At 42.0% G+C, this 72,089-nt stretch overlaps 1 protein-coding gene across 1 annotated transcript; it reads left to right on the top strand.

Moving 5' to 3' along the window:
* Positions 1–14,392: 14,392 nt before the first annotated feature.
* Positions 14,393–59,226, top strand: SLC6A1 (solute carrier family 6 member 1). The gene is made up of 14 exons (XM_060239878.1): positions 14,393–14,840; positions 19,693–19,824; positions 23,291–23,391; positions 32,177–32,286; positions 32,392–32,524; positions 33,621–33,755; positions 33,886–33,989; positions 34,889–35,013; positions 40,125–40,237; positions 45,030–45,161; positions 46,291–46,393; positions 50,606–50,706; positions 55,115–55,282; positions 56,813–59,226. The coding sequence occupies exons 1-14, from the start codon at positions 14,603–14,605 to the stop codon at positions 56,915–56,917; spliced, it is 1,800 nt and encodes a 599-aa protein (XP_060095861.1). The 5' UTR covers positions 14,393–14,602; the 3' UTR covers positions 56,918–59,226.
* The last annotated feature ends 12,863 nt before the right edge of the window (positions 59,227–72,089 follow it).

Raw genomic sequence — 72,089 nt, 5'->3', positions numbered from 1 at the left:
GCCCGGGTTGCCAGGGTGTTGGGATCGGTCATGTACGAGATCACCACTGAAGGCAGATCCACGATAAGATGCCACATAGACCAGCTACAGTCACAGGAGGCCCCGGGGGTCAAGGACGAGGAGGAGGACTACAATGCAATGTTGGCCACTTTGACCCCCTCAAGCCCTGAACCAGCAGCAGCGCCTGCCTATCCAACCCCCTTGGTCACTGAATCAACCGGACCAGAGGCCTCTGTCCCCGTGCTTCCCTCCGAGCCAGAGGCCTATGGGAACCTTGATCCACTGGCCAAAAGCCAAGCATTGGCCGCCCCTCCACTCGCCACTCTGGAGCCAACGTCCGCTCCATCGCCCACTCCTGCACTCAGGCAGTCGACGTGGGAGCACTACAAGCCTGCCTATTTACAGGACTATTTCTGTCGACTTGCAAACTAGGGGGAGGAGGGATGTTGTTTACTGGACTCAAGTGAAAACTGTTCCTGCCTGGCTCATTGGAGCCATACGAATGGAGCTTGGGAGACTCAGGAACAATGGGCAGCAGGATCCATATCCCTTCTGCCCTGCACCAATCAGAGACCCCTGACTGGTTTGAATGGCCCAATAACGTGCTTGCGTGGGAACCCAGTGATGTATATAGTTGGCATGGTTGACCCAGTTCTCCAGTCTTTGTAGTGCAGCCACCTACCATGCTGTATCCAATAAAGACCTTGTTTTCACTACCACCTTGCCTCATCCATGCATAGAACCCTCTATATTATAAGATTCATTATTAATTAACATTGTTTGTAATGTAAAACACATTTCAAGCTGTGTTCTACCTAAGTACAATGAAATACATAGTATTTTTAACCCTATACTGAAGAGATTTCCCCACAGAATTGAAGCAAATAGGGAAAAGAACAGTGCATTTTGTAAGGAAATTTTATGCTTGTAGATGGGGCAAAGGTGGCTGAACCTTGTCTTGGGAGCAATACAAGGTTCTTTTGTAGGTAAAGTGAAGCTTATGACCCAATGCACTTTCATTATTGCCTGATATTGTTATCCAAAGAGGTGGTCTTAGTTGAGGGAATTAGCTTAAAGGAGACAGAGCAAGAGGGCATAACTGAGATTATCCACCTATATTTACAGAGATTTTTCCCTTAAGAGAACTCTGAAAATAAACCAGGCAGATGTTAAACCCGAAAGGTTTTTATTAAAAAGAGAAAGGATAAAAATCAAACTACATACACACTAAACTCACACGAAGACGAAGAAGAAGATGATGATGACAATGGTGATGATATTGGATTTATATCCTGCCCTTTACTCTGAATCTCAGAGTCTCAGAGTGGTCACAATCTCCTTTACCTCCCCCTTCCGCCCAACACACACAATAGACACTCTGTGATGTAGATGGGAATGAGAGAGCTCCTATAGCAACTGCCCTTTCAAGGACAACTCCTGTGAGAGCTATGGCTGACCCAAGGCCATTGCAGCAGCTGCAAGTGGAGGAGTGGGGAATCAAACCTAGTTCTCCCAGATAAGAGTCCATGCACTTAACCACTACACCAAACTAGCTCTAGCTAAGGAAAGACAGTGTGAAAAGAGGGGAGCAGCAACCAGTGTTTTGTTGAAAATAGGGAGAGAAGACCCAATGGATTGGGGGGGGGGTATGGATCCAAGAACACACACACTGCACTGGTGGCTAGGACAAAACAGGCCCTCAGGGGCAAGCTGACATGATCCCAAAACAATAATTTGATGGATTTTCCTGTTATACAAAAGGTGTGAAAGAAACTTGATGACCCTGCAAATACTGGATGGGGAGCTAATGGTTTGGGTGAATAGAAACAAGAGTTGATTAAGTGTTATTTAATTAGGGGTGTGTGTGTGCAGAGGAAGCAAGATTGGACTTCATGAGATTCATCTTCGGGTGATTCAATAGGTTTCGGGAGGCCCATTTTCAGTCAGCTGCTCTTATTCACCTTTCAGAAATACTTGCCCAGGCTTTTTTCTGACCAGCACCTTTTTTTTTTTTTTAGTAAAACAATTTTTATTGGTAACATATGGTAATAAATCTATATCTATATCTTACAACTTAAAAAAAATTATCTACCCCATATATTACTTTCCACCCACTCCTCACCCCGTTACTTGGCCCCCGCCAGTGTTATTTACTTAAAAAAACAAATATTAAAGGTACCCTTAACTATTAAAACAAAAATTTATATTCTTTTTAAAACTTAATCATTATCAAAAATTGTCCAGTGTCCTTTTATTTTCCACTCTTTTTCTACATATCTTCTAAACTTTTTCCACTCCATCTTAAAAACTTCTAAATCATAGTCTCTTAATATTTTTGTTAATTTGTCCATTTCACTCCATGTCATAACCTTTATAATCCAATCCCATTTCTCTGGTATTTTTTCTTGCTTTCACAACTGCGCATACAATGTCCTAGCAGCTAAAAGCAAGTGCCAGATTAAAGTTCTATCTTCTTTTGGAAATTTTTCCATTTGTAATCCCAATAAGAAAGTCTCTACAACTTTCATTACTTCATATCCCAATATCTTAGAAATGTCTTGTTGAATCATTTGCCAATAGTGTTTTGCTCTTACATCAGTCCACCACATATGGTAGAAAGAACCTTCATGCTTTTTACATTTCCAACATCTGTCTGGCATCTTGTTATTCATCTTTGCTAATTTTTTAGGAGTCATATACCATCTATACATCATCTTAAAACGGTTTTCTTTAATACTTTGACATGTTGAGAGTTTCATAGAGTTCTTCCACAGATATTCCCAAGCTCCCATCTTTATTTACATTAATTGCCCATTTGATCATTTGAGATTTCACTACTTCATCTTCTGTAGACCATTGTAGAAGTAATTTATATACTTTTGAAATTAATTTATCATTGTCTCCAAGCAGAACTTTTTCCATTTCTGTTTGCTCTTTCCTTATTCCTTCAGTTTTAATATCATTCTTCACCAAGCTCTTTATTTGTTGCGTTTAAAACCAATCATATTTATGATTCAACTCTTCAGCAGTTTTCAGTTCTATTTTTCCACTTTGTATTTTTAATAATTGATTATATGGCAGCCACTTTTCTTCACCTATCTCAGCCATTATTTTTATTACTTCAGCTGGCACTATCCATAACGGTCTTCTTTCATCTCCATATTTCTTGTATTTCATCCACGTATTTAATAAATTACTTCTTATATAATGGTGAGAGAAAAAACTATCCATCTTCTTTTTTCCCATAATATAAATATACGTGCCAGCCAAATTTAGTGACCTTCCAGCACTAATTTTTTTTTGTTTAACAGCGTTATCCATTCTTTCATCCACACTAAACAAATTGCTTCATGATATAATTTTAAATCTGGTAGTTGAAATCCGCCTCTCTCTTTTGCATCTGTCAAAATTTTCATTTTAATCCTTGGTTTCTTCCCAGCCCACACATCTTCTGAAATTTTCCTTCGCCATTTATCAAATTGTTTGCCATTCTTCACAATAGGAATAGTTTGAAACAAATACATTATTCTTGGTAAGATATTCATTTTAATTGCAGCTATTCTACCCAGCAATGACAAATTAAGCTTGTTCCATTTTAGCATATCTTCATCCATTTTACGCCATAACTTCTCATAATTATTTTTAAACAGATCAATATTTTTCATTGTTATCTCCACCCCTAAGTACTTTACCTTAGAACTGACTTCCCAGCCCGTTAGTCTCTGTAATTCTTCTGGCTTGTTCATCTGCATATTTTTACACAGAATTTTTGATTTTTCTCTGTTTATACAAAGTCCCGCCAACTTCCCATATTCTTGTATTTTAGCTAACAGCAAAGGTGTAACTTGTATGGGGTTTTCATTTATAAACATTATATCATCAGCAAAAGCTCTGTATTTGTAAGTAAATCCTTTTATTCTTAAACCTTCTATATCTTTTTCTTCTTGGATCTGCATCAGTAATATTTCAAGAGTCATTATAAACAACAGTGGTGAAAGCGGACAGCCTTGTCTAGTACCTTTGCTAATTTTCATATCTTCTGTAAGATCTGCATTTATACACAACCTTGCACTTTGTTCAGAATATATATATCATTCTTATAAAACTTTCTCCCAGCTCCATTTTTCCATTACTGCAAACATAAAGTCCCAACTTAAATTGTCATAAATTGTTATTTGGGCCAGGGAGTGTCCTGTACTTATGATTTTTTGAGATGAAATGTTGCAAAGTGTGTTTCTGCCTCTCTAAGCTATAAACTGCCCTTTGTTAGAGGAGGGGTCTGACTGCTAACAATATATTCTCACAGCCTGATCCTATGCTAGTCCTACCCACCTCACAGGGTGTCTGTTGTGGGGGGAGAAGATATGGGAGATTGTAAGCTTAGGGAGTGGGTATCAAGGAAAAGGGAGCCCCATGGCTCAGAGTGGTAAAGCTGCAGTACTGCAGTCGGAGCCCTCTGCTCATGACCTGAGTTCGATTCCAGCGGAAGCTTGTTCAGGTAGCCGGCTCCAGGTTGACTCAGCCTTCCATCCTTCCAAGGTTGGTAAAATGAGTACCCAGCTTGCTTGGGGGGGGGGGAGTGTAGATGACTGGGGAAGGCAATGGCAAACCACCCCGTAAAAAGTCTGCCGTGAAACGTTGTGAAAGCAACATCACCCCAGAGTCGGAAATGACTGGTGCCTTTTTAAGGAAAATTAAAGATGTTAACAGATAGCAGATTTCTTTACTTCAGAGGTCTTTTTCAGACTTGTAGTTTGGCCCTGGTCTGGTTTTCTCAGTGTTACTGATTGCATGTCATGTGCATTAATATGGCAAGCATTTGCTTTTGACTATCCATTCTGTAGTCATTCCTGAATATATTTGGCACATTTGTTAAATAAAATACAATTAAAAAGAGCAGTTCCTTGAGGAAACCTGAATAACAAGAGCAACAACAAAAGGACCTTAAGTTAGTAATAAAAGATAAACATTATAATATGTGTAATGGCAAATATAGCATTATACAAAGGTTTTTTTGTTGATGGTTTTGTTACATAAATATTTGCACATCAGCCCAAGAAATAACAGGGTAGTAAACAAATAGGGCTTCCAAGCCCATGGATGGGGACAGGGGAGGCTCCATCCCCAGTTCCCATTGCCCTCAGCTGTTCTGAGCAGAGATTTTTTTTTTTTTAAAGACACAACTTCATTTTCCTACCTGAAGTTCTTACTGGAAGTGACACAGGATAGTTCTCGGAATCACAAGAAACTCTATAATCTTACCATAGAGTTTCTAGCAATTCCTGGAGCTACCAGTAGCCAGCCAACTGCCTCTTAACTTAAGGAACAAGATAAAAGATGGTCATCTACGTAAGCAGAGAGACTTTCCTCAAAAGTTTTTCAGTGTTACTGACTGCACAGCATGTGCATTAAATGGAAGAGAGAAGCATATAAAACAATTGAATACAGTACATTTTTAACAGTGCATGACACCTGCAAAACTTTGGGAAGCACAGTAATTTTGTAAGATGCTGCCAGATCATAGAGCCCTGAAAATCAACTGCACACAGTTGGAAATACTCTGGATCAGGATGTTATGTTGATGTGACAGAAGACAGAAAAACTGGTGACAGAAAGGATTCTGTCCACTGCAAGTTATCCCATTTAAACTGTACAATGAAGAGCTAGATTTGAGTCCAGTGGCACCATAGAGACAAACCCTTGAAAGCTCATGCCCCAAAAATCTTGTTGGTCTCTGGGGTGTTAATAGACTTTGTAATATACTGAGTTGCGAGACGGATTGAAGGCAACATGCTTTATTTGGTGGTACATTACAAGAGAGGGAACACGCGGGCCGGGTCCCACTTATATACATTCTCCGGAACTGCCCCCCAGTCTGACCAGTCCAATCCTGGTCAGTCAAACTTCCCGCCACAGATCTTGATGGGCGGGGCGTCTAGCGAGCTACATCCGGGGACCCGTGGGGTCGCCTCTGTAGCGGTCGCCATGCAGTACATCAGCTTATGTTTCAAGACATAACAGACTTGAATCTAGCTCTTCCACTGGAGACCAGCATGGCTACCCTCTGAAACAAACTGGACAATGTTAAGACTCTTATTTGATGTTCTCTCAGTGATCCCTCCTTCCTACCAGATGTTTTAACTGTTTTTTTAAAATGTCTGTATATGTATTCTGGCATTGGTTGTTGTTGTTTAACTGATCTTTTAAAGTTTTTAAAGTTTTTAAAATATGTTTTCATTTGCTAGCCCCACTGGTAACACTTGTGAGGACAGAAAGGTGGGATATAAATTTTGTGGAATAAATAAAGAAAATATACATTATGTGGACAGGATTGTAAAAGTTTGTCAATCAACAAAAATCAAACTTGCTGGTTACTCTGGAACAAATATTGCAGTGCAGGGAACCTTCTGTGCTAGTGTCAAGTTAAAAAATAGCTGTTGATCATTATATTCAAGAATGTGACACCTACACTGTCCCTAGTGCTTGTGAAAAACTAAATCTGGTTAAATGTGCATTTGTATTACAGGAGCATGTAAATCAAGGATATAAGCACTCATACAAGAATACCTGGATTTATTGCCAGGAAAGTGCAGAAAAAGTGCAATTTGATTTTTCAGATAAACTGAAATCTGTGTTTAAAAAGAACAGAAGACTTTCACGTAGTTAAACTGGAGAATCAACTTACTGGGGAAGCTCTCAGTACTTATAGAGAAGCGTAATGTCCAGTTATGCACATGATTGAATCCAAGACACCTGAATAAGGTGATCATAAGAGAGTCCAACAAATTGCCAACAAGAGAGGAGGTAATGGCTCAGTTTGCAAGTGCCCAGTTTTTTAGCAAATGAGATCCTTCTTCAGAATGTTAACAGCTGAAGTTAGCAGAAGAGAACTCAAAACAGCATGTGTTTTATACTGCATTCGAATGGTATAGACTACTGCACTTGCCATTTGGTATCATATCTAGGGTTGCCAAGTCCAATTCAAGAAATATCTGGGGACTTTGGGGGTGGAGCCAGGAGACTTTGGGGGTTGAGCCAGGAGACATTGGGGCGGAGCCAGGAACAAGAGTATGACAAGCATAATTGAACTCCAAGATGGACAATTATGCCACTGATGGACCTCTGCTCCATATTTTTATCCAATCCCCCCTTAAAGCTGGTGACAAGTCCTCAAGTGACATGTGGATCTTGGCAGATCTCAGAAGCTAAGCAGGGTCAGCCCTGGTTAGTACTTGGATGGGAGATCACCAAGGAAGTCCAGGGTCACTTCAGGCAATCACAAACTACCTCTGATCATTTGTTAACATTTAACCCCGCCAGAATGCCCTCAGCCTTTTAGCCCCAGAGAGGGAAAGGATGGGGGAGGCGGGGGCCTGGCGTGTCATCATCACAGGCATCAAACGACATCATAAACACCATCGGCATCACCTCACCCTATGCGGATTTAAAATCACACACATACATACACAGAGCCACAACGACAACACCACAACACGCTCACGCGTGAAAGTTCGGGAATTCCCAAGGATTAGTTTTGCAACTGGGCATTCATGCTCTTTGGAAACGATGCATGAAGTCGGCATCTCGGTGGAAGAGGGGAAATCACACAAACTTCAAAAAAGGGAAACGAAGCTTTAAGGGGTTGAAGAGGAAGCAAGCAAGAAAAAGCAGGTAGGCAGGCAGGCGCATCCAGAAACGAAAGTTGCTCAGTGGCGGTTTCCCAATTTCTCCTCCTAATCCACCTTGATCCCACTTGCAATGGACCGAGCTCAAGGAGTCGGAAAGCGATAAAAAGGCAGCAAGGTCATGTCGTTAACAGCGATCTTCTGTCCCAAGCGGCCGGCCAATGGGAACCCGGCATCCAGGCAAACTAATATTAAAGCCCAGCTCTGAACAAGGGAGCCAAGGAGGTCTGGGGGTCGTGTCCCCCCCCTCCCCCGGGGTGGGAGGCTCCTCCCTTACCTGAAGGGGAGCTGAAGCTCCAAAAGCGCCTGCTCTGCCGGGGGTTTCCCGAAGTGGCTCTGCTGCGGCCCCTGGTAGGAAGCGAGGGCGCGGGGTGGTGGTGATGTGGCTGGAGCCGTCGTCGCCTGCGGAGTGGCTGCAGGCGCCAAGACAGCAAGCGCGACCAGCAGCAACGGAGCAGAGGACCAGCTGCCCATCGTGCCTTCCTCAGCTGCCCATGATCCTCTGGGGGCTGCCCATGATTCTCTTCCCCCTCTGGTCAGCTGACTCAGTGGCGGCTCGGGAAGCACTTCCGTATTTTTGGAGAGCGGGGGAGGAGGCTGCAAATTCGGGGGTCCCCCGCCAGGGCGGGGGGGTTGGGAAGCCTAATCATATCTGACCCAGAAATCTATCAAAACACCATGTGATTGTTGTATGACAGAATCAGTGATGGAACCACTCATAGATGAAATTATAATTTGTCATGTAATCAAAGAAGAGCTTGATCTTAACCAAAGGTGCTGGGAAGTTCTGAATGCTACAGGAGTTGAAAACTTTAAAACAGAACAGGATAAAATGTTTGTTTGGTGTTTCAGAACTAACATTTGTAGAAGGCATCATTTTGCTGAAAAAAGGAAGAATAGACTATGAACTTGATGTCACAGTCATATTCAAAAAAAGATGTTCAGTGGTTTTAAAGAATGGTGAATTTGCACATAATTTGCAGCATCTCTGTAGAGATTATGCTGGGAACAGGAGGAATCCTTGGAAGTGTTAAAACAACAGCTGATAGAACAGTTGATATTAAAGTTCTCCCTGAACTGACCCATCAACATTTCAGCAGATGTTTTACAAATAGGATTGTGTACAGTGCAACCAGTTGGCTATTCAGTATCTGATTTGTTTTTTATCAGCTGTGGAAACAGATCATAGCCCTTTATATCTTTATTTAGCAAATCACTGAATGACTGTACATTGCAGATCCATCGATAGACAAACTCCACAAATATGGTTTAACTGTTATCTATACCAGGGGTGACCAACGGTAGCTCTCCAGATGTTTTTACCTACAACTCCCATCAGCCCCAGCCATTGGCCATGCTGGCTGGGGCTGATGGGAGTTCTAGGCAAAAACATCTGGAGAGCTACCATTGGCCACCCCTGAATACAGTCTAGAATAACCTCTGTTCAATGCTAATGCACTTTCCAGGGAAGTTCTCCCCACTTTGGTAATGGAACAGACATTACAGAAATTAAACGAAAGATTACATGGATAAATTTATTACTTCACTAGCAGTGGTAAATAAATTGCAATATATTAAAAAAGAAACTGATACAATTTAACAATTGCAGACTCCGACCCAAGTTATAATTTATCAATGGTTAGAGAGTAAAGATACCTGTGAATAGAAAATCAGAAATTATTGGAATATATAAACTTAATGTGATCAATGGAATGATCTGTAAGGGGAGCAGAAGCAGAGATACCTGAAAAACTTCATAGAGAAACATTGAAGAAAATCCATTAGGGTCTTCGGAAGAACTTGAGAAGTGATATATTGACCAAGGATTCAAAAGGACATGGCAAATATGGTTTGTTTCACTTGACTAAAATATAGAAAGGAGGAGTTTAAACCTCTTATCTGGAGTCACGCTACAGCCATGGCACAATCTCTCCATTGGACCCATCTCTCCCCTCCTCTTTTCCCTTCTCCAGCCAGCCAGCCCTGGCAGGCTGGCTGGGGAAGCAAAGAAAGATCAGGAAATGGTCTTCCCATGGGCTCAGCTGGGGTTTTGCTGGGCTGCCCCGGTTGAAGCTGGACTGCCCAGCAGAGCTTGCAAAACAGCCAATCCTATGAGGAGACGTCTCTCCACTGGCTCAGCTTCAACTGCCTTCCCTCCTGAGATCAACTTCCCCAGGAGCCCCACATCCATAGGTCACCTGGGGAAGCCAAGGCTTAAGGGGGGGGGGCGTTAATTTAAACTACCTCCCCTTAACTTCTCTAGATGCCCTGTGGCCATAGGACACCTAGGGAAGCTGAGGCTTGGAGGGAAAGAACAAACACACCCTGAACCTCCATGGGCGGTTCAGGAGGTTCAGGGAAGTTTTATGGGAGGCACTTTCTCCCAAACTGGTTCAAAATAAACCATGAACCAGCCTGCTTCATGCTCAAACCACAGTTCATTTTTTGGTTCATGCCCATCCCTAGTAGTCACTGATTTATTTGCATGGAATTCCATAAATTATTTAATAGACTATTTAGTCTTTATAGCCACAAATATGCACACTGGCAGTATCACCAGAAACTGATAATTGCCAGCCTGAAAATGATATTTGCAAGGCATGGTATTCCAAAGGAAGATTTTAATGACATGTACTTATATTTTCCCTGCATGGAATTAAGACAGTATGTCAAAGATTGGGATTTTCAGAGCAGCTAGCCCAAGCTTTTCACTTAGATCTGTCTAAACCATCCAAAATCTAATTGAGAAAGATTGTGGGGGTGGGCATGATTTATATACATCACTACTGGTATACAGAATTTTTACTTAACAAATGGCTACTCCCTAGATCACCATTTAAGAGAAGGCATAGTAGAGGCCACTGTGGTGTGGGGGGAGGAGGGGCTCCTGCCTCCCCCATCCCATTTTTCTGAACAAAACCAGCATCACATAGAAGAACAGTTACAGCTTGAAATGTGTTTCTCAGTGGAATCTGTTGATACTCATAATGAATCTAATAAAGAAAATCAACAGGTATAGCAACAACAATAATAAATAATTACAAAGGCCAAAATGAATTGAGACATCCCCTAGGATGCCTATCTCATCTTGTTTGGCCTCAGTTCTAAGAAGACGGTTCATAAACCATTGCACAAGATGTTTTAGTGGCTCTTCATATTAAAGTTCTTTTAATCAGCCTTCATTCTGGCAGTCTTAATCTGTGAACCCTGAAATATTACATTAAATTTTCAATTTGGATAACAACAAGATATATTCAGTCTTGATTAGTTTATCCAGCCTTGTTGTTGGGAAAAATTCTTATGCTTATTGTTTTAGCAGCTCTCATAATTTTCATCTTAACTCTGGACACAGAGTCCTGCTGAAAAGGAGCCATACAAGAAGATGCAAAAGACAGTTTTTATAAAGCATTTAGGAAACCATGCAATCCTTTAGCTATCCCACCACTGCCAAGCTTAATGAAGCTCTTGTTAACAAGGAGCTGGGCCTGCCATCCCTAAGTTAATGCTTCATTTCAAGGAATTGTACAAAAGCTATTGGATTTTCACATTATTAGTAAAAAACAAAACAAAAACACAAAACCTTCCCCTAGCAATAAATGGGTATTTTCAACACAAAAAAAGCTTGCCCTAACTGTGTAGGTTAACACCCGAGATTCCTAAAAGAAAGCTTCGCAATTCTGTATACTGCCTTTTTGGGATGTTGCTCCTGCTTCTTCAGACATCAAACAGTACATGACATGTGAACATGCAGGTCTATGTTTGACTCACTTTGGGTTGGGATCAACTTGGGGGAATGCACCCCAATGCACACACTTCTTATTGATCTATCTGGGAGTTACATGTCTCGTAACATGGCTTGTTCCATATGAGAGTGGAATTTTTTTTTCAGGAGATTATTTCACTATGGAAGATCTGGGTCAATAAATTATACTTTAAACTTAAAAATAAAGGTATTTGAACAAAAGAACACTGGGTAATTCTTGGGTCCTCTGTGAAGTAACACAGCATGTCATATTTGCAGTTTTGTGTTTTCTTCAGTAGGTGGTGCTAGAGAATTGTGCTTTGCCTGATCTCTATAGATTTGGTTCCAGGGCTGGTTGATGATATGAATTTTTCTCCCCAACAAGGAAACCATGTTCATTTTCTGTCTAACAGTCTGTGAAGCAAAGTTTAAATTTGTGAGTCCAAACTACTGAGCTAAAGTAAACCTAGGCCCCAAAAAAATTGTTACAGAGGGCTATTAGGAAAAAAAGACCAGCCAGGGAAATAAAAAACCTGCCCAACACACTGCAGGTGCAACTTTTGGAACAGCAAGGAACAACTTGGAAGAATTATCCTTGATGTGACTTTGAAGAAATAATGCTCCATTGTTCCTGACAATAGGACAAAACAGTGAATTAAATACATATTCTTCTGATGTGAAGGTTGTATGTTATTAATCCTGTCCCATAATGCGACTTGCACTCTTCACGTTTACAGTGAGCTGAGATTACTCCATAATTACCAGCAAGAAGTCCAGTCTTGGGAGCTACATTTGATTTTTTAAAAACCTCTGGCAAATGTATCTTTTTAAAAAGAAAAAAAGGAACTGAAACGGAATTTTTTTTGTCGGTTTTGCACTTACAAACATAGTTGGCATTAAGAAAAGGCTGAAGAGAGTGATTTTCCTGTGACTTACTTCATCATTGAGTAGAACCTCCAGACCCTGGAAGAACTGGATCCTACTTGGACTCCTGGATCAACCATGGGTACAATGGGTACAAATGGATACAATGCAAAACAACATCATCAACGACAAAACCTCTTCACATTTTATCTTCTTATCTTTCATTGTCTCATCCTTCCGCCTATTCATTTTTTCCACTGGAACAATGGAATTAATAAATAAAATACACATTCTTCTGATGTTAAGACAGAGGGGAGTTCACTGAGTACTGTGTGCAATTCTGGTCACTGCACCTCAAAAAGGATATTCTAGCATTGGAAAAAAGTGCAGAAAAGGGTAACTAGAATGATTAAATGTTTGGAACACTTTTCCTATGAAGAAAGGTTAAAACGCTTGGGGCTCTTTAGTTTGGAGAAACGTGGACTGCGGGGTGACATGATAGAGGTGTACAAGATTGTGCATGGGATGGAGAAAGTAGAGAAAGAAGTATTTTTCTCCCTTTCTCACAATACAAGAACTTGTGGGCATTCAATGAAATTGCTGAGCAGTCAGGTTAAAACGGATAAAAGGAAGTAGTTCTTCACCCAAAGGGTGATTAACATGTGGAATTCACTGCCACAGGAGGTAGTGGCGGCTACAAGCATAGCCAGCTTCAAGAGGGGATTAAAATAAAAAAAAAATAAAATAAATAAAAAAATAAAAAAATAAAAATAAAGTTATTATTATTAATAAAAATATTGAACAGAGCTCCATCAGTGGCTATTAACCACAGTGTGTGTGTGTGTATTGGCCACTGTGTGATACAGAGTGTTGGACTGGATGGGCCATTGGCCTGTTCCAACATGGCTTCTCTTATGTTCACCACCACAAAAAAAAAATAGAAGTTCATCATGGGGAAAAAAATGAAAACTAGTCAAGTGTGGATTTTGAGGGACGAAAGAAGCCATCATGCTGAAAATTATATAGGACCCTTTGAAACAAATAAAGATTTGAGCTGCTTGCAATATAATGGATGACTTGTCTACACAAAAGTTTGCTCCATTAGCTCTATTAGCATATGAAATCAAATATATTTGGTTGTGTAATATAATATTAACAGTAACCAAAGAGGGATTCATTAAACAGGAAATGTGTGAATTTCTCAAAATGCTGAATGTCAGCAGCTGAAGGCAGCTGTGGACAAAATACAGGTTTGCTAAAGTATTTTGCTACGCTCTCTTTAGCCAGAAAATTCAAAGTGATTTATCCAAGTACTACATTTATGCTGTGAGATATAATCCAAGACGAAAGGATAAACAATTTAGGTCTTGGACATAAAATTGATTACTGAATTTTGGGTTGAAAATGACTCATTATATATGTCTAAAAACAATACTGTAATGTGAAACTATCACATTAGGACTGTAATTTCTCATTGCTGCATTCCTTATACATATTTTCTGCCAGGAAAACTACTATTGCTTAACATCTTGTACTAGCTATATTTCTGGTAATTTTCAGTTGGATCACCAAAGAGCCACAGGTAAAACTGTAACAAAAGCCCAATAATAATAATAATAAGACATTGGATTTATATCCCACCCTCCACTCAAGAGTCTCAGAGCAGCTCACAATCTCCTTTGCCTTCCTCCCCAACAACAGACACCCTGTGAGGTGGGTGGGGCTGAGAGAGCTCTCTCAAACCTGGTTCTCCCAGAAAAGAGTCCGCGCGCTTAACTACTACACCAAACTGGAGATATAAGATACATGACAAAGAGTTTACAATCATGATGGTGTGGTTATTATAAATTAATACCTGACATTACAACCACTGATATAGGCAATCATCTAAACCAGAATATTAGTAAATTCATGTAAATACTTAAGGCATGAAGGTAATATTCTATGTGGCTGCTTTGTTTTGGTTCTATTAGATGAAATGTGTATATACATACAGTTGGCAATATTGTTATGCCCATATCCTATCCAGTCCTTTAATCTCCATTATATAATTGTTGTCTCCTGACCTTTCTTCCTGGTAATAAACGCAGTGTAACTCTTTCTTCCAGTCTTGTTTTCCAGGTTAATACAGACAGCTATGACAAGATATCTGTTTGCATTTTAATGCATTCAAGCTTCATTTCCGTTATTACTTTGACAACCCCGTAAACCCTAAATTGGGCAGTCAAGAGCCGCAAAGCTGCTGTCCACGTGGACTGGTGCTGACATTTCTCACCTGGCTACCAAAGCCTCTCCATCTAAACTTAGAGAAATGGCAACAAATGGAACAAAAGTTGTTGATGGGCAAATCTCCACAGAACTCAGTGATGCCTCAATCACCAATGACAAACCTAAAACTCTGGTAGTGAAGGTGCAGAAGAAGAAAGGAGACATTCCAGAGAGAGACACTTGGAAGGGAAGATTTGACTTTCTTATGTCCTGTGTGGGTTATGCAATTGGCTTAGGGAACGTGTGGCGGTTTCCATACCTTTGTGGAAAAAATGGAGGAGGTACATGGTTCAATTTGTATTTAAGTATTTTCAATTTTGTACATTAAAATGCAGGAATGGAATTTCTGTTGTAATGCAGGCATATGTTAAGTATCAGCTACTGATGCAATGCAAAGAGAAACTTATGATAACAATTTATAGCTTCTAGCATAGGTCTACAAAAATACATGGGGTTGACATATGACAAGTTGTTTCTGTTGCATTACTTTGTCTTGATCCTAATGGGAGGTCAGAAAAGGCTGACAATCCACGTCTGATTTTTTGGGGCAAGCTCTGCCATTTTTGAAAATGCTATCACAATATAGAGTTACAAGATCTGGAGAAGTTCATATGGGCTGCTCTTTTTACCACCTGGTTTGTCCTGTTCTGAGGAAGATAACCAGCTATGACCACCATACTCTGGGAGGCATGTGTTTTTGATGGTTAGAGATATGCATCCACTTTCAGTATAAACAAGGCTTAGCTGATTTTAAAAAACTAGGATATAAGGAATAAGTTGTTGTTCGGTCGCACAGTCGAGTCCGACTCTTTGCGACCCATGGACAAAGTTACTCCAGACCCTTCTGTCTTCCACCATCCTCCGAAGTCTGCTCAGATTTGTGTTTGTTGCATCAGTAACACTGTCCAGCCATCTCATCTTTTGCTGTCCCCTTCTTCTTTTGCCTTCTGTCTTTCCTAGCATCAGGGTCTTCTTCAGGGAGTGCTCCCTTCTCATTTGGTGGCCAAAGTATTTGAGCTTCAGCATCTGACCTTCCAGGGAATAGTCTGGGTTAATTTCCCTTAGGACTGACTGATTTGATCTTCTTGCAATCCAAGGGACTCTCGAGAGTCTTCTCCAGAACCACATCTCAAAAGCATCTATTCTTCTGTGCTCTGCCTTCCTTATGGTCCAGCTCTCACAGCCATATATTACTACTGGGAATACCATCGCTTTGACTATACAGACTTTTGTTGGCAGAGTGATGTCTCTACTTTTTATTATACTGCCCAGGTTCGCCATAGCTGTCCTCCCAAGGAGCAAACGTCTTTTAATTTCATGGCTACAGTCACCATTTGCAGTGATCTTGGATCCCAGAAATGTGAAGTCTGTCACTGCTTCCATGTCTTCCCCTTCTATTTGCCAAGGTGTGATGAGGCCAGATGCCATGACCTTAGTTTTTTTGATGTTGAGTTTCAAGCCTACTTTTGTGTTCTCCTCTTTCACCCTCAACAAGAGGTTCTTTAGGTCCTCCTCACTTTCTGCCATTAGAGTAGTGTCATCTGCATATCTGAGGTTGTTTTTCCCGGCAATCTTAATTCCGGCTTGTGCTTCATCCAGGCCAGCATTCCGCATTATGTACTCTGCATATAAATTAAATAATCAGGGTGAGAATATACATCCTTGTCGAATTCCTTTTCCTATTCTAAACCAATCAGTTGTTCCATATCCCATTCTGACAGTTGCTTCTTGACCCTTATACAGGTTTCTCACGAGACATGTGAGCTGGTCTGGTAATCCCATCTCTTTAAGAACTTGCCACAGTTTGTTGTGATCCACACAGGCCTGGCCCTGCCTCTAGGCAAACTAGGTGGTTGCCTAGGGCACCGGGAGGCAGGGGATGGCAAATTGGGCACCCCCGGCGCCCCAGGCAAGCACTTAGTTTGCCTTCCTTTCCCCCCCCCCACTGCCGCGGCCGCAGCCACTATCCCCCTCCAGCCTGCTGCCACCCCACACACCCTCCAGCCAGTTGCCAAGCTCTACTCGCTCTCCCTCCCTCCCTTGCCACTTGCTGCTCACCAAACTAAGGCCTGTAGGCTACTCACAGCCCGCGCCTGCACATTTTGTTGAGTCAAAACGCGCAGGCGCGGGCTGTGAGTAGTCAACAGGCCTTAATTTGGCAAGCGGCGCAGGAGGGAAGTAGAGCGAATAGAGCTTGGCGACAGGCCAGAAGGCATGGGGGGTGGCGGCAGCGGGCCAGAGTGCGGCCACGACAGCAGCGGCAGCGTGGGGGAAAGGAAGGCAAACTAAATGCTTGCCTGGGGCGCCGGGGGGCAAATGAGAAAGGAAGGGGGGAGGAAGGAGGCGGGGGTGCTGCACCACAGGGGGGTGGCAGGGGGGCACCTGCCTAGGGCGCCAGGGACCCACAGGCTGGCCCTGGATCCACACAATCAAAGGCTTTAGCATAGTCAATGAAGCAGAAATTGACATTTTTCTGATACTCCCATGCTTTCTCCATAATCCATCTAATGTTGGCAATTTGATCTCTAGTTCCTCTACCTCACCGAAACTCAGCTTGAACTTCTGGTAGTTCCTGATCGACATACTGCTGAAGCCTAACTTGTAGGATCTTTAACATGACCTTGCTAGCATTTGAAATGATTGCAATGGTGCGATAGTTTGAACGTTCCTTGGCAATCCCCTTCTTTGGGATTGAAATATAAACTGATATTTTCCAATCCTGTGGCCACTGTTGTGTTTTCCAAATTTGTTGACATGATGTGTGCATCACTTTAACAGCATCATCTTTTAGGACTTTGAATAGCTCAACTGGGATACTATCATCTCCGCTCACTTTGTTGTTAGTAATGCTTTCTAAAGCCCATTTGATTTCACACTCCAGGATGTCTGGCTCACGGTCATCGAGTTCACTGTCATGATTGTCCGGGACATTGAGATCCTTCTTGTATAATTATTCTGTGTATTCTTGCCACCTCTTCCTGATCTCTCCTGCTTCTGTTAGGTCCCTACCATTTTTGACCTTTATCATGGCCATCTTTGCACGAAACATTCCCTTGATTTCTCCAATTTTCTTGAATAGATCTCTTGTCCTTCCCATTCTATTATTATCTATGAATACACACATTATGTCAACAAATTTGGAAAACACAACGGTGGCCACAGGATTGGAAAAGATCAGTTTATATTCCAACCCCAAAGAAGGGTAATGCCAAGGAACGTTCCAACTATCACACCATTGCACTCATTGCATTGTTCCTTCAGGAAGGCCTCCTTATCTCTCCTTGCTGTTCTCTGGAAATCTGCATTCAGTTGGGTAAATTTTTTCTTTTCACCTTTTGCCTTTCGCTTTCCTTCTTTCCTCAGCTATTTGTAAAGCCTTATCAGGCAGCCACTTTGCTTTCTTGCATTTCTTTTTCTTTGGGATCGTGCTGATTGCTGCCTTCTGTACAATGTCACGAACCTCAGTCCATAGTTCTTCAGGCACTCTATCAACTCTAGTTCCTTAAACCTATTCTTCACCCCCACTGTATATTCATAAGGGATATGATCAAGGTCAAACCTGAATGGCCTAATGGCTTCCCCAGTTTTCTTCAGTTTAAGCCTGAATTTTGCGATAAGTAGCTCATGATCTGAGCCGCAGTCAGCTCCAAGTCTTGTTTTTGCTGACTGTAAGGAGCATCTCCATTTTTGACTGCAGAGTATATAACCAATCTGATTTCTGTGTTGCCCATCAGGTGATGTCCACATGTAGAGTCACCTTTTAGGTTGTTGGAAGAGGGTGTTCACTATGACCAGCTTGTTCTCTTGACAAAACTCTATTAGCCTTTGCCCGGCTTCATTTTGTTCTCCAAGGCCAAACTTGTCAGTTGTTTCGGTCACCTTTTGACTTCCTACTTTGGCATTCCAGTCCCCTATGATGAGGAGGACATCTTTTTTTGTTGTTAATTCTAGGTGTTGTAGATCTTCATAGAACTGGTCCACTTCATCCTCTTCTGCATCAGTGGTTGGGGCATAGACTTGGATTACTGTGATATTGAATGGTTTGCCTTGGATACAGACCGAGATCATTCTGTCATTTTTGAGATTGTATCCCATTACTGCCTTTCTCACTCTCTTGTTAAGTATAAAGGCCACACCATTTCTTCTACGGGACTCTTGACCGCAATAACAGATGTAGTGATCCTCTGAGTTAAATTCAGCCATTCCCGTCCATTTTAGTTCACTGATTCCCAAGATGTCGATGTTCATTCTTGCCATATCTTGTTTGACCACATCTAGCTTACCTTGATTCATAGATCTTATATTTCACATTCCGATGCAGTATTGTTCTTTGCAGCATCGGACTGTTCTTTCACCATCAGACACATCTACAGCTGAGCATCCTTTCGGCTTTGGCCCAGTCGCTTCACTCTTTCTGTGGTTACTTGAATGCTCTTCTCCAGTAGCATATTGGGCACCTTCTGACCTGAGGGGCTCATCTTTCAGCACCATATCTTTTAGCCTTTTGTTTCTGTTCATGGGGTTTTCTTGGCAAGGATACTGAAGTGGTTTGCCATTTCCTTCTCCAGTGGATCATATTTGGTCTGGGTGAGCTGTGGCCTGTCCCTCTTGGGTGGCCCTGCATGGCATAGCCCACTGCCTCATTGAACCGCACAAGCTTTTTGTGTTAAAAAGGATTTATTTGTGTGGTGAAACAGACATATGAGTCTCTATGTGAACCAGTACAGTTGACAAACAAGTCTCCTCAGCTCTAGTTTATTAGAAGTATGAAAAATATTAACTGTCAGCACAAAGTACAAAAAATTAAGTCAATGGCTCCGTGATGCTCAGATGCTATGCAGAAGGAATGTGCTTTGAGGGAGGATGTGAAGAAAAAAATGGATGATAAGAAGAAAAGAGGAAAGAGTCATAAATCAAATAGTAGAGGCCACAAAGACTGTGACAGAAGAATAGAACAAAGATTTATATTTAAATATTGCAGCATTTTTTGAAGTTTTATTCTAAGAGAGAGCTGCTCAAAATGATTTGTTAATTTCATTAAAAACACACAATTCAGGTTGAAATTATTGCTCAGTGATATGCTTGGTAAATGTCTATTTTATTTTGATTGCTTCTTTTCTATATCCTTTTCAGGAGCCTTCCTGATTCCATATTTCCTTACTTTAATTTTTGCTGGAGTTCCCCTGTTCCTTTTGGAATGTTCACTAGGGCAATACACATCAATAGGAGGTCTTGGAGTTTGGAAGCTTGCTCCAATGTTCAAAGGTACAATACAGAATTAAAATAATTCCTATGATTTCTGTAGCGAACTTGCAGATTCAGGACATGCTCTGTATTTTAATTCAATCTAAAAATACATTTTAAAATAGTATTTCTCCCCCCCCCCTCCTCCTGGCATTGCACTTCCAAGCCTGTTCACTTCCCTGCCTTCCAGTTCTTCCTACCATTATCCTATTTTACTGAAGATATTTTATAGTACTAAAGATAATGGTTCACTGGTTCCTACTAATCCCATGGGTTTTGTTTGGTTTCTAAATTTTAGTTTCTACATAGATAGTGCATAGTTCAAAGCCAAAGTTAGCCAATTTGTGAAATTACAAATCCATTGCTCAGAAGTTTTTAATTTATTTTTTGTTGATTTTGTGAAATATAATTCTGGTTTTGATATCTTGGATTCTGCCATAGATTCATCATTCTTTATTCCTAAGTATCAAAACTTGATTTTTTTCAGCTGTGAACTTCTTTAGATGAAAGTGTTCAAAATACTATATACATAATCACATTTCATATTGTCTATACAACACTCAGGCTTTAAAACTGGCCAGCAATGTCACAGTGTTTCAGAGAAACTGATGACTTTTCCTCTTTGATCAAAAGATTACTACTTGTAAAATCCAGGGAAAGAAATTGTGCACATCTGTGAATAAGTACCTGCAGTGTGTCACTTTTAAGGTGCAAAATTCCTCTTCTGTTCCCTCCAAAAAGTATCAGGTTGTCAAAATATTCTGAAGTCTCCTAGTTTTCTCTCCTTCCTTTCTGGATGTGGCTGATTTCTGGGGGCAAATCAAGCAAGGAGACTTCCTCAAGCAAGGAGAGAACTGATCCTTTCCTCGAGGTAACAGATTATTTAAGACAAAGTAAAACCTCCAGTGAATTTTGAATGATGGTTTCATAATCATTATGGGCTGCATTCTATGAGTTCTTTCTTCAAAGTGAGGAGCCTTACTCAAGAAGAAATCTTTTCTTATTGCTTTTAAAAGAGAATAGTAGCATCCGATACATTTAATTATATAGATAGATCCCAGTAGGCAGCCAGGTTGGTCTGAAGCAATAGAACAAAGCAGTGGACAAGGCCACCTTTAAGACCAACTATGTTTTATTCAGAATGTAAGCTTTGTATGCTCTTAAAGCAGACTTCATCAGACAAAATGGGAATGGCAAACAGCAATTCTTAATATAAGTGGACATGGAGTTGGTACATAAAATCATGGGAATGTTTTTAGCAGATTAAAAGAATCACAAATAGGGATCTGTATTTGTTAGTGTTAGAACAAAGCAGGGCTGAAACAACACTGGAGGGTGATAAAACACTGGAGAGTTGTTTTTTGCCTACAAATCCCATCAGCCCCAACCATCTGGAGAGCTACCATTGGCCACCCCTGACATACATTATAGTTTGCCATTAGGAAAAAAAGAAAGACATTAAAACTATTTAAACCAGAATGTTACCTAGATTTATGGCACTTCACACCTATAACAACAGTCTGCTTTTTATCACCCTCCAGTGTTGTTTCAGTCCTGCTTTGTTCTAACACTAACAAACACAGATCCCTATTTGTGATTCTTTTAATCTGCTAAAAACATTCCCATAATTCTATGTACCAACTCACTGTCCACTTACATTAAGAATTGCTGCTTGCCATTCCCATTTTGTCTGATGAAGTCTGCTTAAGAGCACACAAAAGCTTACATTCTGAATAAAACATAGTTGGTCTTAAAGGTACACTTGCCTACTGCTTTGTTCTATTTAATTATATAGTACTTGTTCAGGGAATGTTGAAGTGTTGTCTTCTTCAGCTTCACAATAAACTAAGTATTCTCATTTATTTCCATTTTGAAGTAAGAAACTGACTTGCCGGGATTGCCTGTGCATTCATGGCTAACCAGGAATCTCATTTCTCACCTTTCTATCTATTCTGTCTTTCCTTCCATTTACATCTCTTACACATTTGCAATGTTCCAGTGCACCTTCCTCAGCATGTCTATCACAAATGCTTTCCTGCTGTAGGATGGCTAAGCACTTAACTAGACATGATGGTGTTCCTGTGTCCAGCCACAGGTGTGTGCTGCAATTTTAAGACTGGAATTTTCTTTTTTCAAAAATGCCATGGGGCTCTGATTCTGAAAGCCAACCTGATGGTACACTAGCCAAGCAGAGACCAGGCAGTCTTCCTCCAGCTGACAAGGCTTGAAAGCAGCTTGGGGGAAAGCAGAAGCCCCAGCACCAGTGAAGGTGAGGAACAGTGTTTGCTGGGGATGAGGGAGCAGCCAGGAATGGAGATGGGCGTGTCTCCATTACCCAGGATTTTTTTTGTAGAAAAAGCCCAGCAGGAACTCATTTCATATTAGGTCACATCCCCTGACATCACCTATTCAGTAGGTTACTTTCCACATATTGTCATAGAACAGTACAATGCTATCAACTGCATTTCATGGATGTGTGTTCTCACACAGCCCAACAAGAGACCTTGTTTCACACACACACACACCCAATACAGCCATGTCTGGCAGAGTGGGCAGCAACAGGCCTAGCTTCTCCCGGGAAGGGATGTTCACGGGCAGCTCCATGTCTCTCGCTTTCTTCACAAGTCCATTGGATGCTGGAGGCAGAGGACAGAGTGCAAAGTCTGGGGGCACATGGCTGCCTAGTGCCTTCCCTTTGCCAGAGACTTCTTTTTGAGCCGGAGCCCTGGCCGAGCCAGCCGGAACTGTGTTCCTGTGCATTCCTGCTCAAAAAAAGCCCTGCCATTACCTCATGCTAGTGCCTTCAGTGCTTCTGTCTCCCACCACCACCACCACCACCACCACACCCCATTTTCAAACCATCTCTGCATAGGGAAGATCACCTGGGTTTCCACTCAGCTATGGCACTATCAGTTTGTCTTTCAAGATTGGGCTGCCCTGGTGTTTTTGAAAAAAGAAATTCCCAGCCTTAAAATAGTGGCATGTCCCCATGGTAGACATGAAATGCTGTCATTTCTAGCTGCGCTCTAAGATTTCAGATTACTTAGGGGTTTATCCATGAACAGATATATTCGAAAAATCCAGCCTTTTGGTCTGTCCAACCATCTGTTTCCAGTAGAAACTACAATTTTATTACATCCGTTTCTTTTCACTCCTTCTTCCTTCCCACCTTGTGATGAATTTGTCATCTGAGTCTTCTGAACGCAAACAAAATAAGCAGAAAATTAGTGTTACATACCATTGTTTGAAACCTTATTAAGAAGGTTTGTTGGTGATGGTATCCCATACTGTGACTAATGTGAACTCTACTATATTAGGAATGGCTGGGCGATTATGCTTCAGTTCATAATATACAAAAACAATTTAATTTTAGCTTTCATGAGGTTAAATATTTCTGAATGTTGTCCTTTTTATGTTATAATCTGTAGCTTTCCTGATAAGTATCCAAGAAAACTGCAAAACCTTCAGTTTTCCTCCTTTCCTTTAGGTGTGGGATTAGCTGCTGCTGTCCTTTCTTTCTGGCTAAATATTTACTACATCGTGATTATTTCCTGGGCCATATATTACTTATACAACTCTTTTACCACAGTAAGTATTTTTTCTGCTCATATTAAAAATTCTCATGATAGCTGAATATGATTAATTGAATTAATGTTAAGAATGCCATGGTAGAGTTGTTTACACATTAATTTACTAGGGAAGGTACAGATATTTTTTTCTGCCTGATTTCTGAACTGCCAAACTTTTATGTTGTTTACAATGGATCTAAACTGGATCAAACTGAAAATTAGGTTTTATTTCATAGAAATTGGTCCAGGATTTTTTTTTAATCCATCAAAGATATGTTGGCAAAACTCTGGCTGCAATGTAATATTTTATTATAACCAAACCTGGTACTAATGTTTACACAGAAAAAGAAATCATGGTGGTAACCATAATGTGCATGAGGAAGCAAAGGCTTTTCCTGAACACCTGAGTCAGACTGGAGGAAAAGGAAGTTGACAGATCCAGAGACAGAAGCAGAAATAGACAAATGCTTGATGATATAGCTCTATCCTACACATATTCCCTTGGATGAAAGTCTCATTGAATTAAGCTCTGTACCTGTTGTTCTGAAGAGCACATATAACTAAGCTAAAACAGCTGATATCCAAATTACAAGATTCAGTGCCAAATATCTCAAATGTGGATCCGCCCAATCATATCTAAAGCAGGGATGAGTGATGGAGAGCACTCAATGGGTATATTGGTAAATACATGTTCATACTTCTGCAGCCCATTTCTTGAAGCCCTTTCCCTAAATCTGATATTATTTTAGCTGACAAAAAGTATCTGGGGTGAGGTCTGTGGATAAAAATAGGATGTGGGGTAGGATTTATCATCCCTCCTATGTAAACTTTTGGCACTTTAAATTTGAGGATATGGTATGGTTTATTTAAATTCTAATAATTTATATTTATTTAGTTTCAGAGTTTTGGTAGTGCTACCAATAAGTCCATCTCCCAGGTTGACACCCACCTAATTTTGGAGGGCAGGGGCACCCAAAGCCAGGCCTCCAGAGATTACCATAGTGGTTGCAAAGGTTCATTAGGAAGTAGGTAGTCCTTCAGGTATGTTGATCCTAAACTATATAGGGCTTTACATCGGCATGCTCAAAAACAAATTGAAAGCCAGAGTAGATGGAGTGATATGATTCTTATAACCCTCTCAAGGCATCATCCTGGCTGCAGCATTTTCTATCTAATGAAGGTTCTAAACACTTCTCAAGGGGAGCTCCACTTAGAACACTTTGCACTAATCTAGTCTAGATGTAACTGGTCATGCACCACAGAAAATGTCCCATCTGGCTATCCAGTCAAAGCAGGTAAAAGGCATTTCTGGCCATAGCAGCTACCTGCTCATCCAGCTGTAGGCCTGGGTCCAAGAGCACTCCAGACTACAGACCTCCTCCTTCAAGGGTACTGCAATACCATCCAGAACCTTAAATCCCAGATCAGACTGCCCGCTCACCAATATCATCACATCCACTCCATATCTGCCTCCAGTAACTGGTTCAGGATTTCATCAGGTTTCCTGTGATTAGCATAGGAGGCAGGCCCGTAGCTACCGAGGGGGGGGGGGCGTTGGGAGGGCCCAGGTCCATCCTTTCAAACCCCCCTCCAACTATAGGGCCCCTCCATTCAATAGCCTCCTGTCCCTTTTGCTTACTCACCATCTCTCGCTCAGAAAAAGCAGCAGACACAGAAACTACTCCAAGCAACACTTGCTTCCTGTTTACAAAAACCATAAGCAGCATGCAGGAAGGAAGGGAAGCCAGCCAATCACAACACCCTTCACCAAGTTCTCCTCCAATCATAAGCTGGTTGCTCCCTCTCTGCTCTGCCTCTCAGACCGGCCTCCAAACACAGCGTGCTCTGAGGTGGCAAGGAGCTCCAGTTCCTAGCCTTTGCCATCTCTCTCCTGTTTCTATCTGAATTGGAACTGAAGTTGATCTTCACAGAAGAGAGAAGGCAAGTGAGATGTAATTTTAATGAAGATCCATTATGTGTGTGGGGGGGAGGGGTAAATCTCGTGGAATGTCTGTTTGGAGGACCAGGGGTGCAAGACTGCAGGCTGGAGCTTTAGATCCCATGTACTTTTTTAAATGCCTGAATTTCGAGGGGTGGGGGTGTGCATCCAGGTGTCTGTTTCGAGTGCAAGACTCCAGACTGAATCTTTGAATCCCATGCACTTTTTAAAATGTCTGAATGGGAGGGGGGCTGTATCCAGGTTTGTGTTTGGGGTGCAAAACTCCAGACTGAATCTTTGGATCCCATGTACTTTTAAAAATGTCTGAATGGGGGGTGGGGGTTTGCATCCAGGTTTCTGTTTGGAGTGCAAAACTCCAGACTGGATCTTTGGATCCCATGCACTTTTTACAAATGTCTGAATGGGAGGGGTGGTGTTTGCATCCAAGTGTCTGATTTGGGAGGCAAGTCTTAAAATTTCTGTATATTTTGCATCCCTACCTAAAGTTCCCTGCCTTTGCATAAATTTGTTTATATGCACATAACTGGTGGCCCCATGATAATTTGGCAGCTCACAAATAAAGGTGGCCCCACCATATAAAAATACAGGCCTTGGGCCCCACTAAATGAAAAATCCTGGTTACTGGCCTGATAGGAACTATTGGCCTGATAGGAACTACTGGCCTGATAGGAACTTCCTGATATTGGAACTATGTAGGACTCTACAGGACCACTTCCAACTTAGATCCATTCCAGTCCGGCTTCTGCCCGGGCCATGGGATGGAGACAGTGCTTGTCGCCCTCATGGATGATCTCCAGCAGCATCTGGATCGAGGTGGTTCGGCGGTACTGTTGTTGTTAGACCTATCAGCCGCGTTCGATATGGTCGACCATCAGTTGCTGACCCGCCGCCTCGCCGATGCAGGGATTCAGGGGCTGGCCTTGCAGTGGCTTTCCTCTTTCCTTGAGGGTCGAGGACAAAGGGTGGTGATTGGGGGAGAACTATCCCAGAGACACCTTCTTAATTGTGGGGTGCCTCAGGGAGCGGTCCTCTCCCCGATGTTGTTTAACTTCTACATGCGCCCCCTTGCTCAGATTGCCCGGAGATATGGGCTGAGTTGTCACCAGTATACTGATGACACCCAGCTGTATCTATTGATGGACGGCCGGACTGACGATGTCCCTAAAAATCTGGACCTGGTGCTGCAAGCTGTGGCAGGCTGGCTTAGGCTGAGTGGGTTGAAGTTAAATCCAGTGAAGACAGAGATCCTTTGCCTGGGCCGTGGCGGTCTGGGAGGGGAAATTCCCTTACCAGCTTTTGATGGTGCGCCACTGGAAGCAGTGCGCAGGGTCAAGAGCTTGGGGGTGCTACTGGAATCTTCTCTGACGATGGAAGCCCAGATAGCAGCCACTGCTAAATCCGCCTTTTTTCATCTTAGGCGGGTGAGGCAGCTGACTCCCTTCCTGGAGCGTGACGACCTGGCAATAGTGATATATGCAACCGTCACCTCGAGGTTAGACTACTGTAATGCCTTCTACATGGGGCTGCCCCTGTGCTGAACTCGGAAACTGCAGTAGTGCAGAATGCAGCAGCCAGGCTGTTAATGGGACATCCTAGGCAGGAACATGTGCGGCCTGTGCTGCGGGAACTGCATTGGCTGCCTATTGTGTACCAAGTTCATTACAAGGTGCTGGTTATCACCTTTAAAGCCCTATATGGCCAAGGACCTGTCTACCTTAGAGACCTTCTCTCCCCATATGTTCCCCAGAGAGTACTGAGATCTAGCTCACAAAATCTGCTGAAAATCCCTGGGCCAAAGGAGGCCAAATTAAAAGCAACAAGAAAGCGGGTCTTCTCAGGTTCCAATGGTGGAACCAGCTACCAGAGGAGGTACGGGCCCTACGGAGCCTTAATCAGTTCTGTCGGGCTTGTGAAACCGTCCTCTTTCAGCTGGCCTTTTAAGGTAGAACCATTGCACCATCACCACAAAAACTGTGTTCATATGCATATTAAGACTGTAGCACCATTTTATGTTATATTGTAATTTAAATTATAAATTCAAATGTTGTTTTTATGTAATTGTATTTTAATTGCAAATTGCTTTGAATTTTATTGTTGTATCATGGTACAATGTACTATGTCATGTAAGCCGCCCTGAGCCTGCTTCGGCGGGGAGGGTGGGATATAAATTAAAATTTATTATTATTATTATTAAAGGCCAAGGGACTGATCAGCAGTCACCCAGTACCACACTCTAAAACCTACCCTCTAGGTAGGACTGGAACCACCAAAAAACAGTGCCTCCCAATCCCAGCCCAGGAATGCTGTCCCGAAAGATAGCATGATTGATGGTATGGAAAGCTTCTGAGAGGTCCAGGAGAATAAACAGTCTCACTTCTCCTGTCTGCTTCTGGAGCAGCTCATCCAACAGGGCAACCAAGGCTGCTGCAGTCCCATAACCAGGCCTAAAACAAGACTAGATAGAACCTAAAAATTCACCTCATCCAGGAAAGTTTGAAGTTGTCAAGCCCCCGCCCATTCAGTCACCTTACTTAAAAATGAAGCATTTGAGACTGGCTGATTGTCTGTCTGTCTGTCTGTCTGTCTGTCTGTCTGTCTGTCTGTCTGTCTGTCTGTCTGTCTGTCTGTCTGTCTGTCTGTCTATCTATCTATCTATCTATCTATCTATCTATCTATCTATCTATCTATCTATCTATCTATCTATCTATCTATCATCACTTTGCATTTCTATCCTACCCTTCCCAGAAATGGGCTCATGGCAGATCATAACAATAAAACAATTACATGATTTTAAAACAGCTAGCTAAAATCAGTTTCCATATTTAAAAATTCAGATGATGACCAAGTAAAAAACCTAATCCCTGGCTGACACAAAGCAGAGGACAGTAGTCAAGACCAGCCCCTGCTCTAAGTAGAATTCATAAGTGGGCTGCATTCAGCAGGGAGACCATGTTGGTGTTCAGTGATGTCAGCTGCCTCAATTAAAGGCCTGACAGAACAGTTCTGTTTTACAGGTCCTGTGGAATTGCAACAGGCTCTGCAGGGCCTGGATCTCCAATGGGAGCTGGTTCCACCATGTAGGGATCAGGATGTAAAAAAGTCCTGCCCCTAGTTTAGGCTAAGTGGACATCTTTGGGCCAGGGACAACCAGAAGATGTTGCTCAGCAGAGCATAAAGCTCACCGGGGGGGGGGGCAGAATATATGAGGAGAGGCGGTCCCTAAAATATGCTGGTCTCAGGCTGTTATGGGCTTTAAAAAAAACCCCCACAGAAAGTGGTTCAGTACTTAAAAATCAGCTCAAATAGAAGTTTACAACATGCCCATAAATGAGTCAGCAGTGTGATGTGGTAACTAAAAAATCAAATGTGATTTTGGGCTATGCCTCAGTTGATATACTCCAAGATGGCATTAGCCTTTTTAGTTGCTGCATCACATTGGCTGCTCATATTTAACTTTTGTTCCATCTGTACTTCAAGATCTTGTTCACACACACTGCTACTCAGAAATGTATCCCCCATTCAATATGCATGTTCTTCATTTTTGTTACCTAGATGTAGAACTCAGCACTTATCCTTCTTAAATTGCATCTTGTTCACATCTGTCCACTTTTCCAGTGAGTTCAGATCTCAATGAATTCTATCTCTATCTTCTGGTGTGTTCACTGCTCCTCCCAGTTTGGTGTCATCTGTAAATTTAATAAGTAGCCTCTCTACACACCTTCATCCAGATCATTGATTAAAAAAATATTGAAAAGTTCCAGGCTCAGAACTGAGCCCTGTAGCACCCCACTGGACACCTCCCTCCATTCAGACGAAATGCCATTGGCAACTACTCTTTGAGTGCTGTTCTCCAACCAGTTCCCTATCCACCTAACTATCCTACAGTCCAGTCCTCTAGTTTACTCATCAGAACGTCATGGGGAACCCTGTCAAAAGCTTTACTGAAATCCAGATAAACAACAGCATTCCCTCAATCCAGTAAACTTACCACTTGATCAAAGAAGGAAATGGTCTGGCAGGATCTGTTGGCAAGAAATCCATGCTGACTTCCCTGGATCATCAAATTGTCCTTTAGATCAGTGTCCTCTAACCTTTTTGGCACTGAGAACCACCCTCTGTCCCCAACCATGGAGGAAGGAGGTTATATGTCATAGAGTTCACCCTCCAAAGCAACCATTTTCTCCAGGGGACATATCTCTGTTGTCTGGAGTTCACTTGTAATTCTGGGATGTCTCCAGGTCCCAGCTGGAGGTTGGCAACCTGAGGCCTGGAAGCAATCTTTGGGTGATGTGATACCACCTGATTTGCATAACTCAACTAGGCCTGGTTTCTTACTACTGTTCAACAGCAGCTACCCTATGAAAGCCAGTGTGGTGTAGTGATTAGAACTTTAGAGCAGGGAATGGGAGATCAAGGTCCAAATTCCTATCTTGCTGTGGAAGCTCACCAGGCAATTCTGGGTCAGTGACATACCTTTAGTCTAACCTACCTTACAGATTGTTGTGAGCATAAAAAGGAAGAGAGGAGAATAATGTGAGCTGCTTCAGTCCCCACTGTGAAAGGTAGGGTATAATTGAATACAGAATAAATATAGCTGAAAATGGTTGGTGAATGGCTGAGAAGGAGAGAATGAGGCAGGGAAAAGGGAGATGGAGTGGGCCTGGCCCAGTAGATGGCACCACACAACTGGGCCACTGTTTTCCAAGGTAATGGCTGCTGGTGGAAGGGGGATAGGGAAAACTTCAGACAGAGGGGCAGATAAAAGTAGGTTAGCAGTTGGGTGTGAAGGTTTGGAAATTCCTGGAGATTTTTTTTGGGGGGGTTGAGACTGGGGAGGGTGGAGTTTGAGGAAGGGAGGGACCTTGGAGTGGTTAGAATGCCATAGACTACACCTTCCAGAACAGTCATTTCCTCCAGGGTAACTAGGGTTTCCAATCTCCAGGTGTGGGTTGGAGATTACAGCTGCTCTCTAGATGACAGAGATTAGTTCCAAGGAGAAACTCTTTGCTTTGGAGCATGGCTGCTTTGGAGCATAGACTTTATGGCATTATACCCTGCTAGAGTTGCTTCCTTCCACAAACCTTGCCCTCCCAAGGCTCCATCTCCAAGTCTCCAGGAATTTCCCAACCTGGAGATGGCAACTCTAAGGGGAACTGATCTCTGTAGTTGGGATTGGGAGATCTGTTATGATTCCAGGAGATAGCTGGGCCCCACCTGTAGGTTAGCAACTCTAGACGAAGAGAAGGGAACAGGAAAATGAGAGAGGCTATGGGGTTTTTAGGAAAGGAAAAAAGGAAGGGGGGATTAGATGCCTCCCACAAATCCTTGCAGATTATCTTTATTAGCCATGATAGTTAGCAATAGAACCTCCATATACAGTATAGTGGTCATACGTCACCTGCTGGAAATAATCAACAGGAGAAAATACAAATATGAAGGACATTTGATCTCACATTGTGAAGGCTGTGTGTTCATTTGAATTTATAATTTGTGACAGGGCTTTTTTTCCCGGGGGAATGCAGTGGGATGGAGTTCAGGAACCTCTTTGTGGAAACAAAATTCTCAAAAAATGTTCAAAAGTTCATGAGAAGCACCCATGTGTTTTTCCTTCATTTCCCTCTTGAGAGTTCTGACACCTCTTTTTCCAGAAAAAAAGCCCTGGTTTTTGGAAACAAAATGATTTTTTTTAAATACAAACATGCATTTTATAAAGCAAAGGAAATTTAATTTTTATGTATGCTGTTCCTCTGATTGATCTGCTGCTTTTTTATTCCCTTGTGTCTCAGTTTCTCTAAGAGACACTTTTGCATGCCAACCAATGTTTCTTCTGACCAATCAACTCTTACAGTCCAATCCTAAGCACACAGCCCTTCTAAATGTGTTGAAGTCAGTGAGCTTAGAAGAGTGTGTGCAGTTCTACTTAGGATTGCACTGTTGTGCAATCCTGCTTCAGGCCATGGCCATGAAGTGTGCAGTTTGACTCATACTGAAGGCTAACAATTAATATCTTTAGTTTTCATCTGAGAAGAAACATCTAAGTACAAAGTGGGCTACATTCTATTTATACTGCATGCTAACAGTAATACATCCAGTGTGCAGAGTGCTTTGCTTCCTTTTTCATTCCTCCTCACACAAACCTGTGAGAATGAGTCATTGATATTCCCATTTTTACAGATGTGGAACTGAGGCTGTTTAGTGACTTGCCCAAGGCCACCTGGTGAGTCTATGGCTGAGCTGAAATTTGAATCCACTTCCCTGGGGCCGTGACTGGGCACCAAAGATAATACAAAGAAGTATTAATTCCATGCACAGAAGAATTACAGACTAAGCTGTTATTTGTTTGTATAATGAATTCTGGTTTAAGGACTTCTGAGGTATTTAAGATAAGTGTATCTTGGAAAGGATTATGAATAAGATACAGAAAAGGGGTTAGAATCAGATAGTTCAGAGGACAGCTAAGCACAGTAGTTACATATATATGCAAAAGAATGGGACCTATTGGATATTTAGGATTAAACAAGAAAATATGCTGTTTGCCCGACTTGAAAACTCCTACCTCTATCAATTTGGATTTGTATGATTTTAGTATATATCCTTGCAAATGCAGCTCTTGAGGGGGAAGGCGTTTAACTGATTGAGTTAAAATTAATCTAAATCACTCCACAGTTGTGTGGAACAGCTTCGCATGAACCATTTGGAGAAACCATGTGATCATGCATTAAAAAAATGAAATCACCTTAGTTTTCAATCATTGCTAGAAAAGCCATCTTGGCATCTGGAAAGTTTAAACACTGATACTTTGGGGTTTTTTTCTCTCCACAACTCCCCCCCCCCCCTTAATTAGAATCTTCCCTGGAGACACTGTGGAAACCCATGGAACACAGAGCGCTGCTTCTCAAACTACAGTATAGCAAATACCACCAACATGACAAGTGCTGTAATGGAATTTTGGGAGTAAGCGTAAAGAATATTTTTCTTGTTCCTGTGAATATCTATTGTTAGAATCACAATATATACAATCCGTACTAAAATATTTATGTATTTTTACTTTGATTTCAGACGCAACATGCATCAGATGACTGATGGTCTAGAAAAACCAGGTCAAATACGTTGGCCATTAGCAATAACACTAGCAATTGCTTGGGTTTTGGTATATTTCTGCATTTGGAAGGGGGTAGGCTGGACTGGAAAGGTAAGGGTACCTTTTTAAAATCTAGATATGACAGTCTTCCCTTTTAAAAACAGTGCAGCATTCTAAAAATCCACTTATAGAGAAACATCTTTCCAATAGATATAGACTATGCAGTGAAACACCATAAACCATTAAGTGAACAATACAATAGAAAAGAATCAGAAAATAGTGCAAACAACTGTCTATGAGAAGTTATACTATAAACAATTAAGAAAATAGAATTACAAAAGGAGAAAATGTAGTAAAAGCTGAATCTTACAGAAATTTAAAATAAAAGGTCTAGGTGGGAGGAAGCAGATGACTCAGGCCATGATCGTAAGAAGTCTAATCTCATCTGATTTTAAGAGGTCAGACAAACCATTAAAAATCTTCTGTTAACACCAGCCCAGCAACACATAACAGCATTGCAAGCTTTCAAGGTCCCCAGAATTTATTAGAGCAGGAATGAAGATCTAAAATGGTACTGGTATCAAGTTGGTACTGGTGTTAAGTTGCACCCTGGGTTTCTGGGAGCAAGAAGTAAATATTTTCTTTCAGTTGCAAAAACAAAGGCCAGCAATAGTCCTTATATCTCTCTATCACCAGGAAAGATTCCTAGATCTCCCTCTATACAGGTAGGTTGAGAGCCTAGGAATCACTTGATAAGCATTGTATGAACAATGCTGGAGATAAATTTGACAGGTAATGCACAAAGTAAAAAGTCAATTGAAGTCAAACTGAGTCAGTTTACATTGTGTTCTGGGAAAATTCCTCCATACATAGTCATTTAATAGTTTCATTCTTCTCCATTTGACACATTTGTCTAAGGGAATAGCAGAAAAAGTAGGTATAAAAGATGACAATACAAAAACTGGACATTCCCCTTTCTTGGTATTATACACCAGTGAGTAGCAAATTCTGATTTCATGTACCTAGCATGTTAGAAGAGGAGAATACTGTCATGTCACACTTAGATTTTAGATTTTTATAGAATTATAGTAAACTGTATTTACTTGCTGTTGTACTCCATAAGCCCAGTGTTAATGTTTAAATCACTTAAGAGACAACTCAGTATGACCATTTTTTTTCCAGTTATGTATCTTATTCTTTGTATTAGGTGGTATACTTCTCTGCCACATATCCATATGTCATGCTGCTTATCTTGTTCTTCCGTGGAGTGACATTACCTGGAGCAAAAGAAGGCATTTTATTTTATGTAACTCCTAATTTTGCCAAGCTCTCAGACTCTGAGGTAAGCATTCCAGTTTTATAACTTAAATAACCATGCTATCATGTTTATTTCCATTGTCTTATATTTAGTACATAACACAACCCTTTTTATTTAAAATTATAACAAATAATTGTTTGGTTTTTATAATTAGGTTTGGCTGGATGCTGCCACACAGATCTTTTTCTCCTATGGTTTGGGTCTTGGTTCATTGATTGCTCTAGGAAGCTACAATCCTTTCAACAACAATGTTTACAGGTGAAGTAATTACAATTCACTATTTACTTACCATCGTAGTTACTACAGATAGGGACAGGGAGGGATGGTGGCTCAGTGGTAGAGCATCTTCTTGGGAAGCAGAAGGTCCCAGGTTCAATCCCTGGCATCTCCAAAAAAGAGTCTAGGCAAATAGGTGTGAAAAACCTCAGCTTGAGACCCTGGAGAGCCACTGCCAGTCTGAGAAGACAATACTGACTTTGATGGACCAAGGGTCTGATTCAGTATAAGGCAGCTTCATATGTTCATATGATACATTACAGAAAGTCTGATCAAAGTTAGAATGAGGAGACAGAGTCTTCAGGAGTCTGATTCAAAGATCTCAGTTATATAGAGCTACAAAGATTGCCTAAACTCTTTCATACTATTATCAATGGGGCATCTGAACTTTTAGATGTCCCTTCTATATTACAGATCTTACAAATAAGATGTATTGTGGACATAAAACAGAATACCCAACACACTTCTCAGTTGGTCCTGCATGTAGGTTACTGGAATTTGCAGACCATAAAAAGGACAGTTTTTCATAGGATAGTTTTGCATTGTTACCTTGTAACAATGGAAACTACAAGGTAAGAATAATCCATCCATCTCAAAGAACAGTGCATTGAAAAATTTTCCCCTATGGCATCTTTGGTTACAAATTTTATTATGTAACAGATCGAGGAATTGGTTGTGTTTAAAACTGAGAACAAATAGTTCAAGATGGATTCAAGTGGGTAAGGCATGTTGGGCTGAAGCAATAGAATAAAGTTTGAGACCAGGGGTACCTTTAAGATTAAGCATGATGAAAACTTTGTATCGAGACCCACAATACAGTGTCTTAAGCTTTAAATATTTGATTTCCCCAATATTACTACTCTTCTCTTTTCCCCCCACAGGGATTCCATCATAGTATGCTGCATAAACTCATGTACAAGCATGTTTGCTGGTTTTGTTATCTTCTCTATTGTTGGATTCATGGCTCACGTCACTAAACGTGACATTCAAGAAGTTGCAGCATCAGGTTTGCTTCCTCTTAAGTTGCATGCATTAGTGTTTGCAAAGCCAATAGATGATAGCCAATGGGGAGTCATGGTTAAGGACTAGTATCAGGGAGACCTAGGTTCAAACCCCTGTTCAGCCAAAAAGCTCACTGAGGTGACTGTGTACTATTTAATAACTCTCAGGGAACCCTATTTCATACTGACAATACAAAAAAAGAGGAAGCAAGCACATTGCACTGAACTTCTTAAATGAAGGGTGAGATTTAAAGTCCTACAGTTACCCACCAACTGATGTTTCACTCATCTTTCTAGCTATACACACACACACCATATATCTCACTAGTTCAATGTTTTAGTTTTCTGAGCAAGAGAAGAAGAATTGCAGATTTATACCCCACCCTTCTCTCTGAATCAGAGACTCAGAGTGGCTTACAATCTCCTATATCTTCTCCCCCCACAACAGATACCCTGTGAGGTGGGTGGGGCTGAGAGGCTCTCACAGCAGCTGCCCTTTCAAGGACAACCCCTGTGATAGCTATGGCTAACCCAAGGGCATTCCAGCAGGTGCAAGTGGAGGAGTGGGGAATCAAACCTGGTTCTCCCAAATAAGAGTCCACGCACTTAACCACTACACCAAACTGGCAACTTGTCAATTAAAAAGCTAATTTCAAAGGACTATATACTGCTAGCAAATGTTAGTGTTTAACAGAATGGGTTATTTCCTGTGAAACCTGCTCTTTCTGACCTTTATGGTGAACTTTATTTAAGTCAATTATTATGTAGAAATGAAGAAGAAGACTGCAGATTTATACCCCGCCCTTCTCTCTGAATCAGAGACTCAGAGCGGCTTACAATCTCCTATATCTTCTCCCCCCCACAACAGACACCCTGTGTGGTGGGTGGGGCTGAGAGGGCTCTCACAGCAGCTGTTCTTTCAAGGACAACTTCTGCAATATCTATGGCTGACCCAAGGCCAATCCAGCAGCAGTGAGTGGAGGAGTGGGGAATCAAATCCGGTTCTTCCAGATAAGAGTCCGCACACTTAACCACTACACCAAACTGGCTCAGGTGAAGTATGATGCTGCTTAAAGGATGGTGGATGACCTTGGGTCAGTCATAACTCTATCAGAGCTGTTCTCCTCAACAGCTGTTCTTGGAGAGTTCTCTCAGCCCTACCTACCTCACAGGGTGTCTGTTGTGGGAAGAAGAAGGGAAAAGGAGGTTGTAAGCCACTCTGAGACTCCTTTAGGTAGTGAAGAGTATAAATCCAATCTCCTCCTCCTCCTCTTCCTCCTCTTCTTCTGCTTCATCTTCATCTTTAATACATTTAATGGGGACATAGTTAAAATGATTCTTTAGTAAAAAATCAGATTAATTTCTGTCATTGTTATATTAACATTTGATATACATCAGTGATTAACATCACAGGTCATATATTTACATAGTGTTACCAGGAAGACTTTTTCTGCAGTAGCAGTAACTCTGCGCTCAGGCTTCTGTTCTCCCCAGCTCAAATGACCAATTCCCCACCAGTTGCTGTGTGGGTGCATTTTGACTCGTACCTCCCTCCAATTCCCCCTGCATCTTCCTGATCTTTAATGTGGGGAATCGGTCAGTTAATCTTGTAATCTTATGACAGTCTCTCTTTATGGCACAGCAGTGATACTTCTGGAAGAATACTTTTCTTGTATGGTTTTATTTATGTTGTTTATTAACATGCAAAAAATTAATAAAATTTAAGTTATTAAAAAAAAAGCAAGATCAGGAAAATGCAGGGGGAATTGGAGGGATACACGAGTCAAAATGCACCCACACAGCAATTGATGGGGAATCAGTCAGTTGAACTGGAAAAAGCAGAAGCCCAAGGGCAGCGCATCTGTACTGTGGAATTAGTCAAGGATGTTATTCTGAAAGGTTTCATTCTGAGTAACCTTGCAATATTCACCTTATGAAATGTATGTCTTTGCTAAACTATCAGTATCCTTGGGTGCTCTTATTCATTCTTGCTATGTAATCAAAAACATTTACTATATTTGACTGCTCAAATTTAGATATGTATGACTGTCACTGTAAACATTACATAGATTTATAGTGCTTAGATAACTGATGGGTAAACTTCCTGAGACTTTGGGAAACAGTAGTAGCTATATGAATGGAAAGGCAATTTCATATGTTCTTATGGACCTATGGCTCAGTTCAGACATAATGCAAAACCATGTTTTATTTAAATAAATTAGACTGGCAACATTAATATATGCATTTGTAGCCTTGCCATTGGATTATTGTAACAAGATCTACATTGGGCTCAATCACCTATTTTAATGAGCTTCATTTGCTGCCAGGTTATTTCCAAGTTCAGTTTAGGATGCCAGTTATGACCATTACAGTCCTTCATGGCCTGAAACCAACATTTGTAAAGGACTGTGTCTTCCTATACGTCCTCATGTACCTGCTAACAGTATTCAAGTTGGCACTGTTTATGTATACCTCAAGGACTGCCTACTCTTATATGAACCTATCTGATCACTCCAATCATCTTCAGAGGCCCTGCTGTCATGCCCCTGCTGCCCCCTTGGGGGTCCTGGCTCGTCCAGGACCTTTGGATGCCCCCCAGGTTCTGGGTGACCCTGTTGGCTTGCCACTGAGGTCTCAGAATCAGGAAGGGGCTGGGTTGCGCCACCCAAAACCTTCTCTCCCCAGCGGTGCTTTGGGCTCCGAACTTTCTCTCTGGTCTGGCAGCCCTTCCACAGCACCTGCCTGCTTCCTCCCCGATCTCAGCATGTGGCTGCCTTTTATCCACCCCTTGGCTCCTCCCTTCCCTCTCAGTGCCCACCCCTGGCTGGCTCCGCTCTCATTCATAAGCCCTGATGCCGAGCAGGGGCATCCTAGGGTGTTTCCACCCTGGGGCTGCTGGGTTGCCTCTGTGTTGGGTGGGGGTGTAGGGTATGGTGGCGCTAGCCACCGCTGCTCAGGATGTGTTTCCTCATGGGCCTCCAAACCTTGCGGATGCTCCAGCCTCGACTCGCTGGTGATGAGGACGGGGCTGCTCCACCCCAGGCGTGCTCGGGGTCTGGCACAGCCACCTCCCTGCTCCCCGTACTCCCTTGTCAGCTGCCTTCTCTGCCCCGGCGGCCAGGTAGGGCGGGGTGCATCGGGCAGATCCAGCGTCAGATGGTGGGGGTCTTCTGCGGGTTGGGCTGGGCCCTGCTGGTGATCATTGGGGCAGGGGGGCCCCCCTGACCGAGTCCCGGCTTGGGCGAGGTGGGACACCTGCTTTGGATACCCTTGCTTAGATTTAGGGCTTTTTTTGTAGAAAAAGCCCTGCAGTAACTCATTGGCATATTAGACCACACCCCCTGGCATCACCATTGTTCCACACAGGGGTTTTTGTAGAAAAAGCCTAGCAGTAATCATTTGAATATTAGGCCACACCCCTGACACAAAGCCAGCCAGAACTGCATTCTTTACGTTCCTGATAGAAGAAGCCCTTCTTAGATTAGATGTGCAGCAAGCTGATAAAGAGACTTCTTGGCTGTGGCACAAAACTTGGAAACTCCATCCCCAGTGAGATTAGTCTGTCTCTCTCCAACATTTTCTTCTGCTAGAGGATAAAGAGTTTTTTGTTTGGTTTGATATTCCCTCTCCAATGCTTACTAACACCTCTCCCTGTATGTGCCTATGTGTCTATGTGTTTTGTTTTAATTTTTATATATTAACATTTGAAGTGCTGATTTAGTGTTTTAAATGTTTGCTGCCTTAGGAACCCTGATTTGGTTGAAAAGGCAGCATAGGTAATAAATAAATAAATTTCATCTTTAAAAGTAGCTGCCTGGCATTGGATAGGATTTGTGCTTTTTCCTGTTGTTACTTCCACTTTATAGAATGGGCTCCCCCAAAGAGGTAAGGAAGGCATCCTCCTTTTTCAGGAATTGCTGTAAGGCTATTTTATCACTAGAGTGTTCAATAGAGTTGCAGGCATTTTATTAGGTTGGGGTGAGTTGAGGTTTTATTGTTACCTGAATATTTTTAGTTATGCATTGTATGCAAACCATCTTGAGCCTTGGAGAAAGGTAATGTATAAATGATTTTCTAAATAAATATATAAAGATAAATCATAGCTTTGTTTTATGTCTGAACTGAACCAATATTGTTCAATGCTATTGTTTAGAAATAATGAAATGGAGTTGTGGCTCACAAGAAATCAGAATGGAATATGGCATTTGGAAATTCTCCTCATACCACAATAGCATGGCACTGCTCAACTTTGGAGCTGCATACATAGCTTCCAGATTGATTAGTCCTGCTGCTCTAAATCTAATTCTGTAGCACAATTGCCTAGATCACTGGGGAAGTTGAACACTATTTGAGAAGAAATCTGACCACCTAATCCTGAACTTGAGCAGACTAACGCACACGGAAGATAGTTCTGTTTCTCCTTCCATAAGCTCTATGGAAAAGTTGTAGGGAGAAGGATTGGAGCTGGGATTGTGAACACTTTCAGGAATCCCTGAACCTTATTTGCACAAGTCTGCCTCAATAGAATTTAGGAAAAGAAAATCACCCAATAGGGTGATCCTCAAAGAAAAAAATGAGTTTAAACAGTGAGTTAACGGTGAGTTAGGCCAAATTTCCTTGGCCTATTTTCTGACGAGCATCCATTTTGTTTTCTTAGCTTGGGGTTCCCTTAGTCCCTTAGAGGTAGGCAGTGTCTCCTGGCCACACTTCCAAATATTTCTGAATTTGAATGATACATACTTGCTGCTCATTAGAAGTCTCACAGTTCAGGATTCTAAGTAGTCTGAAGAGATGGGGCTGTGATTTCATCTGTTTGACTGGAATTTGCAATTTTTCATAGTATGTTTTGTACAATTTTTCAAGTTCATTTTATATCTTCTATTATTGTAATTTCTGTAACAGTAGATATCCATACGGTTCTATTTTCTCTTCTATTTCACTTTTAATGCAGAGAACTAGTGCTGTCACTACTTTTCCTGCACATTTATGATCACCAATGTCTTTATTATACTATGCAGTAAGACTAGAGATTCAAGTTTAAGTAAAAGACTTCAGCAAATTTGTAGAACAAAATAAGGCACTCCATTTTGCATTAATCTGTACATTCCCCCACCAGGTCCTGGGCTTGCATTTTTAGCCTATCCAGAAGCAGTGACTCAGCTACCCGTCTCGCCATTGTGGGCAGTACTGTTCTTTTCCATGCTGCTTATGCTTGGGATAGACAGCCAGGTAACACAGATACAACTGTTGCTGTTGGTTTGTGGCGGGGGGGGGGGGTGTAATAGACAAAAATGTGGTTCATTAGAAGTCTTTCAGGTCTGTTATTTTCTCAGCTTCTGGTGACTGAACAGCAGTTGTCTCTCTGAGAAGCTGGACATCAGACACATAGAGTGCAGATGCAGATAGCATGCCAAAGTTTTGTTAATTATCAGAATTAACCTTAAAGGCATCACAGACCTCTTATTACTCAATCTCTAGTGGCTAAATGTCACTTGTCTCTCAGTTGGATCCTGATGGCATTCAGCTACCTGACTGAGCTATGACAGGTCTGTGATGGCCTTATGGTTCATTCTGATAATGAACAAGCAGTATAGCAGACTACCTAGTTACACAACTCCTGAGCAGTTGGACTCCAACTTCTCAGAGGACAAGTGGTGTTGAACCACCCAAGGCTGAGCAATAACAGTTCTGTAATGCTAACCCATTACTAGCCTACATCAACACATGATTTCACAATGTAAATTGCAATGAGGCATGCAGCAGATTAAAATGTATTGGTGTTTTAATTATTTTGTGCTGTAGACATGCTGTTGTTTTCAAAGTTTTGCTATTGATTTCAGTAATGTTATTTATTTTATTTTATTTTATATTATTAATTATTTAATTATTATTGTTGTAATCTGCTTCCAGGTTCAAGTCTTTGTGGAGAATGAGTGGTAGAAACATCTATAGATAAATGTTTAAAAACTGACTAAGCATCCAAAGTGAAAGAAATGGGGAAATACCTGAGTTTCATCATTTCATTCCAAAACACTTGTTCCTTAAGAAGTCAATATGTGAAATTGCAGCTATCTGCTGGACATGCAGTTCTGTTGCACAGCATCAAAAATCAAATAGCATAGGGAAGCAATTATAATAGTATATATACAAGAATAAATGCCTCTTGAGCTCTCTGATAGCGATGAATGGAAAGTGGTATGGTTTGGACCACTAAAAGAATTGTAGGTGGTTATTGCCATCATTTATGAAGTGAAGAAGAACACTGTCTGTGCAAAGATTAAAATATTACTTGTACCTATGTTGGCCTTAGCTATCTTTTTGCTTAATTTGGCTTTATCATTCCCATGGGGAGAAAATTCCATTTTTTCCTATTACAGGGCTGTTGCAGTAAAAATTTGCACTATGTACTAATCTTGTCCTTGCTTAAAGAGAGCCAGTTTGGTGTAGTGGTTAAGTGTGCGGACTCTTATCTGGGAGAACCAGGTTTGATTACCCACTCCACCACTTGCACCTGCTGGCATGGCCTTGGGTCAGCCATAGCTCTGGCAGAGGTTATCCTTGAAAGGGCAGGCAGCTGCTGTGAGAGCCCTCTCAGCCCCACCCACCTCACAGGGTGTCTGTTGTGGGGGGAGAGGATATGGGAGATTGTAAGCCGCTCTGAGTCTCTGATTCAAAGAGAAGGGCGGGGTATAAATCTGCAATTATTCTTCTTCTTCAATGCATAGATATGAGATCCTGTACAGAAAGAAGCAGCTCTAACTGGAAATATATTAACTTTTGTATTTTCATTATTCATATACTGTATACTAATCCACAGGATTCTCATGGCAGGCCTATAATCTGGGAAAGGGTTAATATTCTCTCCTTTTGCATCCAAGAGCATCACCCTGCTAGTATACTTGGGACCTGTTGGATTTTAAGTTATTTTTGAAGCAGCTGGAAGGACATTGATTGGAGACTCAAAATAGAGCCCATCTACAGGCATATGAGATAGTAGTCACAGCTGCCAAGAAAGCATTGTTCTCTGCCACCAGCTGAACCTTGCCCAGGGGAACTTTTCACTGTGTTAGTTCTTACCTTTAAAGTTCTTCACACCATGGGACCAAGAGATCTAAAGGACTATCTCTCCCATAAGCATGTGCAGCATGCTTTGTTCAGCACAACAGGTCCTTTTGGTCATTGTGGTGCTTTGGTCATTGTTATATTCTAATGCCACCTGTTTGGAGAACCTTTCTGTAGCCACTCGGATATTGTGGAAAGGTCTCCTGAAGGAAATGAGAAGAAATTATTTCACTCCTGCAGTTTTTAAAGATGTGTATTGGTACAAAATTGTTGTACACCACCGAGTCTGCTTTGTAGGGAGGGTGGTATAGAAGTTTAATAATAAATATAAATAAACAAATGAATAATGTTATAAGCAACAAAAGGGTGGGGGTAGAGTCATTATTATGAGAGGTCTGTTTGAAAAAAAAAATCCATCCAGACCATTCCTGACTGTTGAAATTGGGCGGAGTAGTATTAACATAAAACCAGATTTTCAGTGCATTTCAGAGTGACATCCCTGAAGTCAATAGAAAATAGCAAGAGTCCAGTAGCACCTTAAAAGACTAACAAAATTTGTGGCAGGGGATGAGCTTTCATGAGTCCCTGCTCACTTCTTCAGATATTGTTTTTTTTTCCTACTGCTACAGACAGACAGACTACTGACAGACTACTACTGTTAGCCAAGTTGATCTATACCAGGGGTTACCAAATGTGCTTAACATAAGAGCCACATAGAATAAATGTCAGATGTTTGAGGAAGGAAGGAAAATAGATGGTGGGCGGGACAAGGGAGAGGAAGGTGGAAAGAAAGCACTTTTAACTTTAAATGCATTCTCCAAGCCAGCCAATGTGGCAGTGGGGGCTTCAAGAGCCACACAATATGTGTGAAACAGCCAATTCTCAAGCCACAGTTTGGCCACCCCTATCTATACCGTTGAAGTCAATGCGTTTAGAAAGGTGTAAATCTGTTAATCTGGGAAGGTACAGTGTGAAGCATGATAAATGGAACATTTAAGAACTGTAAAGGGTAGGTTACACTGAGCTATTATCATCTTTGGGAGAAGATGTGGCTCACTGATTGAGCATCTGCTTGGCATTCATAAGGAGTGAGGTTCAATCACCAGCATCAGGTAATAGGTGATGTGAAAGAGACCCTGAGACCCTAGAGAGCCACTGCCAGTCTGAATAGACATTAGCAACCTTGATAGACTGACAGTCTGATTCAGTATGAGGCAGCTGCATGTATTCATGTGTTCACTTAAGGAGAGCCAAGCCCTGGTGAGATAACAATGGAGAGTGCTGAATTTCTTGATGAATCCTAATTCAGCACTTCTATGCTGGATTCTCCTTTAGAAGTTATTTTGTAGGAGTACAGTATGTCCTGAAACATTAAAATGTTTCACCACAAATTTTTCAATATTCGGTTTTTAACATCCAGTTTATGTCCAGGGCTGTCCTGGTTGTTCAATGTTAACAGTAGAACTTTTAACTTGCTTTAAATATTTTAAAGAAAGTCTGAACGGTGCAATAGATACATTGTTAGGTTCTGATATGAGAAACACTAATTTATATATTCTTTAGCCATGAACTGTCACAGCCAGAACCAGGGCTTTTTTTGTAGCAGGAACTCCTTTGCATATTAGGCCTCACCCCCTGATATAGCCAATCCTTCTGAAGCTTACAGTAGGCCCTGCACTAAGAGCCCTGTAAGCTCTTGGAGGATTGGCTACATCAGGGGTGTGTGGCCTAATATGCAAAGGAGTTCCTGCTACAAAAAAAGCCCTGGCCATAACCAGTATCACAGTGGCAATGAGAACATAAGACAAGAACATACAAATGAGATAAGGACTTACAGCAAATCCTATGTATTAACTAAGACCAATGGGTTAAAACCCACATAAACAAATAATAAATGCAAGCAAACTCAATTCTTCATGGTCACTCAGATTCTTCATGGGCTATTTTACTTCATTTTTGGCTGAAGTTATATAGTATATTATTTATTAATATGTGTACAATTACATAAGCTGTTCACAAAGATATTGAAATAAATTAGGGACTCTTCATTCTCTCATGAGACCTGATATTGAAAAAACTTTCAGGATTCTTTCAGGGGGGGGGGGGTTGTCAAACTTTCTTATGTTATACAATGTGAAAAGCTCCCATTTTACATTCAGAAGAGGGTTGACCCTGAAAATGGCCTTCCTGTGGAACACAATCCTTGTTGAAGTATGCTGAAATGCCATCTTGCACTACCATCTTTCCACTGGGCACTAGAAATATAGATCAGTGTTATGAAGACTAACAGCATGATGGAAAAAATCCATATGCTGTCTTATTTCATAAATACCAGTAATTTACCACAAGCAGGCAGTTTACTGTGGTATCTTCCTGATTAACAAAGTATTTACTCTCTGATGAAAAAACCTGAAGTATTAGTTTTGAGATGCTGAGAAATTCTGAATGAATGTTACAGTGGGATTATACATTATTAAGGGTCCAATCTAAATAGATCTACTCAGAAGAAAATCTCATATTATTCAGTGGGGTTTACTGTCTGGAAAGTATCCTTAGAAAGGAAGTCTTTGGGTCTTAACTCAGATTTGGATCCTCAGCAGCATAAAATTATCTTACATCTGCTAATCCAGAAATCTACCCCAATGATACCAAATTAAGATAATGTCTTTCTCATGTTAAAATTCTCATGTATTTTTTGAATACATGATCAGAATACAAAAGCTATCCATTGACATTAAATATATCAACTGTTTTTATTGAATTATGTGTTAAATTAGAGGTCATTTTTAAAATAGTGAGTACTGAGCTACCTGTGCAGTTTTGCATAGTATTTTTTAAATGAGCTTAATATGTGGCATAGAAAAAAAGCTTTGCTTGAGAGGGGTTTTTCCAGTGAAGAAGGGCTGTAATAATAATAAATATGTTGATAGTTGAATCTAACCTCTACATTGGCTTTCAGTTCTGTACTGTTGAAGGATTCATAACAGCTCTAGTGGATGAATTTCCAAGGTTGCTACGAACTCGAAGAGAAATATTCATTGCCGTTGTGTGTGTTGTCTCCTATCTAATAGGACTGTCCAATATTACTCAGGTAAGTCAGATATTGAAATGGCTTTGGCTGAATGGTAAAGTACATGTTTTGCATGCAAAAAGTCCTAACAGGTTAGTCTCAAGCATCTCCAGTTAAAGGATCATGAATAGCAGGTGTTAAGAAAGACCTTTCTCTATCTGAGATCCTGAAGGCCACAGCCCATTAGAATAAGATGGTATTGAACTAGATGAACCAGTGACCTGACTAAATATAAAGTAATTTCATATGTTAATATCGTTATGGTTGTATTTATTAGTAAATATAATTAAACAAGAAGGGGCCTTTCTGATATGCATATGAATTAAAGCATATGGGGGAAACAGGAGAGATTTCTCCTTTTGGTAAACTATTAAATGTCAATACCATTTAAAGGATTTGAGATTAGCATACTGCTTTTGAGTGTGATACCTACATTAGCAGGCATATGGTGATACTTGATGCTAGGATTAAGCTTTTAGCCTTTTTGATTAAATTAATATCTGGAGACAGTGGGTCCCATCTTGTTTTGTTAATTATTAGATATCTTGGATACAGTGATAACACAAATGATTTTTTTTCTGGAAAGCTCTGGAATGGTGTAGCATGCTATCTATGTATTTTTATTATGCACAGTTTATATTTTATATGCACAGTGTATATGCTGTAAACTGCCTTGATGACCTTTTTGGACAAATTGCAGTCTAAAACTATGCTAAATAAATAAATAAGGGATAGGCTTCTGCATATCACTCTAGTCCTTATACTGAATAAATTCACCAATCCATAGGTGCAGTTTCATTGGCCAATATTTTCATTAAACTTTTCGAGATTTAAATGGTGTAAACTTGCCTGGTTTCTTTTTAATGATTCCCTCCCATTCTCTCTCTCTCTCTCATGTGTCTTGTTCATTTAGAATGCAGCCCATCTAAATAGTGTCCTGGGGGGGGTGGGATTTTTATTTGTTCAGCGCCTAGTACATTACACAAAATATTTTACATCACTATAGATAATGTCCATCATAGCCTTAAAAGTTCTTTCCAAGTAATATTTATTGAAGTGGATAGAACTGTAAATACTAAGTTCAAACGTAATAGGAAACGGAATCTCAGAGAAAAGTATGATGAACTAAACTAAATTTTATATATTTCAGGGTGGAATATATGTGTTCAAGCTCTTTGACTATTACTCCGCAAGTGGAATGAGTCTGTTATTTCTTGTATTCTTTGAGTGTATCTCCATATCCTGGTGCTATGGTATGTAATGTTCTAGCATTCTGAAATTTATGGGAACTGTAGTTAAGACAGTACTGATTATGTCTCAGCAGCTAAAAGAAGATAAATATTTCACTTACCTGGACAAGAAACATTGCAGTTTTTTGGTTCACATGTCGTACTAAGAAATGGTATGAGAGATAGTATTACTGGAAGTGTGTGTGGGTGGGGTATGATCTTGTAGCGTGGGATAGCCTTTTAATTGTGTAATCAATTTCAACCAACTCAGATATAATAAAAAATAACTCTAGCACCCTTCAAATGACTGCACTTTGAACAAGGTGATGTGGGAGTAGCTTCTTTTTTGTTTTGCTTTAAAGATACATGAATGTTTCCCTACTTGAATGATTCAAAAGGACAGAAGCTTTAAAAAGTATGTAAAATTATTTCTTAAAAGTAGAAAAAATATTCAAAGAATTTAAAAATTAGAATACTCACAAAAAATGGGGGAAATGAGCGTGACTTGTCACAACTGCTGTTGTGTATCCTGTCTTAAGTGCCCTCATATGCATAGACATTCACAACTTTTGCACAACCAACATTCCACTCAGAACTTCAAGTTGCAATAGATGCTAGAAGTGAACACATTGTTTTTACCTCAGCATCATGCCATCTGCTCAGTGTTATCCTAGAGAAATAATATTACTTTCTTCTTTACAGAAATCTTTGCAAAACATTTTATAAATAATGTCATTTGAATTGTTGAACACATATCTAGATACAAGGGAATTCTTGTTTGCTCAGCTAGGAGAACTTCTTTGGGAAAAAAACCCTTAATGAATATAATAATATCACATATATTCCAACAATCTACCATAGGTGTTTCTAATCCCATATATTGTTCTCATAGATGCCACTAGTCAAATATGGAGGATACGTTTCAGTTTATACAGCCTGAAGATCAGGATCCTTTGAGAAATCAACAGCTTGCATGCTTCACCTTTGCTGTCCTGCCTACTTAAAGGGGGAATGCCCAAATGGGCAGAGGAAGTGCTAAATAGCTCTTTGATGGAACCTACCATATAATACTGTACTTTCTCAATGGCAAGGGCAATGACCTGTACAGTTCAATTCTGATACTATTTAATGAGTGACTGAAGCCACTGGGAGATGTAATTTAGAGATTTGGGGTGTGCCCTCAATATGTGGATGGTATCAAGTTCTACCTCTGCTTTTCAACAGATGTTAAGGAGAATGAAGATTTATTAAGCAAGCATTTGGAACAGAGTTGCCATTTTCCTGACACCAGTGGAGGAACTGCTATTCACACTCCCTGTCACCTACTGACACTCAATGCAGTAGTAGTGGGCTAATTGTGTGTATAAAATGGCATCCCCCAATGTTATTGTATCACTTTGAGCTGCATAACTGGACATGATATCACCATGTTTGGAGCAATCTAGGATTCACTTGAAACTCTATGAAACACCTCCACCACTCCTGGAGTAAAAAATTCAGCTGGATGAGGGAGAACAAATTGATGCTTAATAAAATTAAGGGAAAATATTGTTGGTGACGAAAGTAGACCATTCTGGACATGACGTACAACTTACACTAGATATGGCCATACTCGCTCTGAAGATAGGGTTGCCAAGTCCAATTCAAGAAATATCTGGGGACTTTGGGGGTGGAGCCAGGAGACTTTGGGGGTGGAGCCAGGAGACATTGGGGCAGAGCCAAGAACAAGGGTGTGACAAGCATAATTGAACTCCAAGAGAGTTCTGGCCATCACATTTAAAGGGACAGCACACTTTTTAAAATGTCTTCCTTCTATAGGAAATAACAAAGAATAGGGGCACCTTCTTTTGGGGCTCATAGAATTGGACCCCCTGGTCCAATCGTTTTGAAACTTGGAGGGTACTTTGGGGAGAGGCACTAGATACTATATTGAAAATTTGGTGCCTCTACCTCAAAAAACAGCTCCCCCAGAGCCCCCAAAACCTCCAGATTAATTCCCCATTATACCCTATGAGAATTGATCTCCACATAGGGAATAATGAAGACGTTTCCCTCTCCTCCTCCCTCCCCCCCCCCCTTTCTGGCAACTGAAGCGAGGGACTGGCCTTTCTACTCACGAGTTGCTGCCAGCTTCTTTACAGCAGCAGTCACACCATCCCAAAGTGGAGCCTTGCAATCAAGCCTCCGGAGGTGCAAAGGCACATGGTCCTTTGCAGGCGGGGCTTCTCTCCTCCCCCCCCCCCCAGCCAGCTGACTGGGCGCGGGAAGCAGCTTGCGAAAAGGAAGAACGGCTGCTGCAACGGGGCTGGGTGGGAAGGGAAGGGAGGAGGAGAAGCATCGGGCATTGGAGTCTGTCAAGACCCGCCTGCGTTCGGCAGCCACCTCCACCCGCTCGCTGGCGAGCCAGCCTCCCTTCTCAAGATTCCCTTGCCAGGCTCAGCACCTCCTCCCCGGACGACGCAAATGCTCCTTGGCGCCATTCCCCCCTCCTCCCCCCGCTTCCAGAGTTATGGAAAGCGGGAAAAGAGGCTGAAAATCCAGTATTCTCCCGCCAGGGCGGGAGGCTTGGGAAACCTATCTGAAGACCTTAGTGCACAGCTCAAACTTCTAGCTGTTTATGTGGCAGCTTTATTCGGGAAAGTCTTTACCAGTTTATGCTGAGTCCTAGAGAAATCTGAGCTGGCCACATGAATTGGTGGTTTCCAGGCTAGACTTTTGTAAAATGCTGTACATGAGACTACCTTTGACAAGTTCTCAGAAGCTTCTAAAGATTCTGACCTGCTGTTTATGGAGGCAAGGAGGTTATATTATACCTATTTCAACAGAAGTTCATTGGTTCATAGTTTGTTTCTCTGGGTACAATCTGAAGTTTGATTTGGATGTATGAAGTGATAAACAGTTTGTAATCAGGGTATCTCAAGGACTGCCTTCTCGCACATCAATCTACCTACTAAGGACTGCTGTTCTATAGAAACCATGCCAAAGATTCTGATCAACCTCCTTCAGATAGAGAATACACAGTGCTAAAGAGTATTTTAATTATCTACTTGAATGTTTTCAAAACTGCCTTTTCAATACTAACTCCATCAGACCTTCAGTGATTCTCTTAAATGTTAATTGCTCTTTTGTTGAGTTCAGTTCTTTGTAAAACATTGGTAGGCATAAACCTGGGCATGACCTACTTCAAATTAATATGCCAAAGGATTAGCATGGTTGATTCTCTCTCCCCCCCCTTTATTATTTCACATAAGTTCTGGAAAGTTGTTATCATTTACTAGTGTACCACCAGACCCAAGTCTATCATGCTGAGAAACTATATTGTTGACAAACTATGTTTACAATCTACATGCAATGTTAAGTTATTGGTGGTGAGGTACAGTACTCTATTTTGTATATATAACTAGCTAGATTATTGTTCTTTCCAATACAGTACACATTAAAACATCCCAGGGTAAAATATATTACCCAAAATAAAACCCACCTGATTATTCCTCTGAAGTAAGACTAGTTCCTGACAAGACAAATTCCCATCTTTCATTATATAGATAAAAGGCTACAGAACAACTCACAATGGATTTGGGCTAACACTAACAAAATCTTTAAGAGCATGTTTTGAAATGGCCTGTGATTTACCATGATGCACCCAGAAGTTACACATACACATTTATTATTGTGATGAATACAGACACAGTTTTATCAACTTGTTGCAGTTAGCTTTTCTAGACCACAAAAAAATTCCAGATTGACTTCGAAAAGAATTATTTCAACCTTAAGTGTGATTTAGCCTGATGAACTACACCTGTATTTTTGAGGAATAAATAGTTGTGTAACGTGTCAGAATGCCTTTTTGTGAGAACTGATCTTGCTGCATAGTTGTTTTTGCTTAGATCTTGCTCTTGCTTAGAAAAAGATAATGGCTTTCAGGGGGACAGAGAGAGCCTGTAATGATGTCAAAAAGACTGCCCTGACTTAACCATGTTTGTTCATGATGCCCCTTATCCTGCCATTTTTTATTTGTTGAATTTTTAGCTGAAAAAGGACATGTTACTTTGAACTTCTTATATTTTTATCTTAAGGGAATAATCTAGTCAAAGGATTTTCATGCTTTTTGATTAGACAAAAGACAGGCCAGATCTTGTAACTGGGCAGCTGCCAATGCTAGAGTTGTCACATCTCCTCAAAAGGGACACCTGTCACAAACTCACATTAATTCATACATGTTGTTTCTATTTTTAGGTGTGAACAGATTTTATGACAACATCCAGGAGATGGTTGGGTATAGACCCTGTATCTGGTGGAAACTCTGCTGGTCTTTCTTCACTCCAATCATTGTGGCAGTAAGAAACAAATATTTGTCTTTTACAAGATATAGATGGTTTTCAGATAAGATAAAAACAGGCAAATTTCATTTTTCTTTTTTTTTAAATTTAAATGTCCTGATTTCTGCCATATTCCATGAGATAAATCAGAGCAAATTCAAACACAGCATAATTATTGTAAAACTTCATGTTCTGCTTCTTTTTTAAAAATCCTTCCATCACCAGAACAAAATAGGAAACAATATGAGTCTCTGGAAACAACATGACATCCATAGAAATCTATTTTATGATTCTATTTTGATTGTGAAATAGCATGAGGAAGATATCCTATTGTTTTTCCTTTTATAAATTGAACTGCCTGCAGTATTAACCCATTGTATAGAAGGTGCCAAGGTCTAGAGATAAAATGAATCTATATTATATTTTGACTAGGAATAAAATACTTTCAGGGAATACCAATTCTGAAAGTACAATTAATTTCAATTAAAAAACAAGGTGAAGCTATAATTGGGAAGCTGGTAATGTATTCATAATGCAGGATACTATTCTCAATTTGACAAGTATTCATTTTTTCAAAGCCTTTCTCTGAGAAAGCCATTTGCACTTTCATACACATGGTTTTTTTAAGAATACACAGTGGAACAAAATGACATATATTCACATCTGTCAACATCACGGTAGCTAGTGGAACCTCCACATGCAGAAGTCAGGCAGCAAGAGACATTGGGCCAAGGGACTGAGAAACCCTGCCCCTTGAGACAAAGCTATCATCAAGCCATTTCCAGCCCAAGCCTTCCCTCCAGTGATGGTGCTGGGAAATGATGTTAGACAGCAACATACTTCTGGTGTGTCCTTCTTGTGTGAAACTTTGGCCTCTGGGTTATTATGTATTTTTTGTTTTATTGTTAGCTACTTTATTGACTGGACTGTAGAGCAGATAAACCTTGGGTAGGATAAGGGATCAAGGATGGACTTCTGATGTGTTTTAGTCTGCTGGGTTCTTCTTTTGAATTAACTAGATCTCTGATTTGACTGTGAATAATATCTGTGTGCTGTTAGGGAGGTAGGTGGTGGTCTAAAGTTATGAACCTCAAAGTGGAGCCTGGAGTTCTTTTGAAATTACAACTGATATCTAGACTACATAGATTAGCTCCTCTGGAGAAAATGGTAACTTTGGTACTATGGCATCACATCCATGCTGAGCTCCCTTTCCTCCATAAACTCCACCCTCTCCAGGCACTGACCCTAGATCTCCATGAATTTCCCATTCAGTGATGCCAGTCTTACTGTGGGCTGAGCCTTGGAAGTTAGAGGTGAGCATGAAGACAGTTTGAGTTCAGAGTTTATGTAATCACTGCTCCATTCTTGGGAATATATATGAATGCCCTCAGTCATCCCCCCACTTCAGTCTTAATGTTTTGTAATGTCCATTTTGTTAGGAATGAGTTTTCCTTGTTACATGATTGCAAAATGTTGAATTGGCATGCAAGATGGAAAATAGGCTGAAGTATTTAGACAATGTTACTCTGCCTCAAATTATATCAGTTAGATATGCAGCCCATCATTTCCAACGTGGGGAAAGAATAATTTCATCCATGAACCTTTCCCAGATTTCTTATGTAAACTGTTGCCACCCGTAATTGCATTTTCTTAGTGTTAAGTTCCAGGGACAGATTGGATATGGATGCACCATCTTCCTAATTTGCTGATGTGTACCCAATCTGGGTTGCTAGAGATGGAAATGCTGATTTGGTGTTTGAATTCCCTTCCATTGTATTTCTGAGGGGCTTCAATATCCACAATGGCAAACCTGGGCCAGGTTACTTGGAGCCCTACACATAAAAGGGGACGCCGGCCAGACTCCCCAAGGAGACGCCACCTGGCACCCGGAGAGGACGCAAGGACTATGAGTCCCAGCATGCACCTCGTGAAGGGAGGCCGGACTGGAGCGAATAGCAGGCCGGCGGTGGGTGGGTCTTTGTGACTCGGAGGAAGGGAGGAGCCTGAAGCCTGCGAGGGAGGCAGGCAGGGAAAGAGACACAATGCCGTCTCCCCCCCCCCGCTTCCGGATTTTTGGAGAGCGGGGGAGGAGGCTGCTAATTCGGCGGTCCCTCGGCAGGGCGGGGAGGTTGGGAAACCTAAAGAGGACTGAATATACAACCTGTACCATGTCAGTCAGTCAGTTTATTATTATGGCCCATAAATCAAAACAAACTAATTTACATAAAAACAGAAAGTGTGCAGCCATTTGTATGGGAGTATTGTACTACAATATAAAAAGACTTAAGAAGGAGGTATTTAAGGGAAGAAGAGAACTTACAGCATTCTCGGGGGGGGGGGGAGAAGAAGAATGCAAAACCTAAGAGATATTTATATCACTCCTTTGTGTAATCTTCACAAATTCTAAAGGCTGCACCCTAAAATCTGGAGCCAACGAGTGTAACTTGAGACTTAGAATCTGCAAAAAGTATATTCCTTAATTGAGAGTCTGGAATACCCATAAATTTCACCAGTAGAGGTCACCCTAGCTATTTTGGCGGCCTTTGGAGACTACATGTGCTGAGAGGCCATCTGTATAGGCTGTTGATGGGGCTGCAGAAGTCTGTTGCTGATGATGCTTTTCACAAGGCCAGTTAACATAGAGGATACAGAGAAGAGTTGGAGCTGTGTCTGTCTAAGAGGTAACACTGCTTTAGTGGTTTGTTCAACATTCCCAGGCTTGCAGGGGAGGCAGCCAGTGGGAGGCCAGAGATGCTGAATGAGCCATGATGGGCCAATTATTTGTCAAGTGCATGGAATGTACCTGTTATGTCCTGCCTGGAGTATCCTAGGGACTTTATGAGCTTGAATCAGAAGTCAATAGAGCACTAGGATTGTAGCAGCTGCAGTCTGGTTGAACTACCTATAGGGGGCTCGAAGGCCAGTTTGAATGCACCTATGGGTTGGGTGCAGGATGGAGTTTAACGGTATATAACCAGGCTGGGGTCTGGGGTTTGTAAGCTTGTACATAGTTGCTGAATTAGCAATAAAGTTGCTAATCACTATGCTTGGAGTCCTTGTTTGTACCATTGAACCCAGTATTTAATAGTACCCATAAGCCAAAGGGAGAGTTCCTTTTGGCCACCACCATAGGCAAATTATTATTATTCTAGATCAGCAATTGTGGCCTTCTGAAAGTTCAGGAGGACATTTGAGGATGAATAGTAGTAATGTGTGGCTGCTGGATTCTCTATGGTTTTATCTTTGTTCTTGTGTATTTTTAGTGAGGTTTTAACCCTTTGTATGTTGTTTTCAATTCCTTTAAAGAAATAAATGTCAGAATACTGAAAGCTAGGGGAAAGAACAAGGGAACTTAATTGTCTTCATTCATTACATGCGAGATCCCAGAAGTATTTTCTGGCCCAAATCCATCCCAAATTAATTTTCTTCGCAGATAATCTCCAGAAATTTGTTCACATAGATAGTGCTCATTTGTCTGTTTTATTACACAATAACACACACACACATTTGTGCCTTTTTATCATATATTAAACTATTATCTTTGTGTACTTGTATACCAAGCAAAACACATTAGCTATGCAAAAATGCTTTTGTCTTCTACAATTGGACTTTGTGTGTTTTCCAGGTATCTTGACCTATCTATGAGTCATCTGAAAACAAAAAAAGTCAGGAAAATTGATTTAGATTTTTATTTTGTAGTCACATAATGTTCATAAGATTTGGCATTATCTATCCTGAAAAGTAGAAATTATTTTAAATAGTCAACTGTCACACTGATTATCTTTTTTTAATTTTAGTACTTTATGCCATACTTCAGTTATAATGCTTCTGTTGTAAGTGGTTAGATCTTTTGATTGATTAAAAAATTGGTTGAAAACATTTTCAATAAAATGTTTGTGTTCCAGTGGAGCTTCAGGGATATAACAATGGCTCATTTACCATGCGTCATATTATTTCAAATAATTTACTATTTAATTTTAGTGCATGGCTGATGATAATGCAAGTCTACTATCTTATATTTTCTTGTCTTGCTGAAATGTATACATTTAGGAAGAAATTCTAACCAACTCTAATCAGAATCAAGTCCCAGTTTATTCAATGTTGCTTTGTCCCAGGACACTGTCATTTAGGAGAGCAGAGATAATGTTTAGTTTTGCTCATCTAATTAACAAATGTTTAGTCATTCCAACAATAGGCAAAAACAATCATAGTGGTGAATATGTAGGAAAAGTATGCTTTAGTACTGAGTTACAAAGAAGTTAAAATTGCTGCAGTTTAAAAATATACATATCTAGATAAGTTGTCTGGCATTAAAACTAAAATGTCTTTGAAAGCAAGGAGTTGGTTATTAAGATATTTTTGAAAAGACTAAACATTTTCAAATGAAGCAATAACTAACTTATTATATACACATATCATTTTACAGGGTGTATTTATCTTCAGTGCTGTCCAAATGACTCCTCTCACGATGGGCAATTATGTATTCCCAAAATGGGGCCAAGGTGTTGGTTGGTTCATGGCTCTATCATCTATGGTGCTGATTCCAGGCTACATGGCATATATGTTCCTCACTTTAAAAGGCTCCTTAAAACAGGTAAATGATGTGTTAAATACCATACCCAAAGTTTTCAAGACTTCAAGTATGCAAAAAGTGTTGCTGAAGTCATTGTTACAACATAAGGAATATATAAGCTCTATTTGTGCTCTTATCAGGGAGCACAAATTAACATTGGACTTTACCATAATATGACATACACTTACATATTATGGAAAAGCCTAAATATTTTCATTATAAATGTAACAATAACTTAAACTTATGAGAACATATTACAAATATTTGGTTGAATTAATTTGGGTAACCTTGATGCATCAAAAGGAAGAGGGCTGAGAACAAAGTGAATAATTTGGAAGCACTTGATGCTGCACTGAAAACCTATTCTTCTTCACTTCCCCCATGATTACTGTTGCCCATTTTTAATTTCATTTGAACAAATGATCAAGCTTCTCATTGCAAATCTGTAGTACCAGAGTAGCAATATGGGTGATATTTTTTCTGTTCTTCAAAAGAAATAATTAACCACACAGTGATTCACTGCGGTAAAACTACCAATATCAGGATAATTGAATTGAATAATAAAATCAATGGCATTGATCGTCTTCCATTTAAATAAAGCAACTTTATTGTTACTTAACTACAAAAGAATGATCTTTTACGTAGGAATTTATGAGGAATTGAATATCACAGCAGCTTCACAAAATATTTTGCTTGCTAGTGTGCAGATAATTTAAGTATCAGTTACTCACTGCATAAAGCCTTTTGTATACTTTTAATAGTCATATGTTTATAAACTCACTTTCTTTTGGGAAAAGGTAAAGAGTGACAATACATGAGACTACATTGATTTGTAGAATCACAGCTAGCTTCAGCAAATCAAGTAAGGATAGCTAATACAAACATCCTGATTACGCAGGACAAGTTGCCATTGTATTGTTTGCTATTCCAACTATTGGTTTACTGACCAAAACAGTTGCTTTGATTTATTTGTTTGTTTGTTTATTTTATGATTTATATCCCGCCCTTCCCAGCGAGTGGCTCAGGGCGGCTTATATATGTTAGAAAGATGTGAAAATATGGCTGCTTAAAGACAGGCGGTTTAAGCCACCCTGGGGATGGCAGGCAAGCACACCCCTAAAGCACGTCTACATGTGCACATCTGCCTGCCATTCCCGTCCCGCCCCCGAGCTGTTCCTGACTTACCAGAAGCCGGCTCAAAAAGGCACCACTTTTCACTGGGGTAACTCCAAGGCACCTCCCTGGCCATCTGGACAGCTGGAAAGCACCTGGGGACCTGCAGATGGGGTGCGTGAGCTCTCTAGATGCTCCCTGGGGCACCCGCAGCCCGTCCCTCTTCTGTGGGCTGACAGGTCGCTTCCAGGCACTCCTTTTCCAGCCAGCTCACTTCTGAGTCAGCTTGATAATGCCCTGAGCCAGCCTATGCTCCCCATTTCCTTCCTTCTTCAGAATGTAACCTGCACAATAACACCTTTCAGGAATGACAGCTAAAAAATATAGTTTACATTGTTAACAATGCGTAATTAACTTATCTTTCTTCTACTTATTTAGCGAATCCAAGTAATGATTCAGCCAAGTGAAGACATTACTCATCCTGAAAATGGACCTGAACAAGCCCAGCAGAGCAGTTCTGCAAACAAAGAAGCATATATATAAACCTGTGTCTTTAAAATGATACAAACCTTCTTCTGTGGGAAACACATACACAAAAGAAACATGGTTGAATATGACCACAAATTTATGTCTGAGAATAAAATTACCTACCTCTAGTGGCACAAAAGACCATCACCACTATAAGGGAAGCAATGTGGGTATGATCAAACCATTTTGTGGGCTTAGGTGTTGACAATGTTTTTGTGTTTTCTGGCAATCCATAGACTGTTAACATTTTTATTATCTCTTGGTAAGAGTTGAATACCTTTGAAATTTATAAACAACATGTAGGCCATTTTTAATCTACCTTTTAGTGCAACAATTTGACATTTTGTGCAGCTGCTTTCTAGTCATTTAGTAGTAAATTTCTTACAGTTTGAATCCCGACTGTTATTTCTGAGAACAGTTAAATTAGAATACTGTTTTGTATACACCAGCAAAGTATTTTTTACTAAAAAAAAATTCCAGTGAAAATACTGCCCGAAAACGTTAACAAATTTTATTTGAGTTGGTTTTTCTAATTTTCTTGACAATCTCCTTAACTACAGTGGTTTATTGAACCATTCACACAGAAATGCTATCAGATATTTCTAGCTATACAGCATGGATCAAACTGCAAAACTACCTACCTATCTATTGGGCCTCACATTCAATATGTAGCCTTCATTTTATAGTGATATATCTTTTAAAATATTTTCAATGGAAGAGCCGTCTTTCAAAATACTGGGAATATTTTGTATGGAATCAGTCCTATGGATATATATACTTATATCAAACTGTGACAAGCCCCTTTCTCAAAGGTTGCCATAACTAAGCTGTACAAGTTATCTATCATTTCAGCCAGTTTCATTTTATGTTGCACCATCATCAGATGTAAACACCTTTCCGCCAAAACAGAACCAAACAAATTGCTTAAGTTTCAAGATGTTCCCCACTGAATATAACTTAGGGCTTTAAAATGAGCACTGCTCTAATCAGTCTGCTGAAGGTCTTTCAAGATCAACAGTTTTTGACTAGCAAACATATTACAGAGCACTTTGAAGAGAATTTTGTTGTTTATTGTTTTATTTAGGTTTGTGTTTTACATGATGATGATGGACATATGAGGAAAAGGTCTTGCCATAAATAACTCCATTCTGGGCTCTATCATGCATTTTCTATACAGGCATCCAAGGCTAATGGATTTCATCCTGTGTAGAACACTGCAAGGCTAAAGAGTCCATAATGGAAACTCTTGTTTGGCAGCTTTGAGACTGAGAGTGAGGATCTTGAGAAAAGTGGTATGTGATGTTTGATTTTTAATGACTGTGACAGAACTGTGCAATGAAACATGCTTTTCAGCAAAACCTTGTGCAACGTACAATGTTAGATAGCACACACTTTATGTAGAACCTACTATGTGAAAAACATGTTAACTGTGAATGTTGGGTTTTTTGTTGTTTTTTGTCTGAAGGTGACAAACATATGTTCTTGCAATAAGGTATTATTCTCAGAATGTCAAGCACATTATTGTAGAAAATATATATATATAATATGCATATATTTCAACCTAACAGATAAAATATAAGAGTATTGTTTAGTAGATTCTAAACTGTTTCATACAGTAGGTCAACTGTAAAATATTCAGAACTCTATTATACATGCTAAATGTCTCTAGATGAACTCACAAATAAGTTCAAATGTCTTGTAGATTTTCAGGGTTTAGGAAAAAAAACTTGTCATACTCATCACTCATGCTTCATACACATTATATTTGTGAATTTCATTAGAGCTAAGATACAAGTTCAGACTTTCTCTTTATTGTTTCTGTAACCAAGTCCCATGTTGTTCTAAGAAAAAAAATGCAGTATTCAATGTTTGATTGTAAACCAATTATGACAAATGTTTGACAGATTTGCTCTTTTGCAAAGCTCTGTACAAACTGTTATAACATATAGCACAAAAAAGTGTTGTAGAACTCCTGTGCGTAAACTGTGAATAGCTGTACCTTTTTGTAGTATTCGCCCTTAAAAAAGAAAGATATGATCATATATGCTTTTTGCAATAATTATTCTCTAAACACCAAGCAAATTTATCTCTATTTAAAATTATATATGTAATATATACATATTCTAATATATAGAGAGAGTCTGTTTTAAAGAAAAAGAGTACAATATAATTTAGAAAACTACAACATGTTCTATGGACCAAATGTAAAATATTTATAAATTCAGATACATTTTAACTGTCCATAAATGGTGTCCTAACTAAAGCACGGTTGTTATGTAACTTTCCAAGAGCTTAGAAAAAAATAAAGATTATATTATACAGTCTCTGGTGGGTTAAATGTCATCCTTTATTAGGCACATGTTTTTAGTGATAGTTTATCAGACTGTGAAACAAATTTCAGTATCTGTGAGATTTCTTTCACATTGTAAAGCTTGACTTACCTAATCATGAGTTATGATATTATTTTATAGTATCATCCACAATTATTTCTATCTCCCTTTCTTACTTCTCTCAGCATTAGTGTTGCCAGGTGTCTTCTGTCTGCCAGCAGGGGGATTCGGAAGGTGTTTAAGGGTGGGTGGGGATATCCAGAAGTGTCATCATTATGTCAGTTATGTCAGAACAATGTGCTACTTGTTGGGCAAAACTCTACAGTACTTTGTGGTAAAACAGCTACAGACCAAAAAGTAGAGCATCGCTCCGACATCACCAACGTGATGTCACATCTGGAAGCAACACCAGCGCATCGCCAATGACATTTGGGAGCAGTAGATACTACCAGGATACTTCTGTGACTCTTCCCTGATTTCAAGGGTTTAAAGGATGAAAATGCACCACTCCTCTATTTCTTGGACCTTATCACAGCCATGAATACAACTAAAGCTTCTTCCAGTGCCAAAATAATTTAGACACTATTTGTGAAATTGTAATGCCCCTTTCTACACATACAGAATGCTTACCCCCAAATCCTCTTTCTCTCAAGTTCAGGGTAGACATAGGTCAGAATATCATGAGCTAACCTTGCCTCTTTTAAAATATAGAGAGAACTATGGGATGACAGGATCTCATAAGCATGATTGCCACTATGTAGTCTCCCCTGTCAACTGACCATGACCCCTGGCAGCCACTGAGCAGGGCACACTCCATGAATGCCTCAGCCCTTAAGGGGATCCCCATACTCAGAAAAGTGAGCATGCAGGCTGGCTTTCCTGAGAATGGATCTGGTCCCATGCTGACACTGCCACAAGAGCTGGGCCTCCTACTGCCTGGCTGCTGCCAATGCTCCTACAGCTGTAGCCAACCAAATGTCATCATTCTTATGCACAAAAACAAATGAACAAATTATCCTGTAGCCATCCCTAATACCATGCAGCCATATATCCAGTCCCCAGTGAGATAGATGGATGTCGTCAGGCACAAACAGGGCTCGTAATTGATGTGAAATGTTGCATTCAGGATCTCTATGCCCAGAATCCAGGGCTGCATGCACAGATGCAAACCTTGAAAGATGGTCGGCACAATTAACTTTGAGGATACTGATCACCTTTATGGGAATACTGTAGATGAGAATCTCACTACAGCATGTGCAAATAAATCAGGTCAGAGAAGTTAGGGGGGGAAACAGGCTTACACTAACCTGTAATTGTTGTTCATTGAGTAATCTCCTGTGCAGTCATACATGGGTTCTGTGTGTGCACAGACCAACCACAGAGAGATTTTCCAAAAACTCCAGGAAGCAGAGGGTGCTTCCTTCTTTTCCCCATGCTGAACTCCTGTCTCAATCCTTTCTGTTGTGTTCTATATAAGTCTCAATTCTTCTGGCCAAAGGAGGGAAAGAAGTGAGTCTTAGTGAAGGCCCAGTTGTCACCGCTAACAGGCCATCATTACAGGAAAAACAAAAAGTTCAGTGGAACCAGAGTGCATTACTTTAAAGACAGAGTCAGTAGCTGATGGGGGAGGGGTACAAGAACCTTGCCATATGGATGGGTTGTTTGCCATAAAGGCAAAAGTCCTTGCTTGGTGAGTAGATGATAGGATCTGCCACAGTGTCCTCTGGAGATGGTTCCACAAGAGCCAAGGAACAATTAAAGTTTGGTTCAGTATAATAGGGTTGTTCATAATTCTCTCAGGGATCCATAATACAGTTGAAGGTCTGGTTCTGGATCTGGCAGCAGGTCAGGATTTCACCCAAGGGATGCAGATGGAAAGTACCTGGCAGGTTGCTGGTGTACAGCATTGGTTGGATCTGAATGACCAGGGACATATGGATCCCCAACTTGATAGAACCCATAATGGTTGTTGTTGTTGTTATTTTGACTTGATGAATCACCTCATCCCAGCTGAAGCTGGGCTCTAGGCGAAGTACAGCAATAAAATACATACAATAATAATTAAAACAAATTAGCTAAAAACAAATTACAAACCCAATGACATCCATTATAAAGTGCTACCAATTCCTCCTTTTTAGATGCTGCATTAGGGGCAGAGGGAGAAGGTGCTAGCTCAGCAGCCATTGCTGTCCTCAAACAAAAGCCTGGCAGGAGCATCTCTGCTTTACAGGCCTTGAGAAATTGTAAAAGATCCCGCAGGGCCCTAGTGTATTCCAGCAGAGCATTCCACCAGGTGAAGGCCAGGACTGAAAAGGTCCTGGCCTTCGTTGAGGATACTGGGACCTCTTTAGGGCCAAGGATCACCAGCAGATTTCAACCTATGGAGCGTAATGCTCTTCCAGGAACATAGTGAAGGAGGTGGTCCTGTCCCAGACCACTCAAGGCCTTAAAGGTCATAACCAAAACCTTGAATCTGACTCGGTAGTCAACCAGAAACCAATGTAGCTGGCTAGGGTTGCCAATCCCCAGGTGGGGCCAGGGGATCCCCCGCTTTGGAGGCCCTCCCCCCACTTCAGGATCATCAGAAAGCGGGGGGAGGGGAAGGAAATATCTGCTGGGAACTTTATTATTCCCTATGCAGATGTATTCCCATAGGAAATAATATAGAATGGATCCTCAGGAATCTGGGGCTCTGGGGGGGGGCTATTTTTTGAGGTAGAGGCCCCAAATTTGTAGTGTAGCATCTGGTGCCTCTCCCCAAAATACCCTCCAAGTTTCAAAAAGATTGGACCAGGGGGTCCAATTCTATGTGCCCCAAAAGAAGGTGCCCCTATGGAAAGGAAGGCATTTAAAAGGTGTTCAGTCCCTTGAAATGTGATTGCCAGAACTCCCTTGGAGTTCAATTGTGCTTATCACAACCTTGATCTTGGCTCCACCCCCAAAGTCTCCCGGCTCCACCCCCAAAGTCCCCAGATATTTCTTGAATTGGACTTGGCAACCCTATAGCTGGCGCAGCACATTTAAAATATGTGCCATCCGTGGCAATCCTGTCACTACTCACGCTACCCCATTCTGGACCAATTGTAGTTTCTGGGTCAAAGCCAAGGGTAAGCCAGCATAGAGTTACAGTAGTCTAGCCTGGAGGTGACCGTCGCATGAATTACTGTGGTTAGGTCTGAATGAGACATGAGTGGAACCAGTTGCCTAGTTTGGCATAGATGAAAGAACACCACTTTTGCAATTTGTGTGACCTGGGCTTCCACTGAAAGAGAGGCATCCAGGGTCACTCCCAAACTTTTGAAGTTGGTGCAGGTGTTAGTAGCGCACCATCAATAGCTGGCAATCTGTGCTCAAACTCCAGCCCTGGTCCCCCCAGCCACAGAACCTCTATCTTTGAGTACAGTTTCAATCTACTCTTCTTTAGCCAGCCCACCACAGCCTCCAAACCCTCAGCCAAAGATGATGGGACCAAGGCCAACTGGTCGCCCAACAGCAAATATAGCTGGGTGTCATCTGCATATTTACCATCATCACAAAGTTAGTCATAATATTGGTAAGGATCTTGATACAGAGGCCTCTGCTCATATTTAGACAGATCCGAATGCTGTGATGTTGATAGATGTGAGGGGCGGCAGCAGTTGATGAAGCTGAAACTGGTGTCCTTGGTTTGGGTTTTAGAAGTTTACCCTCCAACAAAAAAATTACTGAGGGGAGTGCTCTGATGGCAAGGCTGCCTATGGGATCAACATTACTTCTATTACAATATCAAGCTGGGATTGATCCTGATCTGTGTCCTGGATCTGAGATACCTTTGGAACCAAAGACTGCTTTTTAAAGCTAGAAGCATCTGTCTTATCACAGTGTCTGTGTCCACCATACAGTTTCTTTGGGGGTGACTCACAAGTGCTACAGATTTGAGCAGCATGAATAAAAACTGGTTTCAGTGGCACTGAGAATGGACCTGAAAACATTGGACTAGGTCTCAGAATGATCCAAACCTACGAAGTGTGTGCCCATTTTTCAGGACTCTGAATAGGTGCTGAACGCAGGTGGTTGACAGGCCATAACACTGCCTTAAGTCGGGAAGCCTGATCATGCCTTGCTATTGGTGTGAACCAAGCCTCAGATTCAGTGGGAGCTCAAAGGAGTGCAGTTCCTGAACCTTTCTAAGAGTTCCATCTCCTCCTCCTGAGAGTTCCACCTCCTTGTCCATTGAATAGTAGGTGCAGCTGCATAACAATCCCTGGATGAGCTCCGCCACCTATTTTTCTACAAAACAACTCCTGGTGTGAACTATTTACAGGCAGAGTATCTGGAGGTACTTTGTTCCTCACCAAGACAGAGGAGACATAGTGTGTGGTCATCACAATGGGATATTTTCACCCACAAGACATATGTTTTTTAAATAGAGTTTTTGAGGCCATTTTCAGAGGTAATTTGTTCTCCCACTTTAAAATTACTATACAGGCAAAGAGAGAAGAAACTGTTCCCTGTTTTCCTCAGAAAGGACAAAAATCAAGTGCAAATGTTCCCTTGGAGAAAGAGCTTCAATGAAAGACAACCTCTCTCAATAGCAACAGTGAGAGAATTGAAGAAGGGACACACCTTTGTCTTCCTTTTCATGCTGAAAAGTGTGGCAATTGAGTGGGTGGATGGAAGCACTCTCTGCTTCTTTGAGCTTCTAGAAACCTCTCTGTGGTTGGCCTACACGTGTACAGAATCAACATGGAACTAAACATGCAAAGGCACCATGATGACAAAGGATAGGGAAATTATATTTTAAATTGTGCTCATTGAGACAACTAGAGATGGTTTAAATAAGAATAGATAATCTATCGCAAAATATAATGTAGATACTGTTTTTCTCAAATACTGTACTGACAAAATATGTAAACCAAACTTGTTTTCAATATTCTTTTGAAACAAATTCATGTTGTCACCATTTGTAAAGGAAAAACAAAAAATGATACATAGATTGGGAAAAAAGGAAAGAAACAGCCCCACCTTCAATTTTAGTAAGCACCACATCCGTAGAACACTGATGTCCTCCTTTGCAACAGAGCTATCTACTATGCTGTGCTTGAAGACCTCAGTGAAAGCAGATAAGCACCACTTCAAATCAAACAGTAGTGCTTTATACACAGCCAAACTCTAGTTTCTCTGCAGCTACTCTTCAGAATGATTTCTCCAACTGGTAGTGAGGATATAAGTTTCTATCAGCTCAAGCAGTGGCATAGGGAAGGTCATTTTAGAGCCAGATTTCTCATGTTATCTCTTTCCTGGCTGGGACAAGTAATGTTTAGACCAGTCCTAAAAGAGACCACAGAACTAGCCCCATCTTATTTGTTAGTGAGAGTTGGATACTACTGTACTTCTGTTAAGCATGTCCAAGGAAGGAAGGACTTGACAAATAAGAGCTAGTTATGCTATGGGCAGCCCAATCCAGACATATGTGGCGGCCGGCCGCTCGGGCGTGGGCAGATCTACGGCGCTGCTCATTGGCTTCCGAGGTGGAGGTGTTACGCCATGCTTGGAGGGGGAAGAGCAGCCCGATGAGCAAGAGAGAACCCGTCACCATGGTGATTTCACCCAGGCGCACGCCATTGACCTACTGCCGAGGCAGGGGTGGGGGAGGCACAGGCTTGCGTGGAACCATGGGATTGGCCAGCCCATTGCACATGACCGGGAAGAAAGGCAGAAAGACCGCACCTTAGAGGCTGTCAATCCCCCCACCTCCCGCTGTCAGAGACTCTGCCAATGGCAGGCAGGCGGGCAGAGGCATGCGCAGACAAGCAGGAAGCGCCAAGTGCAGGAGTTTGCTGTCCTAGAAAGCAGCTGGAATGTGTGTCTGGGAGTGGCCAGACCAAGTCCAAAAGACACCCCCTGGAGCCCCCCCCCCAGTGTTGCCCTGCTGCCACCCCCTGCTATGTGCAAGGAACACCTCCCCTGGGGGCCACAGAACTCAGAGTGCGAGCCACTGGGCATGCATCCACTTCAGCGGGCCCCCCCAAGTGCCCAGCACACAACAGCCCTGTGCAGTCAGGTAGGCCGTCAGCCCAAGCAGGCTGAGGGGTAGAACCCCCCTCCCCTGTCCAGCCATGTGGAGGGCAGCATGGTGGCTCATAGCCCATCTTCCCCAAGAACCAAGTCTGCCCACCCTCCCAGGCATTCTCTCAGAGAGGCCACTGACGGAGGGGGGGTTGCCCTGGGAACATACAGCAGATGCCAAGCAGGAGAGACCACAGAGGGCACAGCTCAGACTTTATTTTTCTGGAACAGAGTGCAACAGTCTCTCTGGAGCATGCTGGGCAGTCTCGCCATGGGCGGGGCTCCATTCCAAGCAGCAGGCAGAAGCAGCTGAGGGAATGGGGGGGGGCAGTGGAGCAACACACGTGGAAGCCTCTGTGTTGGAGTCCCACCTGCAAAATGGAGACAGAGATCAAGAGCACCTGCAGGGGCAGCAGCTGGAAGAGCAGGCTGCATTTCAGCTGGGTGCTCTCTTAAAGGGACAGTCTCTGACCCACCTCCCCGCATCGGGGCAGCTGCCACACACTCCCCCCATGCCCTTCCAGGGGTTGGGAATGCAGCAGAGGGCAGACCAAGGGAAGGAAGCAGGCAGCAGCACAGGGGAGTGGGCTCAGCAAATGCCCCCTGGTGGAGCCCACTGCCGGGTTCAAGTGCCAGAGGTGCTCACACACCGAGCGGTTGAGAGCAAGGAGAGGGGGAGGACAGGGGGGGGGGGACAGTGGAACTTACCCAGCCATGGGTGTCAGTCCTTGCATGCAGAGCCTCCATGAGCCCGGAACCTGTAGAGACCTGGAAACAAGAGCAGTTAGCACCAGGGGAGAGATCTCTCTCTCGCCCTCGCAAGTCAAAGATATTGTTAAAGCAACCACGTGATGCAAAACCCATCACCAACATGCCTGCCTGTCCCTCACTCTAAGTCTGTATGGCCAGGAGCTTGCCGGCAGAGCTTCCCGCCACACAAACCTGACCCTAACAACTGAGGGAAGAGTGAAAGTATTGTGCAAGGCAGAGCGGAAGTATTTCTAGGAGGGGGGGTGATTGGGCACCGGGGAGGGGGCTCGCCAGGCCGAGGCACGAGGGGATTGGTGAGGCAATCACGCTGCTCAATAAGGGGTTTGCGAGCTTCCTCAGCAGCGGAGGCGACCTTTGTTTTTTGTTTCAACGAGTGCCTATGGGACACACTACTATTTTTGCAGGCATAATGTTCCACCTCTTGGGGGGGGGGCGTGTCATGGGCCAAACTGCTCAGGAAGCTGGCTAAGCCTGGCCACATCCCCAACTCCACCCCCTCCTCTGCCTGAATGCTGCATTTCACCTCACTTCCATCCACGCTCGGGCACAGCCCTCAGGCACTGCCGCCCTCGGGCAAAGTGGCATTTGAGCGTCCCCCCGCCCACGTAACTCCCCTCCACTGTGGCGGTGCTGGTTGTACGTCAGTGCAAACTCTTCCTGCACCCACACAGCGGCTCATCTGCTCCCAAAAGACTTTCCACCCTCCCCCCCCCCATTGTGCTGTTAAGAACATAAGAGAAGCCATGTTGGATCAGGCCAATGGCCCATCCAGTCCAACACTCTGTGTCACACAGTGGCCAAAAAAAAAAGAAGGTTCACAAGTGGGGCAAGAAGCCCTTCCACTTTGCCCCCCCCCCAAAGCACCAAGAATACAGAGCATCACTGCCCCAGACAGTTCCAATCATATGCTGTAACTAATAGCCACTGATGGACCTCTGCTCCATATTTTTATCCAAACCCCTCTTGAAGCTGGCTATGCTTGTAGTCGCCACCATGTCCTGTGAATTTCACATGTTAATCACCCTTTGGGTAAAGAAGTACTTCCTTTTATCCGTTCTGACCCTACTGCTCAGCAATTTCATTGAATGCCCACGAGTTCTTGTATTGTGAGAAAGGGTGAAAAGTACTTCTTTCTCTACTTTCTCCATCCCATGCATAATTTTGTAAACCTCTATCATGTCATCCTGCAGTCAACGTTTATTTCAATGTGCTTCTCCAGTATCCCAAAGACACCCTGAGAGCAATTTGATGAGAGAAATACAACTAAGGTCACTTTTTCCCTGTGGGTGTGCAAGATTTCCCTGAAGAAATTCATGTTCTTGTTTATGTGGGACATTAGTTCAGCTGCTTGTACTTTAATTATAAAATAATGTCTCAGTCACAGGGGTTTATTTTCAGAAGGAGAGGGTAAGAACAGTAGACTGCAAGTTATTAATTTTGTTTTAAATACTATAAAATCTGAACAAAATTATGGGAGACGAATTATTTATTAGGATTTGCTCACGTTTATTTTTATGTATTCCCCCCCACACACACACCGTATACTGGTAATGGATTTATTTATTTATTTATTTAAGATTTGTATCCCGCCCTTCCCACAAGTGGCTCAGGGCGGCTTCCAATAATAGATCCAACAAAATTACAATAGTTAAACATATAAAGGGATCCGTATTTAAAACAGATAAAACAGATAAAACCTTAGTTATTAATACACATTAATAAATATTGCAACTGTATATAAAAGAAATCCAGCAAGTTACATTAAAATTCTCAAGCTAGTTATAGGCTAGCCGGAAGAGGGTCGTCTTACAGGCCCTGCGGAACTGAACAAGGTCCCGCAGGGCCCTCACCTCTTCCGGCAGCTGATTCCACCATGTAGGGGCCATAACAGAGAAAGCCCTTTCTCTGGTGGACTTCAAGCGGGCTTCCTTCGGCCCAGGGATGGTAAGGAGATTTTGTGTTCCCGACCTCAGTACTCTCTGGGGAACGTGCGGGGAAAGACGGTCCTTCAGGTAGACAGGTCCCAAGCCATATAGGGCTTTAAAGGTGATAACCAGCACCTTGTACCGGACTCGGTATATTACTGGAAGCCAGTGCAGGGTCCGAAGACCCGGCTGAATGTGTTCCCGCTTTGGGAGACCTAATAACAGCCGGGCCGCGGCATTCTGCACCAGCTGCAATTTCCGAGTTCGGGACAGGGGCAGCCCCATGTAGAGGGCATTACAGTAGTCTAACCTCGAGGTGACCGTGGCATGGATCACTGTTGCTAGGTCGTCGCGCTCCAAAAAGGGGGCCAACTGCCTTGCCCGCCTAAGATGAAAAAACGCGGACTTGGCAGCGGCTGCTATCTGAGCCTCCATCTTTAGGGAAGGCTCCAACAGCACCCCCAAGCTCCTGACCCTGTCCGCCGCTATCAGCGGCGCACCGTCAAAGGCTGGTAGGGGGATTCCCCCTTCCGGACCACGGCGACCCAAGCAAAGGACCTCTGTCTTCGCAGGATTAAGCTTCAGCCCGCTCAGTCTGAGCCATTCAGCCACGGCATATAATGCCCGGTCTAGATTTTCCGGGACGCAGGTCGGCTGGCCGTCCATCAATAGATAGAGCTGGGTGTCATCAGCATACTGATGACACCCTAGCCCGTACCTTCGGGCAATCTGGGCAAGAGGTCGCATATAGATGTTAAATAACATCGGGGAGAGAACCGCCCCTTGGGGCACACCACAGTCAAGTGTGCACCTCCGGGACAGCTCCCCCCCAACTGCGACCCTTTGTCCCCGACCTTCAAGGAAAGAGGAAAGCCACTGTAAGGCCAACCCCTGAATCCCTGCGTCGGCGAGGCGACCCTTCAGTAGCCGATGGTCGACCGTGTCGAACGCCGCCGACAGGTCCAGCAACATCAGCACCGCCGAGCCGCCCCGATCCAGATGCCGTTGAAGGTCATCCATTAGGGCGACCAGCACCGTCTCTGTCCCATGTCCCGGGCGAAAGCCGGACTGAAATGGGTCAAGGATGGAAGCATCCTCCAGGAAGGTCTGCAGCTGCATCGCCACTGCCCTCTCAATAAGTTTGCCCAAAAAGGGCAAATTTGAGACCGGCCGAGAGTGTGCCAATTGGGCCGGGTCTAAAGATGGTTTCTTTAAGAGGGGACGGACCACGGCCTCTTTGAGTGGCGTTGGAAAGTGCCCTTCCCTCAGGGATCTATTTATGATATCCCGTATAGGATATCTAAGGTCACCCTGGCAAGATTTAATAAGCCAGGAAGGGCATGGGTCCAATTTACAGGTAGTTGGGCGAGCAGCTGAGAGTATCCTGTCAACTTCCTCCAGGCTGAGGGGGTCGAAGTCATCCAGCGTATAATCCGAAGACAGGCTCGGAGCCTCGGGTTCACTAACTGTCTCAAAATTGGCAGAGGAGTCGGGGCGGAGTGACGCGATTTTATCCACAAAAAATTTCGCAAAAGCCTCACAGCCTATTTCCAATTCAATAGAATTTGGTCTGCCTTGCGGCAGTGTTGTAAGTCCTCTAATTATGTCGAACAATTGGGCCGGGTGCGAAGTTGCGGACGCAATCTTAGCTGCAAAGAACGCTTTCTTTGCGGCTTTGATTGCCATCTCATAGGCCTTCAAATTCTCTCTATAAGATGTTCGGGTCGCTTCGTCTCGAGTACGCCGCCATTGCCTCTCTAGCCGTCTGAGTCCCCGCTTTTGTTGCCGCAGCCCCTGGTTGAACCAGGGCGATGGCTTCGGGCGGGAACGCAGAGGGCGCTTGGGTGCGACCTCCTCGATGGCCCTGGAGAGCCCATCGTTCCAGGACTCTACCAGATCATCCAGGGAGTCGCCAGCAGGCCAGGTGTCCCGAAGAGCCGTTAGGAACCGTTCCGGGTCCATCTGGCTTCGCGGGTGAGCTAAAATACGCTCTCCGCCTAAACAGGTTTTGGGTGACACTCCCACACGAGCCTTAAGGGCAAAGTGATCTGACCATGGCACTGCTTCCATTGCAATATCAGTCACTGGTATTCCGGCCGCAAAGACCAGGTCTAACATGTGTCCCGCCTGATGAGTGGGCGTTGTAATAACCTGGGAGAGTCCTAGTGTCGCCATGGATGACACCAGGTCCGTCGCCTGGCTGGAGGCCGCGTCGTCAGCATGGACATTGAAGTCACCCAAGACCAAAAGCCTTGGGTGCTCCAACGCCCAGCCCGCCGCGGCCTCCACCAGGGACGGTAAGGCGCTGGCCGGTGCGTTAGGCGGTCGGTACACCAGCCAGATCGCCAACCCCTCCCCAACATCCCACATCAGGCCAACACATTCTATGCCTGGAATCTCTGGGGCCGGAAGTGCCCTAAAGGAGTAAGCCTCTCGTATGAGAAGAGCCACCCCTCCCCCCCGCCCGCAAGTCCGTGACTGGTGAAAGACCGAGTATCCCGGGGGAACGGTCTGGGAGAGAGCTACCGTCTCCCCTTCCCGCACCCAGGTCTCGGTCACGCAAGCCAGGTCCATGTCCTGTTCGGTCAGAAACTCTCGCAGGACAGAGGTCTTATTATTAATGGACCTGGCGTTGCATAACACCAGTGACGGAGGCGAGTAATTCGGCCTGGTCCTCCTACTTGTCACCGTCGGGATGGGACGGAGGCTGGAAGGGGGTCGAGCACTATTATGTCTCGATCTCCTTCCCTTATAACTCTGCCTCGTCCCACCGTCATATCTTCCCCTCCCCAGGAGTACTGGATGATGCTATTGCTCTTTTGAAATGTACACTAGTTTGGGGAAACCCTGTGGAATTTCTACCTACTGTCAGGCCTGAATTTGTAAAAGAGAATTGCTGAGATTCAAGCGCCTGAGGAATTTGTGTTTTATGAATCCTTAACTCAGGTGTATGAAAGGTAATCATCATTATGTAATGGTGATTGACAGGCACTCTACACTGTTGTTCAATTGCATTCTCTTAATTATTGGTTGCCAAAACTTAAAGCATAGGTCTGCACTTGAAAGCAGGTGCCAGATATAAGGGAGTCCTGGTATAAATGAAGCCCTGTCTAATTCTGAAGTCCACAGGCTATTAGATGTGTTAGCCTTTTGACCACTGCTGCATTCTGTTGTCCTTGTTAGGGATAATTTTATATTTCTCCCTTAACACAGACTGCCTACAATGCCTCGGGAGACAAATCTTGCACTGTAGCATTCCATGCTGCCAATAAAAAGTTTGTCAAAGAAAATTACTTAATGGAGATAAATGCATCCTCAGGTCAACATTTCCAAGGGTAGGACTGAACATTTGGATACACAAACCCTATCCAAACCCCCTCCCTCTCTCCCTCCCTCTCCCTCCCTCTCCCCCTCTCTCCCCCTCCCCCCTGCTCCCCCTCTCCCCCCCCCCTGCAGCCAGGGAGTAGAAGTCAGACTCAAGTGCGCTACAGAGAGATCAGACATCGGAAGTGCTCAGTGAGACTTGAGAAAAGTCAGGGGTGAGGATGGCTGGTCGATGAGTAGGGAACGGAGGACAGATGTGGCTGTATGGATGAGCACTTTAAATCCGTTTGGGAGAAGCAATGACAACAGATCAAAGTGCTTGTCTGACTGTACCCTATGTTGTTCCCTTCCTTTTCCATACAGACTGGTATATACATGGAACTCATGTATTTGCACTATTCTTACTCTACTGTTTGGCTATCTTCATTTTTCAAGAGTTTGAGCAACTCTTTGAGCATTGGCTATTAAAGGCACAGGCTGTATAATCCTCCAGGTGTATTTTTGTTTGCTTTCAAAATTTTGTTTCATCCCCTCATTCTATTACTTCATTGTTTTTGGTAGTTTCTGACCATGAAAACAAATGACAGTGTTCCCTTCAGGATTCAATTTTCTCCATTATTTTACTGTATGTGGAACTATTTCAGATCTTTTTTATTTTCATGGGTGTTTCGTTCATAAACATATTGCAGGGAAGCAATGTATTTTACAATTTCATTTCAAATATTGCATTATACAGAAACAAATACACAATCCTGTTTTTCATATATTATCCCACTTGTCATTTTTTCC

This window comes from Heteronotia binoei, chromosome 5 (assembly GCF_032191835.1).
Source record: "Heteronotia binoei isolate CCM8104 ecotype False Entrance Well chromosome 5, APGP_CSIRO_Hbin_v1, whole genome shotgun sequence".
In the NCBI taxonomy this organism is placed as follows: Eukaryota; Metazoa; Chordata; class Lepidosauria; order Squamata; family Gekkonidae; genus Heteronotia; species Heteronotia binoei.
Note: the sequence above shows the minus strand (reverse complement) of the source record. Positions and strands in the feature narration are given on the sequence as shown.

Excerpts from the sequence above, each read along its gene's own strand:
- SLC6A1 (XM_060239878.1), top strand. The coding sequence starts at position 14,603 with ATGGCAACAAATGGAACAAAAGTTGTTGATGGGCAAATCTCCACAGAA. Across the intron at positions 40,238-45,029 it reads TGCTTGGGATAGACAGCCAG|TTCTGTACTGTTGAAGGATT; the intron begins GTAACACAGATA and ends ATTGGCTTTCAG. Across the intron at positions 50,707-55,114 it reads TCACTCCAATCATTGTGGCA|GGTGTATTTATCTTCAGTGC; the intron begins GTAAGAAACAAA and ends ATCATTTTACAG.